The following is a 70,307-nucleotide window of genomic DNA, read 5'->3' as shown; positions in this document are numbered from 1 at the left end:
TTTTCGTGTGTACGTGTTTTGACGAGTGGACTTCGGCCAGATTTCGTCGTTTAGAATTAGAAGCCGACCCCACTGCGTACGTTAACGTTGGACACACAGCTAGGAATACTTCTGATTGTTCCTTTCTTTCCCAGGCATCTTTTGACGAGAGACGGAACCCTAGTTCACAGACGTGAACTAATGCCCAGAGGAGTGTTCAGAGGGAGGATGACCTGCTACGTGTGGCGTGTTGGCTCGGTAAGTGTCTCGTGTTCATATTTATGGCGGGCGTCGTTAGAGATCCCTCGTTAGAACGTATTCGTGATTAGAGATGTGGCGTTAGCAATGGCGGAGAGTGTTCATATTTACGACGCTTTTCTGGGAGGGGGCAGGCGGCGGGTTTTCTTGAAAAAATAGGCTGAACCAGGGCGCGTGATTAGAGAGTGGTGTTAGCAATGGCTCTAAGCCGGAGTGTTCATATTGACGACGCGTGTCTGAGAGGGAAGCAGGCGACGGGTTTTCCCGATAAAAAAGGGGCTTAGCTCGAGTGCCTGGGGGGTGATTAGAGATGTGGTGTTAGCAATGGCGGAAAGCACAGTGTTTATATTTTTCATGTATGCCAGGGAGGGAAGGGGCCACGCGAGAGTGATTGCAACTGTGAAAAGAAAAGATATCGCGAATAGCGCAGGCTTTTCGTGTTTACTGCGTGTTTGGACGGCGGGGCTGCGGCAAAATTTCGTCGTTTAGGCTGAGCCCGATCACGCGCTCAACTGATTCGAACTGTGAAAATATGATATCGCGGATAGCGCAGGCTTTTCGTGTTTACTGCGTGTTTGGACGGCGGGGCTGCGGCAAAATTTCGTCGGTTAGGCTTATCACGCGCTGAACTGATTCGGACTGTGAAAATATGATATCGCAGGCTTGTCGTGTGTACTGCGTGTTGGGAGGGGGGGGGGGGTAGGGCTGCTGTTGCAAAATTTCGTCGGTTAGGCTTAGCCCGACCACGCGCTGAAGTGATTGGCACTGTGCCAAAAAGATATCCAGGGTAGCCCAGGTTTTTCGCGTACGTGTTTTGACGAGGGGACTTCGCGCGAGATTTCGTCGTTTAGGCTTAGCCCGATCACGCGCTCAACTGATTCGAACTGTGAAAATATGATTGCTAATAGCGCCCGGTGTTCGTAATTGTTGTACTGCCTTCGCGTCATCGCGTTCCCCTGGTGGCGGCGGGGCTGCAAGCGGCAGCACACGGGTGGCAATCCGATAACCAGGCATCGTCTGCTAGCGCCGAATTTCTATTCCTCTCCGCATTCCTATGAAAGCGCTGTCACGTCTACGCATTTGGAGCTAGCAGACGACGCGCAGTTATCGGATCGCCATCTCTCGCGTGTGGCGGCGCTCGCAACTCCCCCGTCAGGGGAACGGAAGTGATTTGCTTGTCGGTGGTGGTGAGCGCCCTCTCCCTTTGCCGCGGAAACCAGTTATCGCCAGTTGCTCCGGAGAATTGGGGGTGGAAGAGGCGGTCGGGCCAGGTGCAATGTTTCCCGTCAACCGTTCGGTTCTTTCTAACGGGGTGAAAAAATTTCCGCGGTAATTATGACTCTATTGCGGTGAGTGCGTTCTGTTCATGTTTAATGCGTGTGTTGATGTGTCGGACAGATTGCTATCATTCCAATGCACACGTCAGCCAGTGTAGACAGGGGATGTAACCTTTGGCGATGAATCAATTTTTGTGGTGCATGTTACTGGCCTGTTCAGCTCTTTTCTGTAAAGGAAAGAGCGTGTTAATAATGACTTCTCTGCTACTCTCAGTATGGCGGTGAGTGGATCGCGTTACGACTGATATAGTGCAAGAAAATTTCATTGAATTGTCGAAATCGCCCGCGTCGTTGAATTAGAAGCCGCCCACTGCGTACGTTAACCTTGGACACACTGCTAGGAGTACGTCTGATCGTTCCTTTCTTTCCATGTATCATCATATTTAGGACGCGTGCCTGGGAGGGGGACAGCCCGCGGGTTTTTCCGAAAAATAGGCTGAACCAGGGCGCGTGATTAGAGATGTGGTGTTAGCAATGGCGGAGAGTGTTCATATTTTACACGCATGCCAGGGAGGGACGGGTCAACGCGAGAGTGATTGCATCTGTGAAAAGAAAGATGTCGCGGATAGCGCAGGCTTTTCGTGTGTACTGCGTGTTTGGGGGGGGGGGGTAGGGCTGCTGTTGCAAAATTTCGTCGGTTAGGCTTAGCCCGACCACGCGCTGAAATGATTGGCACTGTGCCAAAAAGATATCGAGGGTAGCCCAGGTTTTTCGTGTACGTGTTTTGACGAGTGGACTTCGGCCAGATTTCGTCGTTTAGAATTAGAAGCCGACCCCACTGCGTACGTTAACGTTGGACACACAGCTAGGAATACTTCTGATTGTTCCTTTCTTTCCCAGGCATCTTTTGACGAGAGACGGAACCCTAGTTCACAGACGTGAACTAATGCCCAGAGGAGTGTTCAGAGGGAGGATGACCTGCTACGTGTGGCGTGTTGGCTCGGTAAGTGTCTCGTGTTCATATTTATGGCGGGCGTCGTTAGAGATCCCTCGTTAGAACGTATTCGTGATTAGAGATGTGGCGTTAGCAATGGCGGAGAGTGTTCATATTTACGACGCTTTTCTGGGAGGGGGCAGGCGGCGGGTTTTCTTGAAAAAAATAGGCTGAACCAGGGCGCGTGATTAGAGAGTGGTGTTAGCAATGGCTCTAAGCCCGGAGTGTTCATATTGACGACGCGTGTCTGAGAGGGAAGCAGGCGACGGGTTTTCCCGATAAAAAAGGGGCTTAGCTCGAGTGCCTGGGCGGGTGATTAGAGATGTGGTGTTAGCAATGGCGGAAAGCACAGTGTTTATATTTTTCATGTATGCCAGGGAGGGAAGGGGCCACGCGAGAGTGATTGCAACTGTGAAAAGAAAAGATATCGCGAATAGCGCAGGCTTTTCGTGTTTACTGCGTGTTTGGACGGCGGGGCTGCGGCAAAATTTCGTCGTTTAGGCTGAGCCCGATCACGCGCTCAACTGATTCGAACTGTGAAAATATGATATCGCGGATAGCGCAGGCTTTTCGTGTTTACTGCGTGTTTGGACGGCGGGGCTGCGGCAAAATTTCGTCGGTTAGGCTTATCACGCGCTGAACTGATTCGGACTGTGAAAATATGATATCGCAGGCTTGTCGTGTGTACTGCGTGTTTGGGAGGGGGGGGGGTAGGGCTGCTGTTGCAAAATTTCGTCGGTTAGGCTTAGCCCGACCACGCGCTGAAGTGATTGGCACTGTGCCAAAAAGATATCCAGGGTAGCCCAGGTTTTTCGCGTACGTGTTTTGACGAGGGGACTTCGGCGAGATTTCGTCGTTTAGGCTTAGCCCGATCACGCGCTCAACTGATTCGAACTGTGAAAATATGATATTGCTAATAGCGCCCGGTGTTCGTAATTGCTGTACTGCCTTCGCGTCATCGCGTTCCCCTGGTGGCGGCGGGGCTGCAAGCGGCAGCACACGGGTGGCAATCCGATAACCAGGCATCGTCTGCTAGCGCCGAATTTCTATTCCTCTCCGCATTCCTATGAAAGCGCTGTCACGTCTACGCATTTGGAGCTAGCAGACGACGCGCGGTTATCGGATCGCCATCTCTCGCGTGTGGCGGCGCTCGCAACTCCCCGTCAGCAGGGGGAACGGAAGTGATTTGCTTGTCGGTGGTGGTGAGCGCCCTCTCCCTTTGCCGCGGAAACCAGTTATCGCCAGTTGCTCCGGAGAATTGGGGGTGGAAGAGGCGGTCGGGCCAGGTGCATGTTTCCCGTCAACCGTTCGGTTCTTTCTAACGGGGTGAAAAAATTTCCGCGGTAATTATGACTCTATTGCGGTGAGTGCGTTCTGTTCATGTTTAATGCGTGTGTTGATGTGTCGGACAGATTGCTATCATTCCAATGCACACGTCAGCCAGTGTAGACAGGGGATGTAACCTTTGGCGATGAATCAATTTTTGTGGTGCATGTTACTGGCCTGTTCAGCTCTTTTCTGTAAAGGAAAGAGCGTGTTAATAATGACTTCTCTGCTACTCTCAGTATGGCGGTGAGTGGATCGCGTTACGACTGATATAGTGCAAGAAAATTTCATTGAATTGTCGAAATCGCCCGCGTCGTTGAATTAGAAGCCGACCCCACTGCGTACGTTAACCTTGGACACACTGCTAGGAGTACGTCTGATCGTTCCTTTCTTTCCCATGTATCATCATATTTAGGACGCGTGCCTGGGAGGGGGACAGCCCGCGGGTTTTTCCGAAAAATAGGCTGAACCAGGGCGCGTGATTAGAGATGTGGTGTTAGCAATGGCGGAGAGTGTTCATATTTTACACGCATGCCAGGGAGGGACGGGTCAACGCGAGAGTGATTGCATCTGTGAAAAGAAAAGATGTCGCGGATAGCGCAGGCTTTTCGTGTGTACTGCGTGTTTGGGGGGGGGGGGGTAGGGCTGCTGTTGCAAAATTTCGTCGGTTAGGCTTAGCCCGACCACGCGCTGAAATGATTGGCACTGTGCCAAAAAGATATCGAGGGTAGCCCAGGTTTTTCGTGTACGTGTTTTGACGAGTGGACTTCGGCCAGATTTCGTCGTTTAGAATTAGAAGCCGACCCCACTGCGTACGTTAACGTTGGACACACAGCTAGGAATACTTCTGATTGTTCCTTTCTTTCCCAGGCATCTTTTGACGAGAGACGGAACCCTAGTTCACAGACGTGAACTAATGCCCAGAGGAGTGTTCAGAGGGAGGATGACCTGCTACGTGTGGCGTGTTGGCTCGGTAAGTGTCTCGTGTTCATATTTATGGCGGGCGTCGTTAGAGATCCCTCGTTAGAACGTATTCGTGATTAGAGATGTGGCGTTAGCAATGGCGGAGAGTGTTCATATTTACGACGCTTTTCTGGGAGGGGGCAGGCGGCGGGTTTTCTTGAAAAAAATAGGCTGAACCAGGGCGCGTGATTAGAGAGTGGTGTTAGCAATGGCTCTAAGCCCGGAGTGTTCATATTGACGACGCGTGTCTGAGAGGGAAGCAGGCGACGGGTTTTCCCGATAAAAAAGGGGCTTAGCTCGAGTGCCTGGGCGGGTGATTAGAGATGTGGTGTTAGCAATGGCGGAAAGCACAGTGTTTATATTTTTCATGTATGCCAGGGAGGGAAGGGGCCACGCGAGAGTGATTGCAACTGTGAAAAGAAAAGATATCGCGGATAGCGCAGGCTTTTCGTGTTTACTGCGTGTTTGGACGGCGGGGCTGCGGCAAAATTTCGTCGTTTAGGCTGAGCCCGATCACGCGCTCAACTGATTCGAACTGTGAAAATATGATATCGCGGATAGCGCAGGCTTTTCGTGTTTACTGCGTGTTTGGACGGCGGGGCTGCGGCAAAATTTCGTCGGTTAGGCTTATCACGCGCTGAACTGATTCGGACTGTGAAAATATGATATCGCAGGCTTGTCGTGTGTACTGCGTGTTTGGGAGGGGGGGGGGGTAGGGCTGCTGTTGCAAAATTTCGTCGGTTAGGCTTAGCCCGACCACGCGCTGAAGTGATTGGCACTGTGCCAAAAAGATATCCAGGGTAGCCCAGGTTTTTCGCGTACGTGTTTTGACGAGGGGACTTCGGCGAGATTTCGTCGTTTAGGCTTAGCCCGATCACGCGCTCAACTGATTCGAACTGTGAAAATATGATATTGCTAATAGCGCCCGGTGTTCGTAATTGCTGTACTGCCTTCGCGTCATCGCGTTCCCCTGGTGGCGGCGGGGCTGCAAGCGGGCACACGGGTGGCAATCCGATAACCAGGCATCGTCTGCTAGCGCCGAATTTCATTCCTCTCCGCATTCCTAGGAAAGCGCTGCCACGTCTACGCATTTGGAGCCAGCAGACGACGCACGGTTATCGGATCGCCATCTCTCGCGTGTGGCGGCGCTCGCAACTTCCCCGTTCAGGGGAACGGAAGATTTGCTTGTCGGTGGTGGTGAGCGCCCTCTCCCTTTGCCGCGGAAACCAGTTATCGCCAGTTGCTCCGGAGAATTGGGGTGGAAGAGGCGGTCGGGCCAGGTGCAGTGTTTCCCGTCAACCGTTCGGTTCTTTCTAACGGGGTGAAAAAATTTCCGCGGTAATTATGACTCTATTGCGGTGAGTGCGTTCTGTTCATGTTTAATGCGTGTGTTGATGTGTCGGACAGATTGCATCATTCCAATGCACACGTCAGCCAGTGTAGACAGGGGATGTAACCTTTGGCGATGAATCAATTTTTGTGGTGCATGTTACTGGCCTGTTCAGCTCTTTTCTGTAAAGGAAAGAGCGTGTTAATAATGACTTCTCTGCTACTCTCAGTATGGCGGTGAGTGGATCGCGTTACGACTGATATAGTGCAAGAAAATTTCATTGAATTGTCGAAATCGCCCGCGTCGTTGAATTAGAAGCCGACCCCACTGCGTACGTTAACCTTGGACACACTGCTAGGAGTACGTCTGATGTTCCTTTCTTTCCCATGTATCATCATATTTAGGACGCGTGCCTGGGAGGGGGACAGCCCGCGGGTTTTTCCGAAAAATAGGCTGAACCAGGGCGCGTGATTAGAGATGTGGTGTTAGCAATGGCGGAGAGTGTTCATATTTTACACGCATGCCAGGGAGGGACGGGTCAACGCGAGAGTGATTGCACTGTGAAAAGATGTCGCGGATAGCGCAGGCTTTTCGTGTACTGCGTGTTTGGGGGGGGGGGGGGTAGGGCGGCTGTTGCAAAATTTCGTCGGTTAGGCTTAGCCCGACCACGCGCTGAATGATTGGCACTGTGCCAAAAAGATATCGAGGGTAGCCCAGGTTTTTCGTGTACGTGTTTTGACGAGTGGACTTCGGCCAGATTTCGTCGTTTAGAATTAGAAGCCGACCCCACTGCGTACGTTAACGTTGGACACACAGCTAGGAATACTTCTGATTGTTCCTTTCTTTCCCAGGCATCTTTTGACGAGAGACGGAACCCTAGTTCACAGACGTGAACTAATGCCCAGAGGAGTGTTCAGAGGGACGATGACCTGCTACGTGTGGCGTGTTGGCTCGGTAAGTGTCTCGTTGTTCATATTTATGGCGGGCGTCGTTAGAGATCCCTCGTTAGAACGTATTCGTGATTAGAGATGTGGCGTTAGCAATGGCGGAGAGTGTTCATATTTACGACGCTTTTCTGGGAGGGGGCAGGCGGCGGGTTTTCTTGAAAAAAATAGGCTGAACCAGGGCGCGTGATTAGAGAGTGGTGTTAGCAATGGCTCTAAGCCCGGAGTGTTCATATTGACGACGCGTGTCTGAGAGGGAAGCAGGCGACGGGTTTTCCCGATAAAAAAGGGGCTTAGCTCGAGTGCCTGGGCGGGTGATTAGAGATGTGGTGTTAGCAATGGCGGAAAGCACAGTGTTTATATTTTTCATGTATGCCAGGGAGGGAAGGGGCCACGCGAGAGTGATTGCAACTGTGAAAAGAAAGATATCGCGATAGCGCAGGCTTTTCGTGTTTACTGCGTGTTTGGACGGCGGGGCTGCGGCAAAATTTCGTCGTTTAGGCTGAGCCCGATCACGCGCTCAACTGATTCGAACTGTGAAAATATGATATCGCGGATAGCGCAGGCTTTTCGTGTTTACTGCGTGTTTGGACGGCGGGGCTGCGGCAAAATTTCGTCGGTTAGGCTTATCACGCGCTGAACTGATTCGGACTGTGAAAATATGATATCGCAGGCTTGTCGTGTGTACTGCGTGTTTGGGGGGGGGGGGGTAGGGCTGCTGTTGCAAAATTTCGTCGGTTAGGCTTAGCCCGACCACGCGCTGAAGTGATTGGCACTGTGCCAAAAAGATATCCAGGGTAGCCCAGGTTTTTCGCGTACGTGTTTTGACGAGGGGACTTGGGCGAGATTTCGTCGTTTAGGCTTAGCCCGATCACGCGCTCAACTGATTCGAACTGTGAAAATATGATATTGCTAATAGCGCCCGGTGTTCGTAATTGCTGTACTGCCTTCGCGTCATCGCGTTCCCCTGGTGGCGGCGGGGCTGCAAGCGGCATCACACGGGTGGCAATCCGATAACCAGGCATCGTCTGCTAGCGCCGAATTTCCATTCCTCTCCGCATTCCTAGGAAAGCGCTGCCACGTCTACGCATTTGGAGCCAGCAGACGACGCACGGTTATCGGATCGCCATCTCTCGCGTGTGGCGGCGCTCGCAACTTCCCCGTTACCAGGGGAACGGAAGCGATTTGCTTGTCGGTGGTGGTGAGCGCCTCTCCCTTTGCCGCGGAAACCAGTTATCGCCAGTTGCTCCGGAGAATTGGGGCTGGAAGAGGCGGTCGGGCCAGGTGCAGTGTTTCCCGTCAACCGTTCGGTTCTTTCTAACGGGGTGAAAAAATTTCCGCGGTAATTATGACTCTATTGCGGTGAGTGCGTTCTGTTCATGTTTAATGCGTGTTGATGTGTCGGACAGATTGCCATCATTCCAATGCACACGTCAGCCAGTGTAGACAGGGGATGTAACCTTTGGCGATGAATCAATTTTTGTGGTGCATGTTACTGGCCTGTTCAGCTCTTTTCTGTAAAGGAAAGAGCGTGTTAATAATGACTTCTCTGCTACTCTCAGTATGGCGGTGAGTGGATCGCGTTACGACTGATATAGTGCAAGAAAATTTCATTGAATTGTCGAAATCGCCCGCGTCGTTGAATTAGAAGCCGACCCCACTGCGTACGTTAACCTTGGACACACTGCTAGGAGTACGTCTGATCGTTCCTTTCTTTCCCATGTATCATCATATTTAGGACGCGTGCCTGGGAGGGGGACAGCCCGCGGGTTTTTCCGAAAAATAGGCTGAACCAGGGCGCGTGATTAGAGATGTGGTGTTAGCAATGGCGGAGAGTGTTCATATTTTACACGCATGCCAGGGAGGGACGGGTCAACGCGAGAGTGATTGCATCTGTGAAAAGAAAAGATGTCGCGGATAGCGCAGGCTTTTCGTGTGTACTGCGTGTTTGGGTTAAACCCTAAAACTTCAGGCTCTAATTATATATTACAGGAAAAAGAGCACTTAAGAGTCGTGCTATCGTCACATCCTTACGCTTCTGTTAGCTAGTTTCGCCTTTTCCTATTTGTCTGGAAGCACGTAGTGTTTTTGACTTACGAAAGGTACAACTTGCCGTCCTTGCGTATAAATTCATAAATGTGGTCTGCAATTCATCAATAATCTCTTTCCAACTTTATTTGTCAGCATACTCACTTCATACTGACAGCGTTACTCTGACACTTCCAATTTCCAGAACCAATTTCGTGTAGTTTACGGTTGCCAAGCTGCGGAACGTTTCGCCCTTGGCCAGACTAACCTCCATTCGTAAATTTAAACAGGGAGTCAAAGTGTTCCTTTCTACTGGTAATGGCATTAACTAATTTTTTCGACATCGTCAGATTTTATTTCTAGTTTTCAAAACTCTTTATCGTTATACTTTGCTCTATCTTCACAAGACGGGTGACACTTTGTAACATTTTTCCCACCAGCTCCCATGACGTAGTGCTTAAGATAGCGTAGGTTTCATTAAGCATTGTAAGAGTTAAATAAATTCAATTCAATTCAATCAAGATGATCGCTTTCCACGCCGAGACTCGGAGGGTGACACGGTTCGAATCCCGTCACCGGCTAGTTTCCAGACTTTCCAGACGAAATGTCGGCAACAGTTCCCTCTGAAGTCGGCCCAGGATGCATATACTAACCACCCCCTGTCCCCCACTCCTTCCTCTGTCCTCTCTCCATCTATCTACATCTGTACGCCGCTCATAGCCATAGTTGCTTCACGACGCTAACACAAAATTAAAAACAAAAAAAAGTTCTTTTGTATCTGGGACAGTGTCCGGAGGGCGGTTTATCCTGCAGTCCCGTTTCTTACATGTTTAATGCTAATTAATAAATAAAGAAATATAGAAAGGACATCCACTGTGTCCAACTCACTCGATTCCTTGGAATCCTCCTTTCCCGAAGGTGCTTCCTTTGGTGATCCCGTAGACGTCTTCCTCGCGAGGAGGAAACCTCCGTAGAGCAAGCAGATGCTCCCGTCTCCGCAGCTGACGTTTCATGTGCGCTATGAGGGCATTCCTGTGTGCAAATCTCGCGGAACATGCTTCGCAAACGCAAGAGTTCTCTCTGTGTCAGTGCTCTGGCGGACCTCAGGGTGGGCCGTCTCCACGCCGGAGCGATCGTCGAACGGACACTCCGACGTCATTTCCTTGGCCTCGTGTCGCTTCCTGGACTTGTCCTCCAAGTCCGGGGAGACCCTCGGGAAGAGTTCGGGAAAACGTTCGGACGAAGAACGGTTCCCGCTTTTCTTTTTCGCCTGTGACACAAAGAAGATGCAGTTTTTGAAGCTTTTTGGCTGTATCCTCTCACCAGGTGTCCTTGGTGAAATAAATTATTATTATTATTATTAAGATCACGTGCATCAAACAGTATGGTATATTCTATATCAGAACAACAGTGGAGACTGTACGCCAATTGAATATACTCACTCAAAAGTGCACATACAGCAGTAAAATTATGAGTTAAATCATGAAATAGAAACAGGTATTAATTAGGGCCCGACTTTTTCGGGTTTTATTTTTGGCCAAATTCGGGGGGTAAATATCGGGTGATATTTTCATTCGAAAATTCGGGTGTATTCGGGTTAAATCCCGTTATGGCATATTCTGTCATCAGGAATTCGGTGTATTCGGGTGATTTTTTTTTTGTTTCTAAAAATTTGTCTTAACATGGAACTAAATGTTTTAGCAATGTTATCAACTTTATTTTAATGCTCGCTTATGAGTGTGCCACGCGACCCGGATGTTTTCGGTAGATTCGGGTTAAACCCGAATTTTACTGATTTCGTTCGGGGGGTAAAATATCGGGCGGATACGGGTTTAACCCTAAAAAGTCAGGCCCTAAGAAATTTATTTCTTGTCCCCATGCACCATATTTAAAGGTTGCAAAAGTCCACCAGATCCATGCATCATCTCTGCAAGGATACCATTTAGTATACTCAGTGATGAGCAAACTTCCTCAAAATTCACTTAAAGTAAAGGTACAAGCCCTGTGGTTCTTTAAGTGCAGTACAATGTTGCATAGTACAAATGTACTTAAAGTGTGAAGACATTAGCAAAGTACTTTAAAGTGCTCCTCAAGTACAATACAAATTTAGATTGTGTCACTGGTCGCTGAACCGGAACCGAAACAAACCGAAAAAAAACGTTTTTTTCGGTTCGACACTCTGCCTTTGACTCTGATGCGCACCTCAGCGCCTCCTCATGAGTGAACATGGACCAGCACAATCGGGAAAATTCTCCCCACTCAGTCCAGGAGGACACGTTGATGAAGACTACACTTGTTTACGTATATATTGTTTACAGTATATTATATATTGTATATAGAAATGATTTTGCAACATATTTTGCGTTTGTAAGTGCCGCTTGGGGTACTTGAAAGGAAGCACAGAGAAAAATACTGAAATTTAAATGTACTTTAAGTAAAGTACAAGCACTGAAATATGTACGTATAGCAGTATTGGTACTTCAAGTACATCCCATACAACAGTCTTACTTATTCACACCCTCGCCTCAAAAAACATGGTTCAGGGCAGGGGAGAACACAAGCCAGCACGATCACAAGGACCCCCCCCCCCCCCCAGTCAGTTCAGGAAGAGGACATATCACACATGTTCACGCATACTGTTCAGCACATCACATCTGCAGTCACATCACCTATTACATCATATCATATATTTCACAGCAACACACACTGTGGAGCTTTAAAAGATCTCATGTAAGCTGCACTCTGCGTAGACGATGTTTCAGATGAAATGCACGCTGAAGCGTTCGAAGGAATAATCTTCTCGCCCGTCTTCGGTGCCTGTAAGACAAAGGTGCTCACGTGATTATCAACCAGTGCAGTACTACACTCTTAAAAAAAAAAAGGGCGTACTTTAACTCCTTTCCTTGCCACATATATCACTCCCTTTTTGAGAGTAACTGTATTCTCTAGTAGGGAGTGATATATGTGGCAAGAAAAAGGAGTTAAAGTACACCCTTTTTTAAGAGTGTAGGTGATCGTCTTCTCAACAACACTTACACTTGCAAACTATAGTGAATGATATCATATAGCTCTATAAACTTAATATTGTAAACATAATTTTTCCACACTGTGATTAAATTTTCTGCAGCCTGTCAACAAGCGCAGGTGTAATGGAGACTTCATTCCAAAGTGGAAATGAATAGAGATGACAGCTCCCTTCTTATCAGCTGTGGCCCCGGGGAAAAGAAATATTCGCTTATTTGTCATACCTTGTCATACGATGTCCTTGCTTCACCTGTAGACAAAAGTACAGATATGACTTACATATTTGGTGCGGTAAAAGTGAAGTTTCACGCGAAGTTCGAGGCATGTTATTGTGCGAAAGCACGTGTAGCAACGCAATGCGTGAAGTCCTAAATATCACTTCGGCTGCCTCCTAATTCACACGAATCTGCAGCGAGACGACGACACATCAGAAAGGTAGTTCACACTACATAAATATTGGTCACTACCTACACCGTAGTTCGGATTTGGTTCCTATGTCCCGCTTGTACCTTCTCTTGGTTCGGCCGGCCTTCAACTGGTTACTTTGAAGATACTGCGCGTGGCACAGTAGCTTGCGTCACAGATTCACAGATATTCACAGTATGAAGAGATGAAAGGATGACACAACTCCGACAACCACCAACAACTGACACATTGACGCCAACTGGCCATGCCGACTTACTTTTCAAAACCTTCAAAACAGACAAGAGTACAGACAAACAGACAGACAAGTTCTGATGCCGATGGTGCTCGGTAAGATATCGCTTCATGTTTCGGTTTTGTTATGATTGCGCATTTTCCATGATACTCCGCTATCAGATGTTCTTTCGAGACTTATCTTGTTGACATGTTTTTATCTACCTGTTTCCTGTAGCCGCAAGGCGGTTTCCGTCGACGGATTCCCTGAATGGAAGTTTTGAGTAATAAAGGGTTGCGGTTGGTTTGGAACGAGGCAGGATGGTCCCTCATATTTGATCGGCGGCATAACAGGTTTCAATACTGATATTTATATATTGTGTGATATTTAACAAAAAAAGGAATTCTACGCTCCAACGGAATTATAGTCAGCGACACAAGGACCACAAGGACCGTGATCGGACCACGGTTTTTCTGGCAGTAACACCGGGTGCACGTACTGAGCGGCGAACGTCGCAACAGGATGCCGAGATTGTTGTCATTCTGTCAGGGGCATTCTAGAGATTAAAACATACACATGGGAAGGTATGCAACTGTTAAAACACTTACATATTATCTATGTGATCAGAATATAATCGGACGAGATTAATTAATGCGGTGTATTCTTGCAACATTTTCGAAAACTTGTGCATGCGTGTGCCGTTTCAGAACTTTATAGCATGACCATTTGCGTCGAGCTTGTACTCGGTGGTTTATATACGAATTTCCGATTAAAAGCACTAGAATGGAGAAATTTCTTCGTCCATATATTTCACTTCACTTTCTACTTTTGCATACATTCTTCAAAATTTCATTCGTCAAAAATTTGGATTTAGTATGAGAGAACTGATGTTCTGAGGCTGGAACAACATAGAAAGGAAAAATCCAGAAGGTGTGGGTTCGAGTCCTACAGCTGGCTAATCTTTTCAGTGACTTCCATCTTTCACTGGATTTAATAATAATAATTGGGTGTTTACGTCGCGAGACAACTGAGATCATGAGCGACGCCACAGCGGTCGGTCTGTGGATTGCTTTTGCCCACCTGAGGGTTCTTTAACGTGCAATGAAAGCTCATCACACGGCACCCCGTATTTAACGTCCCTCGCGGAAGACGGCGTGTCTAAGCAACTTGTACCCTGCCACCAAGTTGCTGGCGTCCTCGGCCGGGTTCGAACCCGCGATCTCGGGATCAGAAGGCGAACACGCTACCGACTTAGCCACCGAGGCCGGTTTTCACTGGATTTAGTTTTTCATACTCTCCAGTCAATAGACCTCTCCGCGTTTGTGAACAAACGACGTCATAGTGTTCGACAGCGCCAGTTGGACTACCCAGTTGAACGCCAGTTGGGGTTGAACTACTCTCGAAGCTAGGTGCAAACAAGGTCGCGCCCGAAAGTCACGGTCTTGAGGGGATTACGATATGGTCCCTGAAAGGGACGCTACCTTCGGTCCTACTTTTCTTTTAATGGGAGGCAGCGAACAAGTGCCCATTCGTGGAACCCCGCCCTCCCCTTCCGATCTGTTTCGGTTTCAAGTCTGTCTACCAACGACACGATGGTGTTTCTCGGGTAGAGCTTTTGTAGCCCTGGAGGCTAAAAACGTTCCAGATGAGAGAACTGATGTTCTGAGGCTGGAACACCATAGAAAGGACAAATACATACAAAGCCAGTAAATCCAGCCGGTAAGCCAGAAGACGTGTGTTCGAGTCCTACAGCTGGCTAACGTTTTCAGTGACTTCCATCTTTCATACTTCCATGAATTGCCTCTTGTAAGCACTTTAGTGGACCTATTTGTGTATTTAGAGTACTGTATTTAAAATACCGCGTTTTAAATATGGTTTACGGTATTTCGGTACCTTACCTAGTATTTTTCTTAGATGTATTTGTACTTTTTTGTGGTATTTTCTACTGAATACTCTAATTACTTTATCGATCTCTTTGTCAAACGTTTCTTTGTCTGGTCTTTTCATTCCCCTGCTTACTTGGGCAGGAAAAATGACCCAAACAGAAATTAAGGATCCGTATGGCAAAAAAAAGACCCACCAGTGGATCTTCTTCCCCTATGGATCTTTTTCCCTCTGTCACGTGACCCTGTTGGAACTTCTTTGCGTTGTACAGTTGGTAGTTCGTATTGAGACTTGGGGCACGCGCGTTTTCATAGCAATGTGCTGTGCAATATTTGTGTAACATTTTCCTTCCTGCTAAGAAGCAAGGTAGGGCCTATATTTATATTTATTTGCCGTATTTTCCGGTGTATAACGCGCGCGTTATACAGTAAAAAAGTGTTCTGAAGAGGTCCTGCGCGTTATCTAACGGTGCGCGTGATACACGGAAATATTTTCCTGCAGAGTTCCTTTTCAGGTCGGTGACGTACAAATTCTATCCTCTTCCAGAGTGTGATGTGGCTTTTCTCCCCATATCTCTCAGGGTCAGTTGACAAAACTGTCGAAAGGGCACTGAACTTCATAAAAGGTTAATGATGCTGCTTAAAGTGACAGTCCGGTCGAAAACATAGGTCTGGGAAACACCGCCTTATGATTTCTAATACTCCTCACGACAACTGTGCAAAAGATTTCAGAAGAAATCGTATCGCACGATTTATAATCGACTTTTTTCTATGCCGCAGTTGGTCCCGAGTAAAGGCCGCAGCGAGCTCTCGCGTGACGTGCATAAGAGCAATGCCGCACGTGACTTGCGCATGCCTGCTTGCGCGATAGTTGATTGTTGCGTGCTAGCATTTGTCCATTATGATGTTTTTGAGTAGCAATCACGCGTTATGTAGACGCGTTATGTCCATGTTTAATGCGTGTGTTGATGTGTCGGACAGATTGCTATCATTCCAATGCACACGTCAGCCAGTGTAGACAGGGGGTGTATAAAATATGATATCGCGGATAGCGCAGGCTTTTCGTGTTTACTGCGTGTTTGGACGGCGGGGCTGCGGCAAAATTTCGTCGTTTAGGCTTATCACGCGCTGAACTGATTCGAACTGTGAAAATATGATATCGCTGATAGCGCAGGCTTTTCGTGTTTACTGCGTGCTTGGACGGCGGGGCTGCGGCAAAATTTCGTCATTTAGGCTTAGCCCGATCACGCGCTCAACTGATTGGAACTGTGAAAATATGATATCGCAGGCTTGTCGTGTGTACTGCGTGTTTGGGAGGGGGGGGGGGGTAGGGCTGCTGTTGCAAAATTTCGTCGGTTAGGCTTAGCCCGACCACGCGCTGAAGTGATTGGCACTGTGCCAAAAAGATATCCAGGGTAGCCCAGGTTTTTCGCGTACGTGTTTTGACGAGGGGACTTCGGCGAGATTTCGTCGTTTAGGCTTAGCCCGATCACGCGCTCAACTGATTCGAACTGTGAAAATATGATATCGCTAATAGCGCCCGGTGTTCGTAATTGTTGTACTGCCTTCGCGTCATCGCGTTCCCCTGGTGGCGGCGGTGCTGCGAGCGGCACCACACGGGAGAGATGGCGATCCGATAACCAGGCATCGTCTGCTAGCGCCGAATTTCTATTCCTCTCCGCATTCCTATGAAAGCGCTGTCACGTCTACGCATTTGGAGCTAGCAGACGACGCGCAGTTATCGGATCGCCATCTCTCGCGTGTGGCGGCGCTCGCAACTCCCCCGTCAGCAGGGGGGAACGGAAGTGATTTGCTTGTCGGTGGTGGTGAGCGCCCTCTCCCTTTGCCGCGGAAACCAGTTATCGCCAGTTGCTCCGGAGAATTGGGGGTGGAAGAGGCGGTCGGGCCAGGTGCAATGTTTCCCGTCAACCGTTCGGTTCTTTCTAACGGGGTGAAAAAATTTCCGCGGTAATTATGACTCTATTGCGGTGAGTGCGTTCTGTTCATGTTTAATGCGTGTGTTGATGTGTCGGACAGATTGCTATCATTCCAATGCACACGTCAGCCAGTGTAGACAGGGGATGTAACCTTTGGCGATGAATCAATTTTTGTGGTGCATGTTACTGGCCTGTTCAGCTCTTTTCTGTAAAGGAAAGAGCGTGTTAATAATGACTTCTCTGCTACTCTCAGTATGGCGGTGAGTGGATCGCGTTACGACTGATATAGTGCAAGAAAATTTCATTGAATTGTCGAAATCGCCCGCGTCGTTGAATTAGAAGCCGACCCCACTGCGTACGTTAACCTTGGACACACTGCTAGGAGTACGTCTGATCGTTCCTTTCTTTCCCATGTATCATCATATTTAGGACGCGTGCCTGGGAGGGGGACAGCCCGCGGGTTTTTCCGAAAAATAGGCTGAACCAGGGCGCGTGATTAGAGATGTGGTGTTAGCAATGGCGGAGAGTGTTCATATTTTACACGCATGCCAGGGAGGGACGGGTCAACGCGAGAGTGATTGCATCTGTGAAAAGAAAAGATGTCGCGGATAGCGCAGGCTTTTCGTGTGTACTGCGTGTTTGGGGGGGGGGGGGGGTAGGGCTGCTGTTGCAAAATTTCGTCGGTTAGGCTTAGCCCGACCACGCGCTGAAATGATTGGCACTGTGCCAAAAAGATATCGAGGGTAGCCCAGGTTTTTCGTGTACGTGTTTTGACGAGTGGACTTCGGCCAGATTTCGTCGTTTAGAATTAGAAGCCGACCCCACTGCGTACGTTAACGTTGGACACACAGCTAGGAATACTTCTGATTGTTCCTTTCTTTCCCAGGCATCTTTTGACGAGAGACGGAACCCTAGTTCACAGACGTGAACTAATGCCCAGAGGAGTGTTCAGAGGGAGGATGACCTGCTACGTGTGGCGTGTTGGCTCGGTAAGTGTCTCGTGTTCATATTTATGGCGGGCGTCGTTAGAGATCCCTCGTTAGAACGTATTCGTGATTAGAGATGTGGCGTTAGCAATGGCGGAGAGTGTTCATATTTACGACGCTTTTCTGGGAGGGGGCAGGCGGCGGGTTTTCTTGAAAAAAATAGGCTGAACCAGGGCGCGTGATTAGAGAGTGGTGTTAGCAATGGCTCTAAGCCCGGAGTGTTCATATTGACGACGCGTGTCTGAGAGGGAAGCAGGCGACGGGTTTTCCCGATAAAAAAGGGGCTTAGCTCGAGTGCCTGGGCGGGTGATTAGAGATGTGGTGTTAGCAATGGCGGAAAGCACAGTGTTTATATTTTTCATGTATGCCAGGGAGGGAAGGGGCCACGCGAGAGTGATTGCAACTGTGAAAAGAAAAGATATCGCGAATAGCGCAGGCTTTTCGTGTTTACTGCGTGTTTGGACGGCGGGGCTGCGGCAAAATTTCGTCGTTTAGGCTGAGCCCGATCACGCGCTCAACTGATTCGAACTGTGAAAATATGATATCGCGGATAGCGCAGGCTTTTCGTGTTTACTGCGTGTTTGGACGGCGGGGCTGCGGCAAAATTTCGTCGGTTAGGCTTATCACGCGCTGAACTGATTCGGACTGTGAAAATATGATATCGCAGGCTTGTCGTGTGTACTGCGTGTTTGGGAGGGGGGGGGGGGGTAGGGCTGCTGTTGCAAAATTTCGTCGGTTAGGCTTAGCCCGACCACGCGCTGAAGTGATTGGCACTGTGCCAAAAAGATATCCAGGGTAGCCCAGGTTTTTCGCGTACGTGTTTTGACGAGGGGACTTCGGCGAGATTTCGTCGTTTAGGCTTAGCCCGATCACGCGCTCAACTGATTCGAACTGTGAAAATATGATATCGCTAATAGCGCCCGGTGTTCGTAATTGTTGTACTGCCTTCGCGTCATCGCGTTCCCCTGGTGGCGGCGGGGCTGCAAGCGGCAGCACACGGGTGGCAATCCGATAACCAGGCATCGTCTGCTAGCGCCGAATTTCTATTCCTCTCCGCATTCCTATGAAAGCGCTGTCACGTCTACGCATTTGGAGCTAGCAGACGACGCGCAGTTATCGGATCGCCATCTCTCGCGTGTGGCGGCGCTCGCAACTCCCCCGTCAGCAGGGGGGAACGGAAGTGATTTGCTTGTCGGTGGTGGTGAGCGCCCTCTCCCTTTGCCGCGGAAACCAGTTATCGCCAGTTGCTCCGGAGAATTGGGGGTGGAAGAGGCGGTCGGGCCAGGTGCAATGTTTCCCGTCAACCGTTCGGTTCTTTCTAACGGGGTGAAAAAATTTCCGCGGTAATTATGACTCTATTGCGGTGAGTGCGTTCTGTTCATGTTTAATGCGTGTGTTGATGTGTCGGACAGATTGCTATCATTCCAATGCACACGTCAGCCAGTGTAGACAGGGGATGTAACCTTTGGCGATGAATCAATTTTTGTGGTGCATGTTACTGGCCTGTTCAGCTCTTTTCTGTAAAGGAAAGAGCGTGTTAATAATGACTTCTCTGCTACTCTCAGTATGGCGGTGAGTGGATCGCGTTACGACTGATATAGTGCAAGAAAATTTCATTGAATTGTCGAAATCGCCCGCGTCGTTGAATTAGAAGCCGACCCCACTGCGTACGTTAACCTTGGACACACTGCTAGGAGTACGTCTGATCGTTCCTTTCTTTCCCATGTATCATCATATTTAGGACGCGTGCCTGGGAGGGGGACAGCCCGCGGGTTTTTCCGAAAAATAGGCTGAACCAGGGCGCGTGATTAGAGATGTGGTGTTAGCAATGGCGGAGAGTGTTCATATTTTACACGCATGCCAGGGAGGGACGGGTCAACGCGAGAGTGATTGCATCTGTGAAAAGAAAAGATGTCGCGGATAGCGCAGGCTTTTCGTGTGTACTGCGTGTTTGGGGGGGGGGGGTAGGGCTGCTGTTGCAAAATTTCGTCGGTTAGGCTTAGCCCGACCACGCGCTGAAATGATTGGCACTGTGCCAAAAAGATATCGAGGGTAGCCCAGGTTTTTCGTGTACGTGTTTTGACGAGTGGACTTCGGCCAGATTTCGTCGTTTAGAATTAGAAGCCGACCCCACTGCGTACGTTAACGTTGGACACACAGCTAGGAATACTTCTGATTGTTCCTTTCTTTCCCAGGCATCTTTTGACGAGAGACGGAACCCTAGTTCACAGACGTGAACTAATGCCCAGAGGAGTGTTCAGAGGGAGGATGACCTGCTACGTGTGGCGTGTTGGCTCGGTAAGTGTCTCGTGTTCATATTTATGGCGGGCGTCGTTAGAGATCCCTCGTTAGAACGTATTCGTGATTAGAGATGTGGCGTTAGCAATGGCGGAGAGTGTTCATATTTACGACGCTTTTCTGGGAGGGGGCAGGCGGCGGGTTTTCTTGAAAAAAATAGGCTGAACCAGGGCGCGTGATTAGAGAGTGGTGTTAGCAATGGCTCTAAGCCCGGAGTGTTCATATTGACGACGCGTGTCTGAGAGGGAAGCAGGCGACGGGTTTTCCCGATAAAAAAGGGGCTTAGCTCGAGTGCCTGGGCGGGTGATTAGAGATGTGGTGTTAGCAATGGCGGAAAGCACAGTGTTTATATTTTTCATGTATGCCAGGGAGGGAAGGGGCCACGCGAGAGTGATTGCAACTGTGAAAAGAAAAGATATCGCGAATAGCGCAGGCTTTTCGTGTTTACTGCGTGTTTGGACGGCGGGGCTGCGGCAAAATTTCGTCGTTTAGGCTGAGCCCGATCACGCGCTCAACTGATTCGAACTGTGAAAATATGATATCGCGGATAGCGCAGGCTTTTCGTGTTTACTGCGTGTTTGGACGGCGGGGCTGCGGCAAAATTTCGTCGGTTAGGCTTATCACGCGCTGAACTGATTCGGACTGTGAAAATATGATATCGCAGGCTTGTCGTGTGTACTGCGTGTTTGGGAGGGGGGGGGGTAGGGCTGCTGTTGCAAAATTTCGTCGGTTAGGCTTAGCCCGACCACGCGCTGAAGTGATTGGCACTGTGCCAAAAAGATATCCAGGGTAGCCCAGGTTTTTCGCGTACGTGTTTTGACGAGGGGACTTCGGCGAGATTTCGTCGTTTAGGCTTAGCCCGATCACGCGCTCAACTGATTCGAACTGTGAAAATATGATATTGCTAATAGCGCCCGGTGTTCGTAATTGCTGTACTGCCTTCGCGTCATCGCGTTCCCCTGGTGGCGGCGGGGCTGCAAGCGGCAGCACACGGGTGGCAATCCGATAACCAGGCATCGTCTGCTAGCGCCGAATTTCCATTCCTCTCCGCATTCCTAGGAAAGCGCTGCCACGTCTACGCATTTGGAGCCAGCAGACGACGCACGGTTATCGGATCGCCATCTCTCGCGTGTGGCGGCGCTCGCAACTTCCCCGTTACCAGGGGAACGGAAGCGATTTGCTTGTCGGTGGTGGTGAGCGCCCTCTCCCTTTGCCGCGGAAACCAGTTATCGCCAGTTGCTCCGGAGAATTGGGGCTGGAAGAGGCGGTCGGGCCAGGTGCAGTGTTTCCCGTCAACCGTTCGGTTCTTTCTAACGGGGTGAAAAAATTTCCGCGGTAATTATGACTCTATTGCGGTGAGTGCGTTCTGTTCATGTTTAATGCGTGTGTTGATGTGTCGGACAGATTGCCATCATTCCAATGCACACGTCAGCCAGTGTAGACAGGGGATGTAACCTTTGGCGATGAATCAATTTTTGTGGTGCATGTTACTGGCCTGTTCAGCTCTTTTCTGTAAAGGAAAGAGCGTGTTAATAATGACTTCTCTGCTACTCTCAGTATGGCGGTGAGTGGATCGCGTTACGACTGATATAGTGCAAGAAAATTTCATTGAATTGTCGAAATCGCCCGCGTCGTTGAATTAGAAGCCGACCCCACTGCGTACGTTAACCTTGGACACACTGCTAGGAGTACGTCTGATTGTTCCTTTCTTTCCCATGTATCATCATATTTAGGACGCGTGCCTGGGAGGGGACAGCCCGCGGGTTTTTCCGAAAAATAGGCTGAACCAGGGCGCGTGATTAGAGATGTGGTGTTAGCAATGGCGGAGAGTGTTCATATTTTACACGCATGCCAGGGAGGGACGGGTCAACGCGAGAGTGATTGCAACTGTGAAAAGATGTCGCGGATAGCGCAGGCTTTTCGTGTATTCTGCGTGTTTGGGGGGGGGGGGGTAGGGCGGCTGTTGAAAAATTTCGTCGGTTAGGCTTAGCCCGACCACGCGCTGAAGTGATTGGCACTGTGCCAAAAAGATATCGAGGGTAGCCCAGGTTTTTCGTGTACGTGTTTTGACGAGTGGACTTCGGCCAGATTTCGTCGTTTAGAATTAGAAGCCGACCCCACTGCGTACGTTAACGTTGGACACACAGCTAGGAATACTTCTGATTGTTCCTTTCTTTCCCAGGCATCTTTTGACGAGAGACGGAACCCTAGTTCACAGACGTGAACTAATGCCCAGAGGAGTGTTCAGAGGGACGATGACCTGCTACGTGTGGCGTGTTGGCTCGGTAAGTGTCTCGTGTTCATATTTATGGCGGGCGTCGTTAGAGATCCCTCGTTAGAACGTATTCGTGATTAGAGATGTGGCGTTAGCAATGGCGGAGAGTGTTCATATTTACGACGCTTTTCTGGGAGGGGGCAGGCGGCGGGTTTTCTTGAAAAAAATAGGCTGAACCAGGGCGCGTGATTAGAGAGTGGTGTTAGCAATGGCTCTAAGCCCGGAGTGTTCATATTGACGACGCGTGTCTGAGAGGGAAGCAGGCGACGGGTTTTCCCGATAAAAAAGGGGCTTAGCTCGAGTGCCTGGGCGGGTGATTAGAGATGTGGTGTTAGCAATGGCGGAAAGCACAGTGTTTATATTTTTCATGTATGCCAGGGAGGGAAGGGGCCACGCGAGAGTGATTGCAACTGTGAAAAGAAAAGATATCGCGGATAGCGCAGGCTTTTCGTGTTTACTGCGTGTTTGGACGGCGGGGCTGCGGCAAAATTTCGTCGTTTAGGCTGAGCCCGATCACGCGCTCAACTGATTCGAACTGTGAAAATATGATATCGCGGATAGCGCAGGCTTTTCGTGTTTACTGCGTGTTTGGACGGCGGGGCTGCGGCAAAATTTCGTCGGTTAGGCTTATCACGCGCTGAACTGATTCGGACTGAAAATATGATATCGCAGGCTTGTCGTGTGTACTGCGTGTTTGGGAGGGGGGGGGGTAGGGCTGCTGTTGCAAAATTTCGTCGGTTAGGCTTAGCCCGACCACGCGCTGAAGTGATTGGCACTGTGCCAAAAAGATATCCAGGGTAGCCCAGGTTTTTCGCGTACGTGTTTTGACGAGGGGACTTGGGCGAGATTTCGTCGTTTAGGCTTAGCCCGATCACGCGCTCAACTGATTCGAACTGTGAAAATATGATATTGCTAATAGCGCCCGGTGTTCGTAATTGCTGTACTGCCTTCGCGTCATCGCGTTCCCCTGGTGGCGGCGGGGCTGCAAGCGGCATCACACGGGTGGCAATCCGATAACCAGGCATCGTCTGCTAGCGCCGAATTTCTATTCCTCTCCGCATTCCTATGAAAGCGCTGTCACGTCTACGCATTTGGAGCTAGCAGACGACGCGCAGTTATCGGATCGCCATCTCTCGCGTGTGGCGGCGCTCGCAACTCCCCCGTCAGCAGGGGGGAACGGAAGTGATTTGCTTGTCGGTGGTGGTGAGCGCCCTCTCCCTTTGCCGCGGAAACCAGTTATCGCCAGTTGCTCCGGAGAATTGGGGGTGGAAGAGGCGGTCGGGCCAGGTGCAATGTTTCCCGTCAACCGTTCGGTTCTTTCTAACGGGGTGAAAAAATTTCCGCGGTAATTATGACTCTATTGCGGTGAGTGCGTTCTGTTCATGTTTAATGCGTGTGTTGATGTGTCGGACAGATTGCTATCATTCCAATGCACACGTCAGCCAGTGTAGACAGGGGATGTAACCTTTGGCGATGAATCAATTTTTGTGGTGCATGTTACTGGCCTGTTCAGCTCTTTTCTGTAAAGGAAAGAGCGTGTTAATAATGACTTCTCTGCTACTCTCAGTATGGCGGTGAGTGGATCGCGTTACGACTGATATAGTGCAAGAAAATTTCATTGAATTGTCGAAATCGCCCGCGTCGTTGAATTAGAAGCCGACCCCACTGCGTACGTTAACCTTGGACACACTGCTAGGAGTACGTCTGATCGTTCCTTTCTTTCCCATGTATCATCATATTTAGGACGCGTGCCTGGGAGGGGGACAGCCCGCGGGTTTTTCCGAAAAATAGGCTGAACCAGGGCGCGTGATTAGAGATGTGGTGTTAGCAATGGCGGAGAGTGTTCATATTTTACACGCATGCCAGGGAGGGACGGGTCAACGCGAGAGTGATTGCATCTGTGAAAAGAAAAGATGTCGCGGATAGCGCAGGCTTTTCGTGTGTACTGCGTGTTTGGGGGGGGGGGGGGTAGGGCTGCTGTTGCAAAATTTCGTCGGTTAGGCTTAGCCCGACCACGCGCTGAAATGATTGGCACTGTGCCAAAAAGATATCGAGGGTAGCCCAGGTTTTTCGTGTACGTGTTTTGACGAGTGGACTTCGGCCAGATTTCGTCGTTTAGAATTAGAAGCCGACCCCACTGCGTACGTTAACGTTGGACACACAGCTAGGAATACTTCTGATTGTTCCTTTCTTTCCCAGGCATCTTTTGACGAGAGACGGAACCCTAGTTCACAGACGTGAACTAATGCCCAGAGGAGTGTTCAGAGGGAGGATGACCTGCTACGTGTGGCGTGTTGGCTCGGTAAGTGTCTCGTGTTCATATTTATGGCGGGCGTCGTTAGAGATCCCTCGTTAGAACGTATTCGTGATTAGAGATGTGGCGTTAGCAATGGCGGAGAGTGTTCATATTTACGACGCTTTTCTGGGAGGGGGCAGGCGGCGGGTTTTCTTGAAAAAAATAGGCTGAACCAGGGCGCGTGATTAGAGAGTGGTGTTAGCAATGGCTCTAAGCCCGGAGTGTTCATATTGACGACGCGTGTCTGAGAGGGAAGCAGGCGACGGGTTTTCCCGATAAAAAAGGGGCTTAGCTCGAGTGCCTGGGCGGGTGATTAGAGATGTGGTGTTAGCAATGGCGGAAAGCACAGTGTTTATATTTTTCATGTATGCCAGGGAGGGAAGGGGCCACGCGAGAGTGATTGCAACTGTGAAAAGATATCGCGAATAGCGCAGGCTTTTCGTGTTTACTGCGTGTTTGGACGGCGGGGCTGCGGCAAAATTTCGTCGTTTAGGCTGAGCCCGATCACGCGCTCAACTGATTCGAACTGTGAAAATATGATATCGCGGATAGCGCAGGCTTTTCGTGTTTACTGCGTGTTTGGACGGCGGGGCTGCGGCAAAATTTCGTCGGTTAGGCTTATCACGCGCTGAACTGATTCGGACTGTGAAAATATGATATCGCAGGCTTGTCGTGTGTACTGCGTGTTTGGGAGGGGGGGGGGTAGGGCTGCTGTTGCAAAATTTCGTCGGTTAGGCTTAGCCCGACCACGCGCTGAAGTGATTGGCACTGTGCCAAAAAGATATCCAGGGTAGCCCAGGTTTTTCGCGTACGTGTTTTGACGAGGGGACTTGGGCGAGATTTCGTCGTTTAGGCTTAGCCCGATCACGCGCTCAACTGATTCGAACTGTGAAAATATGATATTGCTAATAGCGCCCGGTGTTCGTAATTGCTGTACTGCCTTCGCGTCATCGCGTTCCCCTGGTGGCGGCGGGGCTGCAAGCGGCATCACACGGGTGGCAATCCGATAACCAGGCATCGTCTGCTAGCGCCGAATTTCCATTCCTCTCCGCATTCCTAGGAAAGCGCTGCCACGTCTACGCATTTGGAGCCAGCAGACGACGCACGGTTATCGGATCGCCATCTCTCGCGTGTGGCGGCGCTCGCAACTTCCCCGTTACCAGGGGAACGGAAGCGATTTGCTTGTCGGTGGTGGTGAGCGCCCTCTCCCTTTGCCGCGGAAACCAGTTATCGCCAGTTGCTCCGGAGAATTGGGGCTGGAAGAGGCGGTCGGGCCAGGTGCAGTGTTTCCCGTCAACCGTTCGGTTCTTTCTAACGGGGTGAAAAAATTTCCGCGGTAATTATGACTCTATTGCGGTGAGTGCGTTCTGTTCATGTTTAATGCGTGTTGATGTGTCGGACAGATTGCCATCATTCCAATGCACACGTCAGCCAGTGTAGACAGGGGATGTAACCTTTGGCGATGAATCAATTTTTGTGGTGCATGTTACTGGCCTGTTCAGCTCTTTTCTGTAAAGGAAAGAGCGTGTTAATAATGACTTCTCTGCTACTCTCAGTATGGCGGTGAGTGGATCGCGTTACGACTGATATAGTGCAAGAAAATTTCATTGAATTGTCGAAATCGCCCGCGTCGTTGAATTAGAAGCCGACCCCACTGCGTACGTTAACCTTGGACACACTGCTAGGAGTACGTCTGATCGTTCCTTTCTTTCCCATGTATCATCATATTTAGGACGCGTGCCTGGGAGGGGGACAGCCCGCGGGTTTTTCCGAAAAATAGGCTGAACCAGGGCGCGTGATTAGAGATGTGGTGTTAGCAATGGCGGAGAGTGTTCATATTTTACACGCATGCCAGGGAGGGACGGGTCAACGCGAGAGTGATTGCATCTGTGAAAAGAAAAGATGTCGCGGATAGCGCAGGCTTTTCGTGTGTACTGCGTGTTTGGGTTAAACCCTAAAACTTCAGGCTCTAATTATATATTACAGGAAAAAGAGCACTTAAGAGTCGTGCTATCGTCACATCCTTACGCTTCTGTTAGCTAGTTTCGCCTTTTCCTATTTGTCTGGAAGCACGTAGTGTTTTTGACTTACGAAAGGTACAACTTGCCGTCCTTGCGTATAAATTCATAAATGTGGTCTGCAATTCATCAATAATCTCTTTCCAACTTTATTTGTCAGCATACTCACTTCATACTGACAGCGTTACTCTGACACTTCCAATTTCCAGAACCAATTTCGTGTAGTTTACGGTTGCCAAGCTGCGGAACGTTTCGCCCTTGGCCAGACTACCTCCATTCGTAAATTTAAACAGGAGTCAAAGTGTTCCTTTCTACTGGTAATGGCATTAACTAATTTTTTCGACATCGTCAGATTTTTATTTCTAGTTTCAAAACGTCTTTATCGTTACTTTGCTCTATCTTCACAAGACGGTGACACTTTGTAACATTTTTCCCACCAGCTCCCATGACGTAGTGCTTAAGATAGCGTAGGTTTCATTAAGCATTGTAAAGTTTAAATAAATTCAATTCAATTCAATTCAAGATGATCGCTTTCCACGCCGAGACTCGGAGGGTGACACGGGTTCGAATCCCGTCACCGGCTATGTTTCCAGACTTTCCAGACGAAATGTCGGCAACAGTTCCCTCTGAAGTCGGCCCAGGATGCATATACTAACCACCCCCTGTCCCCCACTCCTTCCTCCTGTCCTCTCTCCATCTATCTACATCTGTACGCCGCTCATAGCCATAGTTGCTTCACGACGCTAACACAAAATTAAAAACAAAAAAAAGTTCTTTTGTATCTGGGACAGTGTCCGGAGGGCGGTTTATCCTGCAGTCCCGTTTCTTACATGTTTAATGCTAATTAATAAATAAAGAAATATAGAAAGGACATCCACTGTGTCCAACTCACTCGATTCCTTGGAATCCTCCTTTCCCGAAGGTGCTTCCTTTGGTGATCCCGTAGACGGTCTTCCTCGCGAGAGAAACCTCCGTAGAGCAAGCAGATGCTCCCGTCTCCGCAGCTGACGTTTCATGTGCGCTATGAGGGCATTCCTGTGTGCAAATCTCGCGGAACATGCTTCGCAAACGCAAGAGTTCTCTTCTGTGTCAGTGCTCTGGCGGACCTCAGGGTGGGCCGTCTCCACGCCGGAGCGATCGTCGAACGGACACTCCGACGTCATTTCCTTGGCCTCGTGTCGCTTCCTGGACTTGTCCTCCAAGTCGGGGAGACCCTCGGGAAGAGTTCGGGAAAACGTTCGGACGAAGAACGTTCCCGCTTTTCTTTTTCGCCTGTGACACAAAGAAGATGCAGTTTTTGAAGCTTTTTGGCTGTATCCTCTCACCAGGTGTCATTGGTGAAATAAATTATTATTATTATTATTAAGATCACGTGCATCAAACAGTATGGTATATTCTATATCAGAACAACAGTGGAGACTGTACGCCAATTGAAATATACTCACTCAAAGTGCACATACAGCAGTAAAATTATGAAGTTAAATCATGAAATAGAAACAGTATTAATTTAGGGCCCGACTTTTTCGGGTTTTATTTTTGGCCAAATTCGGGGGGTAAATATCGGGTGATATTTTTCATTCGAAAATTCGGGTGTATTCGGGTTAAATCCCGTTATGGCATATTCTGTCATCAGGAATTCGGGTGTATTCGGGTGATTTTTTTTTTGTTTACTAAAAATTTGTCTTAACATGGAACTAATGTTTAGCAATGTTATCAAACTTTATTTTAATGCTCGCTTATGAGTGTGCCACGCGACCCGGATGTTTTCGGGTAGATTCGGGTTAAACCCGAATTTTACTGATTTCGTTCGGGGGGTAAATATCGGGCGGATACGGGTTTAACCCTAAAAAGTCAGGCCCTAAGAAATTATTTGCTTGTCCCCATGCACCATATTTAAAGGTTGCAAAAGTCCACCTGATCCATGCATCATTCTCTGCAAGGATACCATTTAGTATACTCAGTGATGAGCAAACTTCCTCAAAATTCTACTTAAAGTAAAGTACCAAGCCCTGTTGTTCTTTAAGTGCAGTACAATGTTGCATAGTACAAATGTACTTAAAGTGTGAAGACATTAGCAAAGTACTTTAAAGTGCTCCTCAAGTACAATACAAATTTAGATTGTGTCACTGGTCGCTGAACCGGAACCGAAACAAACCGAAAAACGTTTTTCGGTTCGACACTCTGCCTTTGACTCTGATGCTCCACCTCAGCGCCTCCTCATGAGTGAACACGGACCAGCACAATCGGGAAAATTCTCCCCACTCAGTCCAGGAGGACACGTTGATGAAGACTACACTTGTTTACGTATATATTGTTTACAGTATATTATATATTGTATATAGAAATGATTTTGCAACATATTTTGCGTTTGTAGTGCCGCTTGGGGTACTTGAAAGGAAAGCACAGAAGAAAAATACTGAAATTTAAATGTACTTTAAGTAAAGTACAAGCACTGAAATATGTACGTATAGCAGTAATTGGTACTTCAAGTACATCCCATACAACAGTCTTACTTATTCACACCCTCGCCTCAAAAAACATGGTTCAGGGCAGGGGAGAACACAAGCCAGCACGATCACAAGGACCCCCCCCCCCCCCCCCCCCCCCCCAGTCAGTTCAGGAAGAGGACATATCACACATGTTCACGCATACTGTTCAGCACATCACATCTGCAGTCACATCACCTATTACATCATATCATATATTTCACAGCAACACACACTGTGGAGCTTTAAAAGATCTCATGTAAGCTGCACTCTGCGTAGACGATGTTTCAGATGAAATGCACGCTGAAGCGTTCGAAGGAATAATCTTCTCGCCCGTCTTCGGTGCCTGTAAGACAAAGGTGCTCACGTGATTATCAACCAGTGCAGTACTACACTCTTAAAAAAAAAAAGGGCGTACTTTAACTCCTTTCCTTGCCACATATATCACTCCCTTTTTGAGAGTAACTGTATTCTCTAGTAGGGAGTGATATATGTGGCAAGAAAAAGGAGTTAAAGTACACCCTTTTTTAAGAGTGTAGGTGATCGTCTTCTCAACAACACTTACACTTGCAAACTATAGTGAATGATATCATATAGCTCTATAAACTTAATATTGTAAACATAATTTTCCACACTGTGATTAAATTTTCTGCAGCCTGTCAACAAGCGCAGGTGTAATGGAGACTTCATTCCAAAGTGGAAATGAATAGAGATGACAGCTCCCTTCTTATCAGCTGTGGCCCCGGGGAAAAGAAATATTCGCTTATTTGTCATACCTTGTCATACGATGTCCTTGCTTCACCTGTAGACAAAAGTACAGATATGACTTACATATTTGGTGCGGTAAAAGTGAAGTTTCACGCGAAGTTCGAGGCATGTTATTGTGCGAAAGCACGTGTAGCAACGCAATGCGTGAAGTCCTAAATATCACTTCGGCTGCCTCCTAATTCACACGAATCTGCAGCGAGACGACGACACATCAGAAAGGTAGTTCACACTACATAAATATTGGGTCACTACCTACACCGTAGTTCGGATTTGGTTCCTATGTCCCGCTTGTACCTTCTCTTGGTTCGGCCGGCCTTCAACTGGTTACTTTGAAGATACTGCGCGTGGCACAGTAGCTTGCGTCACAGATTCACAGATATTCACAGTATGAAGAGATGAAAGGATGACACAACTCCGACAACCACCAACAACTGACACATTGACGCCAACTGGCCATGCCGACTTACTTTTCAAAACCTTCAAAACAGACAAGAGTACAGACAAACAGACAGACAAGTTCTGATGCCGATGGTGCTCGGTAAGATATCGCTTCATGTTTCGGTTTTGTTATGATTGCGCATTTTCCATGATACTCCGCTATCAGATGTTCTTTCGAGACTTATCTTGTTGACATGTTTTTATCTACCTGTTTCCTGTAGCCGCAAGGCGGTTTCCGTCGACGGATTCCCTGAATGGAAGTTTTGAGTAATAAAGGGTTGCGGTTGGTTTGGAACGAGGCAGGATGGTCCCTCATATTTGATCGGCGGCATAACAGGTTTCAATACTGATATTTATATATTGTGTGATATTTAACAAAAAAAGGAATTCTACGCTCCAACGGAATTATAGTCAGCGACACAAGGACCACAAGGACCGTGATCGGACCACGGTTTTTCTGGCAGTAACACCGGGTGCACGTACTGAGCGGCGAACGTCGCAACAGGATGCCGAGATTGTTGTCATTCTGTCAGGGGCATTCTAGAGATTAAAACATACACATGGGAAGGTATGCAACTGTTAAAACACTTACATATTATCTATGTGATCAGAATATAATCGGACGAGATTAATTAATGCGGTGTATTCTTGCAACATTTTCGAAAACTTGTGCATGCGTGTGCCGTTTCAGAACTTTATAGCATGACCATTTGCGTCGAGCTTGTACTCGGTGGTTTATATACGAATTTCCGATTAAAAGCACTAGAATGGAGAAATTTCTTCGTCCATATATTTCACTTCACTTTCTACTTTTGCATACATTCTTCAAAATTTCATTCGTCAAAAATTTGGATTTAGTATGAGAGAACTGATGTTCTGAGGCTGGAACAACATAGAAAGGAAAAATCCAGAAGGTGTGGGTTCGAGTCCTACAGCTGGCTAATCTTTTCAGTGACTTCCATCTTTCACTGGATTTAATAATAATAATTGGGTGTTTACGTCGCGAGACAACTGAGATCATGAGCGACGCCACAGCGGTCGGTCTGTGGATTGCTTTTGCCCACCTGAGGGTTCTTTAACGTGCAATGAAAGCTCATCACACGGCACCCCGTATTTAACGTCCCTCGCGGAAGACGGCGTGTCTAAGCAACTTGTACCCTGCCACCAAGTTGCTGGCGTCCTCGGCCGGGTTCGAACCCGCGATCTCGGGATCAGAAGGCGAACACGCTACCGACTTAGCCACCGAGGCCGGTTTTCACTGGATTTAGTTTTTCATACTCTCCAGTCAATAGACCTCTCCGCGTTTGTGAACAAACGACGTCATAGTGTTCGACAGCGCCAGTTGGACTACCCAGTTGAACGCCAGTTGGGGTTGAACTACTCTCGAAGCTAGGTGCAAACAAGGTCGCGCCCGAAAGTCACGGTCTTGAGGGGATTACGATATGGTCCCTGAAAGGGACGCTACCTTCGGTCCTACTTTTCTTTTAATGGGAGGCAGCGAACAAGTGCCCATTCGTGGAACCCCGCCCTCCCCTTCCGATCTGTTTCGGTTTCAAGTCTGTCTACCAACGACACGATGGTGTTTCTCGGGTAGAGCTTTTGTAGCCCTGGAGGCTAAAAACGTTCCAGATGAGAGAACTGATGTTCTGAGGCTGGAACACCATAGAAAGGACAAATACATACAAAGCCAGTAAATCCAGCCGGTAAGCCAGAAGACGTGTGTTCGAGTCCTACAGCTGGCTAACGTTTTCAGTGACTTCCATCTTTCATACTTCCATGAATTGCCTCTTGTAAGCACTTTAGTGGACCTATTTGTGTATTTAGAGTACTGTATTTAAAATACCGCGTTTTAAATATGGTTTACGGTATTTCGGTACCTTACCTAGTATTTTTCTTAGATGTATTTGTACTTTTTTGTGGTATTTTCTACTGAATACTCTAATTACTTTATCGATCTCTTTGTCAAACGTTTCTTTGTCTGGTCTTTTCATTCCCCTGCTTACTTGGGCAGGAAAAATGACCCAAACAGAAATTAAGGATCCGTATGGCAAAAAAAAGACCCACCAGTGGATCTTCTTCCCCTATGGATCTTTTTCCCTCTGTCACGTGACCCTGTTGGAACTTCTTTGCGTTGTACAGTTGGTAGTTCGTATTGAGACTTGGGGCACGCGCGTTTTCATAGCAATGTGCTGTGCAATATTTGTGTAACATTTTCCTTCCTGCTAAGAAGCAAGGTAGGGCCTATATTTATATTTATTTGCCGTATTTTCCGGTGTATAACGCGCGCGTTATACAGTAAAAAAGTGTTCTGAAGAGGTCCTGCGCGTTATCTAACGGTGCGCGTGATACACGGAAATATTTTCCTGCAGAGTTCCTTTTCAGGTCGGTGACGTACAAATTCTATCCTCTTCCAGAGTGTGATGTGGCTTTTCTCCCCATATCTCTCAGGGTCAGTTGACAAAACTGTCGAAAGGGCACTGAACTTCATAAAAGGTTAATGATGCTGCTTAAAGTGACAGTCCGGTCGAAAACATAGGTCTGGGAAACACCGCCTTATGATTTCTAATACTCCTCACGACAACTGTGCAAAAGATTTCAGAAGAAATCGTATCGCACGATTTATAATCGACTTTTTTCTATGCCGCAGTTGGTCCCGAGTAAAGGCCGCAGCGAGCTCTCGCGTGACGTGCATAAGAGCAATGCCGCACGTGACTTGCGCATGCCTGCTTGCGCGATAGTTGATTGTTGCGTGCTAGCATTTGTCCATTATGATGTTTTTGAGTAGCAATCACGCGTTATGTAGACGCGTTATGTCCATGTTTAATGCGTGTGTTGATGTGTCGGACAGATTGCTATCATTCCAATGCACACGTCAGCCAGTGTAGACAGGGGGTGTATAAAATATGATATCGCGGATAGCGCAGGCTTTTCGTGTTTACTGCGTGTTTGGACGGCGGGGCTGCGGCAAAATTTCGTCGTTTAGGCTTATCACGCGCTGAACTGATTCGAACTGTGAAAATATGATATCGCTGATAGCGCAGGCTTTTCGTGTTTACTGCGTGCTTGGACGGCGGGGCTGCGGCAAAATTTCGTCATTTAGGCTTAGCCCGATCACGCGCTCAACTGATTGGAACTGTGAAAATATGATATCGCAGGCTTGTCGTGTGTACTGCGTGTTTGGGAGGGGGGGGGGGGGGTAGGGCTGCTGTTGCAAAATTTCGTCGGTTAGGCTTAGCCCGACCACGCGCTGAAGTGATTGGCACTGTGCCAAAAAGATATCCAGGGTAGCCCAGGTTTTTCGCGTACGTGTTTTGACGAGGGGACTTCGGCGAGATTTCGTCGTTTAGGCTTAGCCCGATCACGCGCTCAACTGATTCGAACTGTGAAAATATGATATCGCTAATAGCGCCCGGTGTTCGTAATTGTTGTACTGCCTTCGCGTCATCGCGTTCCCCTGGTGGCGGCGGTGCTGCGAGCGGCACCACACGGGAGAGATGGCGATCCGATAACCAGGCATCGTCTGCTAGCGCCGAATTTCTATTCCTCTCCGCATTCCTATGAAAGCGCTGTCACGTCTACGCATTTGGAGCTAGCAGGCGACGCGCAGTTATCGGATCGCCATCTCTCGCGTGTGGCGGCGCTCGCAACTCCCCCGTCAGCAGGGGGGAACGGAAGTGATTTGCTTGTCGGTGGTGGTGAGCGCCCTCTCCCTTTGCCGCGGAAACCAGTTATCGCCAGTTGCTCCGGAGAATTGGGGGTGGAAGAGGCGGTCGGGCCAGGTGCAATGTTTCCCGTCAACCGTTCGGTTCTTTCTAACGGGGTGAAAAAATTTCCGCGGTAATTATGACTCTATTGCGGTGAGTGCGTTCTGTTCATGTTTAATGCGTGTGTTGATGTGTCGGACAGATTGCTATCATTCCAATGCACACGTCAGCCAGTGTAGACAGGGGATGTAACCTTTGGCGATGAATCAATTTTTGTGGTGCATGTTACTGGCCTGTTCAGCTCTTTTCTGTAAAGGAAAGAGCGTGTTAATAATGACTTCTCTGCTACTCTCAGTATGGCGGTGAGTGGATCGCGTTACGACTGATATAGTGCAAGAAAATTTCATTGAATTGTCGAAATCGCCCGCGTCGTTGAATTAGAAGCCGACCCCACTGCGTACGTTAACCTTGGACACACTGCTAGGAGTACGTCTGATCGTTCCTTTCTTTCCCATGTATCATCATATTTAGGACGCGTGCCTGGGAGGGGGACAGCCCGCGGGTTTTTCCGAAAAATAGGCTGAACCAGGGCGCGTGATTAGAGATGTGGTGTTAGCAATGGCGGAGAGTGTTCATATTTTACACGCATGCCAGGGAGGGACGGGTCAACGCGAGAGTGATTGCATCTGTGAAAAGAAAAGATGTCGCGGATAGCGCAGGCTTTTCGTGTGTACTGCGTGTTTGGGGGGGGGGGGGTAGGGCTGCTGTTGCAAAATTTCGTCGGTTAGGCTTAGCCCGACCACGCGCTGAAATGATTGGCACTGTGCCAAAAAGATATCGAGGGTAGCCCAGGTTTTTCGTGTACGTGTTTTGACGAGTGGACTTCGGCCAGATTTCGTCGTTTAGAATTAGAAGCCGACCCCACTGCGTACGTTAACGTTGGACACACAGCTAGGAATACTTCTGATTGTTCCTTTCTTTCCCAGGCATCTTTTGACGAGAGACGGAACCCTAGTTCACAGACGTGAACTAATGCCCAGAGGAGTGTTCAGAGGGAGGATGACCTGCTACGTGTGGCGTGTTGGCTCGGTAAGTGTCTCGTGTTCATATTTATGGCGGGCGTCGTTAGAGATCCCTCGTTAGAACGTATTCGTGATTAGAGATGTGGCGTTAGCAATGGCGGAGAGTGTTCATATTTACGACGCTTTTCTGGGAGGGGGCAGGCGGCGGGTTTTCTTGAAAAAAATAGGCTGAACCAGGGCGCGTGATTAGAGAGTGGTGTTAGCAATGGCTCTAAGCCCGGAGTGTTCATATTGACGACGCGTGTCTGAGAGGGAAGCAGGCGACGGGTTTTCCCGATAAAAAAGGGGCTTAGCTCGAGTGCCTGGGCGGGTGATTAGAGATGTGGTGTTAGCAATGGCGGAAAGCACAGTGTTTATATTTTTCATGTATGCCAGGGAGGGAAGGGGCCACGCGAGAGTGATTGCAACTGTGAAAAGAAAAGATATCGCGAATAGCGCAGGCTTTTCGTGTTTACTGCGTGTTTGGACGGCGGGGCTGCGGCAAAATTTCGTCGTTTAGGCTGAGCCCGATCACGCGCTCAACTGATTCGAACTGTGAAAATATGATATCGCGGATAGCGCAGGCTTTTCGTGTTTACTGCGTGTTTGGACGGCGGGGCTGCGGCAAAATTTCGTCGGTTAGGCTTATCACGCGCTGAACTGATTCGGACTGTGAAAATATGATATCGCAGGCTTGTCGTGTGTACTGCGTGTTTGGGAGGGGGGGGGGTAGGGCTGCTGTTGCAAAATTTCGTCGGTTAGGCTTAGCCCGACCACGCGCTGAAGTGATTGGCACTGTGCCAAAAAGATATCCAGGGTAGCCCAGGTTTTTCGCGTACGTGTTTTGACGAGGGGACTTCGGCGAGATTTCGTCGTTTAGGCTTAGCCCGATCACGCGCTCAACTGATTCGAACTGTGAAAATATGATATTGCTAATAGCGCCCGGTGTTCGTAATTGCTGTACTGCCTTCGCGTCATCGCGTTCCCCTGGTGGCGGCGGGGCTGCAAGCGGCAGCACACGGGTGGCAATCCGATAACCAGGCATCGTCTGCTAGCGCCGAATTTCCATTCCTCTCCGCATTCCTAGGAAAGCGCTGCCACGTCTACGCATTTGGAGCCAGCAGACGACGCACGGTTATCGGATCGCCATCTCTCGCGTGTGGCGGCGCTCGCAACTTCCCCGTTACCAGGGGAACGGAAGCGATTTGCTTGTCGGTGGTGGTGAGCGCCCTCTCCCTTTGCCGCGGAAACCAGTTATCGCCAGTTGCTCCGGAGAATTGGGGCTGGAAGAGGCGGTCGGGCCAGGTGCAGTGTTTCCCGTCAACCGTTCGGTTCTTTCTAACGGGGTGAAAAAATTTCCGCGGTAATTATGACTCTATTGCGGTGAGTGCGTTCTGTTCATGTTTAATGCGTGTGTTGATGTGTCGGACAGATTGCCATCATTCCAATGCACACGTCAGCCAGTGTAGACAGGGGATGTAACCTTTGGCGATGAATCAATTTTTGTGGTGCATGTTACTGGCCTGTTCAGCTCTTTTCTGTAAAGGAAAGAGCGTGTTAATAATGACTTCTCTGCTACTCTCAGTATGGCGGTGAGTGGATCGCGTTACGACTGATATAGTGCAAGAAAATTTCATTGAATTGTCGAAATCGCCCGCGTCGTTGAATTAGAAGCCGACCCCACTGCGTACGTTAACCTTGGACACACTGCTAGGAGTACGTCTGATCGTTCCTTTCTTTCCCATGTATCATCATATTTAGGACGCGTGCCTGGGAGGGGGACAGCCCGCGGGTTTTTCCGAAAAATAGGCTGAACCAGGGCGCGTGATTAGAGATGTGGTGTTAGCAATGGCGGAGAGTGTTCATATTTTACACGCATGCCAGGGAGGGACGGGTCAACGCGAGAGTGATTGCATCTGTGAAAAGAAAAGATGTCGCGGATAGCGCAGGCTTTTCGTGTGTACTGCGTGTTTGGGGGGGGGGGGGGTAGGGCTGCTGTTGCAAAATTTCGTCGGTTAGGCTTAGCCCGACCACGCGCTGAAATGATTGGCACTGTGCCAAAAAGATATCGAGGGTAGCCCAGGTTTTTCGTGTACGTGTTTTGACGAGTGGACTTCGGCCAGATTTCGTCGTTTAGAATTAGAAGCCGACCCCACTGCGTACGTTAACGTTGGACACACAGCTAGGAATACTTCTGATTGTTCCTTTCTTTCCCAGGCATCTTTTGACGAGAGACGGAACCCTAGTTCACAGACGTGAACTAATGCCCAGAGGAGTGTTCAGAGGGAGGATGACCTGCTACGTGTGGCGTGTTGGCTCGGTAAGTGTCTCGTGTTCATATTTATGGCGGGCGTCGTTAGAGATCCCTCGTTAGAACGTATTCGTGATTAGAGATGTGGCGTTAGCAATGGCGGAGAGTGTTCATATTTACGACGCTTTTCTGGGAGGGGGCAGGCGGCGGGTTTTCTTGAAAAAAATAGGCTGAACCAGGGCGCGTGATTAGAGAGTGGTGTTAGCAATGGCTCTAAGCCCGGAGTGTTCATATTGACGACGCGTGTCTGAGAGGGAAGCAGGCGACGGGTTTTCCCGATAAAAAAGGGGCTTAGCTCGAGTGCCTGGGCGGGTGATTAGAGATGTGGTGTTAGCAATGGCGGAAAGCACAGTGTTTATATTTTTCATGTATGCCAGGGAGGGAAGGGGCCACGCGAGAGTGATTGCAACTGTGAAAAGAAAAGATATCGCGAATAGCGCAGGCTTTTCGTGTTTACTGCGTGTTTGGACGGCGGGGCTGCGGCAAAATTTCGTCGTTTAGGCTGAGCCCGATCACGCGCTCAACTGATTCGAACTGTGAAAATATGATATCGCGGATAGCGCAGGCTTTTCGTGTTTACTGCGTGTTTGGACGGCGGGGCTGCGGCAAAATTTCGTCGGTTAGGCTTATCACGCGCTGAACTGATTCGGACTGTGAAATATGATATCGCAGGCTTGTCGTGTGTACTGCGTGTTTGGGAGGGGGGGGGGTAGGGCTGCTGTTGCAAAATTTCGTCGGTTAGGCTTAGCCCGACCACGCGCTGAAGTGATTGGCACTGTGCCAAAAAGATATCCAGGGTAGCCCAGGTTTTTCGCGTACGTGTTTTGACGAGGGGACTTCGGCGAGATTTCGTCGTTTAGGCTAGCCCGATCACGCGCTCAACTGATTCGAACTGTGAAAATATGATATTGCTAATAGCGCCCGGTGTTCGTAATTGCTGTACTGCCTTCGCGTCATCGCGTTCCCCTGGTGGCGGCGGGGCTGCAAGCGGCAGCACACGGGTGGCAATCCGATAACCAGGCATCGTCTGCTAGCGCCGAATTTCTATTCCTCTCCGCATTCCTATGAAAGCGCTGTCACGTCTACGCATTTGGAGCTAGCAGACGACGCGCAGTTATCGGATCGCCATCTCTCGCGTGTGGCGGCGCTCGCAACTCCCCCGTCAGCAGGGGGGAACGGAAGTGATTTGCTTGTCGGTGGTGGTGAGCGCCCTCTCCCTTTGCCGCGGAAACCAGTTATCGCCAGTTGCTCCGGAGAATTGGGGGTGGAAGAGGCGGTCGGGCCAGGTGCAATGTTTCCCGTCAACCGTTCGGTTCTTTCTAACGGGGTGAAAAAATTTCCGCGGTAATTATGACTCTATTGCGGTGAGTGCGTTCTGTTCATGTTTAATGCGTGTGTTGATGTGTCGGACAGATTGCTATCATTCCAATGCACACGTCAGCCAGTGTAGACAGGGGATGTAACCTTTGGCGATGAATCAATTTTTGTGGTGCATGTTACTGGCCTGTTCAGCTCTTTTCTGTAAAGGAAAGAGCGTGTTAATAATGACTTCTCTGCTACTCTCAGTATGGCGGTGAGTGGATCGCGTTACGACTGATATAGTGCAAGAAAATTTCATTGAATTGTCGAAATCGCCCGCGTCGTTGAATTAGAAGCCGACCCCACTGCGTACGTTAACCTTGGACACACTGCTAGGAGTACGTCTGATCGTTCCTTTCTTTCCCATGTATCATCATATTTAGGACGCGTGCCTGGGAGGGGGACAGCCCGCGGGTTTTTCCGAAAAATAGGCTGAACCAGGGCGCGTGATTAGAGATGTGGTGTTAGCAATGGCGGAGAGTGTTCATATTTTACACGCATGCCAGGGAGGGACGGGTCAACGCGAGAGTGATTGCATCTGTGAAAAGAAAAGATGTCGCGGATAGCGCAGGCTTTTCGTGTGTACTGCGTGTTTGGGGGGGGGGGGGGGTAGGGCTGCTGTTGCAAAATTTCGTCGGTTAGGCTTAGCCCGACCACGCGCTGAAATGATTGGCACTGTGCCAAAAAGATATCGAGGGTAGCCCAGGTTTTTCGTGTACGTGTTTTGACGAGTGGACTTCGGCCAGATTTCGTCGTTTAGAATTAGAAGCCGACCCCACTGCGTACGTTAACGTTGGACACACAGCTAGGAATACTTCTGATTGTTCCTTTCTTTCCCAGGCATCTTTTGACGAGAGACGGAACCCTAGTTCACAGACGTGAACTAATGCCCAGAGGAGTGTTCAGAGGGAGGATGACCTGCTACGTGTGGCGTGTTGGCTCGGTAAGTGTCTCGTGTTCATATTTATGGCGGGCGTCGTTAGAGATCCCTCGTTAGAACGTATTCGTGATTAGAGATGTGGCGTTAGCAATGGCGGAGAGTGTTCATATTTACGACGCTTTTCTGGGAGGGGGCAGGCGGCGGGTTTTCTTGAAAAAAATAGGCTGAACCAGGGCGCGTGATTAGAGAGTGGTGTTAGCAATGGCTCTAAGCCCGGAGTGTTCATATTGACGACGCGTGTCTGAGAGGGAAGCAGGCGACGGGTTTTCCCGATAAAAAAGGGGCTTAGCTCGAGTGCCTGGGCGGGTGATTAGAGATGTGGTGTTAGCAATGGCGGAAAGCACAGTGTTTATATTTTTCATGTATGCCAGGGAGGGAAGGGGCCACGCGAGAGTGATTGCAACTGTGAAAAGAAAAGATATCGCGAATAGCGCAGGCTTTTCGTGTTTACTGCGTGTTTGGACGGCGGGGCTGCGGCAAAATTTCGTCGTTTAGGCTGAGCCCGATCACGCGCTCAACTGATTCGAACTGTGAAAATATGATATCGCGGATAGCGCAGGCTTTTCGTGTTTACTGCGTGTTTGGACGGCGGGGCTGCGGCAAAATTTCGTCGGTTAGGCTTATCACGCGCTGAACTGATTCGGACTGTGAAAATATGATATCGCAGGCTTGTCGTGTGTACTGCGTGTTTGGGAGGGGGGGGGGGGTAGGGCTGCTGTTGCAAAATTTCGTCGGTTAGGCTTAGCCCGACCACGCGCTGAAGTGATTGGCACTGTGCCAAAAAGATATCCAGGGTAGCCCAGGTTTTTCGCGTACGTGTTTTGACGAGGGGACTTCGGCGAGATTTCGTCGTTTAGGCTTAGCCCGATCACGCGCTCAACTGATTCGAACTGTGAAAATATGATATTGCTAATAGCGCCCGGTGTTCGTAATTGCTGTACTGCCTTCGCGTCATCGCGTTCCCCTGGTGGCGGCGGGGCTGCAAGCGGCAGCACACGGGTGGCAATCCGATAACCAGGCATCGTCTGCTAGCGCCGAATTTCTATTCCTCTCCGCATTCCTATGAAAGCGCTGTCACGTCTACGCATTTGGAGCTAGCAGACGACGCGCAGTTATCGGATCGCCATCTCTCGCGTGTGGCGGCGCTCGCAACTCCCCCGTCAGCAGGGGGGAACGGAAGTGATTTGCTTGTCGGTGGTGGTGAGCGCCCTCTCCCTTTGCCGCGGAAACCAGTTATCGCCAGTTGCTCCGGAGAATTGGGGGTGGAAGAGGCGGTCGGGCCAGGTGCAATGTTTCCCGTCAACCGTTCGGTTCTTTCTAACGGGGTGAAAAAATTTCCGCGGTAATTATGACTCTATTGCGGTGAGTGCGTTCTGTTCATGTTTAATGCGTGTGTTGATGTGTCGGACAGATTGCTATCATTCCAATGCACACGTCAGCCAGTGTAGACAGGGGATGTAACCTTTGGCGATGAATCAATTTTTGTGGTGCATGTTACTGGCCTGTTCAGCTCTTTTCTGTAAAGGAAAGAGCGTGTTAATAATGACTTCTCTGCTACTCTCAGTATGGCGGTGAGTGGATCGCGTTACGACTGATATAGTGCAAGAAAATTTCATTGAATTGTCGAAATCGCCCGCGTCGTTGAATTAGAAGCCGACCCCACTGCGTACGTTAACCTTGGACACACTGCTAGGAGTACGTCTGATCGTTCCTTTCTTTCCCATGTATCATCATATTTAGGACGCGTGCCTGGGAGGGGGACAGCCCGCGGGTTTTTCCGAAAAATAGGCTGAACCAGGGCGCGTGATTAGAGATGTGGTGTTAGCAATGGCGGAGAGTGTTCATATTTTACACGCATGCCAGGGAGGGACGGGTCAACGCGAGAGTGATTGCATCTGTGAAAAGAAAAGATGTCGCGGATAGCGCAGGCTTTTCGTGTGTACTGCGTGTTTGGGGGGGGGGGGGGGGTAGGGCTGCTGTTGCAAAATTTCGTCGGTTAGGCTTAGCCCGACCACGCGCTGAAATGATTGGCACTGTGCCAAAAAGATATCGAGGGTAGCCCAGGTTTTTCGTGTACGTGTTTTGACGAGTGGACTTCGGCCAGATTTCGTCGTTTAGAATTAGAAGCCGACCCCACTGCGTACGTTAACGTTGGACACACAGCTAGGAATACTTCTGATTGTTCCTTTCTTTCCCAGGCATCTTTTGACGAGAGACGGAACCCTAGTTCACAGACGTGAACTAATGCCCAGAGGAGTGTTCAGAGGGAGGATGACCTGCTACGTGTGGCGTGTTGGCTCGGTAAGTGTCTCGTGTTCATATTTATGGCGGGCGTCGTTAGAGATCCCTCGTTAGAACGTATTCGTGATTAGAGATGTGGCGTTAGCAATGGCGGAGAGTGTTCATATTTACGACGCTTTTCTGGGAGGGGGCAGGCGGCGGGTTTTCTTGAAAAAAATAGGCTGAACCAGGGCGCGTGATTAGAGAGTGGTGTTAGCAATGGCTCTAAGCCCGGAGTGTTCATATTGACGACGCGTGTCTGAGAGGGAAGCAGGCGACGGGTTTTCCCGATAAAAAAGGGGCTTAGCTCGAGTGCCTGGGCGGGTGATTAGAGATGTGGTGTTAGCAATGGCGGAAAGCACAGTGTTTATATTTTTCATGTATGCCAGGGAGGGAAGGGGCCACGCGAGAGTGATTGCAACTGTGAAAAGAAAAGATATCGCGAATAGCGCAGGCTTTTCGTGTTTACTGCGTGTTTGGACGGCGGGGCTGCGGCAAAATTTCGTCGTTTAGGCTGAGCCCGATCACGCGCTCAACTGATTCGAACTGTGAAAATATGATATCGCGGATAGCGCAGGCTTTTCGTGTTTACTGCGTGTTTGGACGGCGGGGCTGCGGCAAAATTTCGTCGGTTAGGCTTATCACGCGCTGAACTGATTCGGACTGTGAAAATATGATATCGCAGGCTTGTCGTGTGTACTGCGTGTTTGGGAGGGGGGGGGGTAGGGCTGCTGTTGCAAAATTTCGTCGGTTAGGCTTAGCCCGACCACGCGCTGAAGTGATTGGCACTGTGCCAAAAAGATATCCAGGGTAGCCCAGGTTTTTCGCGTACGTGTTTTGACGAGGGGACTTCGGCGAGATTTCGTCGTTTAGGCTTAGCCCGATCACGCGCTCAACTGATTCGAACTGTGAAAATATGATATTGCTAATAGCGCCCGGTGTTCGTAATTGCTGTACTGCCTTCGCGTCATCGCGTTCCCCTGGTGGCGGCGGGGCTGCAAGCGGCAGCACACGGGTGGCAATCCGATAACCAGGCATCGTCTGCTAGCGCCGAATTTCCATTCCTCTCCGCATTCCTAGGAAAGCGCTGCCACGTCTACGCATTTGGAGCCAGCAGACGACGCACGGTTATCGGATCGCCATCTCTCGCGTGTGGCGGCGCTCGCAACTTCCCCGTTACCAGGGGAACGGAAGCGATTTGCTTGTCGGTGGTGGTGAGCGCCCTCTCCCTTTGCCGCGGAAACCAGTTATCGCCAGTTGCTCCGGAGAATTGGGGCTGGAAGAGGCGGTCGGGCCAGGTGCAGTGTTTCCCGTCAACCGTTCGGTTCTTTCTAACGGGGTGAAAAAATTTCCGCGGTAATTATGACTCTATTGCGGTGAGTGCGTTCTGATCATGTTTAATGTTAATCTGTTCATGGACGTTCGTGGAATGTGGAAAAAGTGGGACAAAGCATAGTCGCCAGGACATACATGCGATGTCTACGGGCTCTCTGCAATGATCCATGGGATAAGGCCATTAACCATTAAGGCCTCTGGCTGTTGGCAGGTACCGAACAAAAAATAAACTCACTTAAAATAAACTCACTTATAGATATCCAAACATCCAATTTGGGATATCAGCTGGACATCTCCTGGACGTCTATGGTTTACCGGGGTCTTTTACCACCAATTGCCTGGGATCGCACTGTGGGACACTATGACCACCACTGACGTTCTACCTTATTCAGGCGAATGGACTGACTCTCATTCGAGTGGTATCTGCGACTGCTCTCTTTCTCTGTTAAGGGCAACCTCCATGGAGCGAATTTTTTGCAACGAAGTTTGCGCGGCAGACTGGCACGCGCGTCCGCCGCCAGTTTTTCGCCGTCAACAGCTCCATGGAGCGAAAAACCAGCGGACGGCTCATGCTGTGATGTCACTGTTGCCAGGGTATAAGGTGAAAGTTTAGTGAAATCAGTTGCTCGAAAAATTGTATTTAATGTCACAAATTTTGCAACTAAATGCAACAACTGTCTGAAAAGGTGCGCCCGGTAACGTATCGAAAGGCATATTCACTACTGCGACAGGAAAACATGTTTCTTGGCAGAGTGCCTCACGTTCTAACAATGCAGATGGCGAAACAGCGAGCAGACGACAGCACCCAGTTGCAAGAAGAGGACGATGACGATGATTCACGAGAGCAGACGACCACGTGCAGACGATCTGGCGTAGATTCGTAGCGGAAGAGCACTTTGATTGGTTCATCTGCAGTTGACGCTTCCGGAATCGCGGACGCTGGGCGAAAATATCTGGCATGGGCAGATCGGCGGCGGACGCTCGCGCAGGGCGTCCGACGCTGAGCGAAGTTCGCAGCTTTTTCGCTGTACATTCGCTGCATGGAGGTTGCCCTTTATCCAGTTGGAGAGGAAGCGCAGCTACCGATGTGAAAGATGTTTGGTAGGCCAAGGTTCCCAATAACGTTACGATTAGCCTTGGCACGGGAGCTCGCGGCGATCCTTGGTCAGGTTGCGCATTAATTGTGCGTTATGGAATAGGGCCGAGACTAGGGCCCCCAAACCTTGGAGCGGCCTGTCCATCTGAATATCTTGTACTACTGTACTCTCGTACAAACCCCATCCGGCCGGGCCTGGAGCGTCAGAAGAACTTTGCTCCCCACTCCAGGTTCGCCTTGACCTCCGATGTGAGCGTAACCATGCTCTCGTAAGAACCCTGATCCAGAGCTTGGTTTACGAGAGGTTTTAGAGACATTGGGTGACTATGTGAAAGAGCTTTGATAGCGCGCATGCAGCAAAAACGGTTTTCATCCTTCCCTTTCCAGTGATCCAGATGCTGAACTGACTGCATCCCACTGACGTACCCTGTCGGCAACAAAAGTATCATGCAGCATCGAGCTAGGGTCACAATAAATAGGGATACAGAGTATCGCATTCCTTTTCTTCGCCGGAGCCGCCGTTCGGTGTCCGCGATTGGGCCGATCGTGTCACGTGGTTTCTCCTTCCAAGAACGCGCCGTTCATGTTGGGTCACCACCACGCAAAACCGATTTCCTGGGTTGCGAGCTGGATCGACTGCGCATTCTTCTTCACCTGAGAAGGGGGAGATGGGCGTCCCATTGCTAGGCGACGCAGCCGCGCCTGATACAAAATGTCGGACTCGCTGGTCGTCGGCGTGGCTGAGTGTCGCTGCTCTGCTCCCTGTTTTGTGACTCTACATCGAGCTGCTGCAGCGTGCCGCTTAGGGTCGTCATCTTGGATCGGGAGCCCATCGAGTGTCTTCCAATGTCCACTCCTGGGATGTCATTAAAGTGCCACTACCAACTATACGAACATAATCTCGTGCCTTCAAAATCCTATCAGTTATGTTGCTGAAAAATTCTTGTCACACTTTACATTCCTGCAAAATATTTTGGCACTACGTGAGCCGAAAGCTAGAGAAAATGGTTATTATTAAGGACTCTGACGTCATGCTAGGCTCTAACGGAGCGCCTGGCTCTTATCTGGCAACGTTGTTGCACTTCGCGTCCTCCGGAGGGCGCACTTTCTGCACTCAGAGGAGCCCCACGTGACATATCCTCCGACCGCTCCGACCATCGTGAAAACACAAAGGAGGGAGAAAACATCTCTCCCATCTTTCAATCAGCGTCGCGTGACTTCCCCATGTGAACCTCCCCAGACGCCGGCGTCGTTGCTAGGAGACAAGTGCCCTCTCCAAAACATGACATCATTGCAATTCGTGGGCATTTATGATTACTGCACCCGCTCCTCGTGTCATCGAAACTTGTGGAGGCTCAGCAGATCTTGAAAAGCTGACGGAAATGCACAGGATTCGTACAGGATTGAAATTGTGCCTATAGAATCCTTGAGGCACCGATTTTTTTCATGGACTAAATAAGATTAACTCTGTTTTCCAGAGTCCGGAGCAGTATTTAACAAATTGTAATGGATTCAACGACAGATGCTCGTGACACAAAAGGTAATTTTCGGGAGTTTGGTTATAAGTTGAAAGATGAAAGTCACTGAAAGAGTGAGCCAGCTGTAGGACTCGAACCCACATCTTCACAATTTGAGGCTTTGTTCGTATTTGTCCTTTCTATGTTCTTCCAGCCTTAGAACATCTGTTCTCTCATGTTGGTTATAAGTTGTTACATCTTGCAGATTATACACATATATGTATTTTTAAGTTCTTCGGGTTGATTGATTTATTTATTTCATCAGTTTTGCAAAATAAGTAAAAATAGATCAGTGTTTGTCACGGTAATAATGAAAGAAAGGGGAATAATTTATTCGTCGAAAGAAACCCTGGTTGGCAGTTTAGAGCCTGCGTGGTGCCATAATGCATGACACCTACAGTGTATTGAGGCAGACGTATACAGAACGTCCGACGTACATTTCTACATGTGTTTCAGACATACACGCAGTAGAGGGGAAAAACATCCACCTCCGCAACGTGATCTTGACAAGCATTTGATTCGTACGTCTTTTCAGCCTATACTGGACATATCCGGACATCTTATGGACACACTAAATGTCCTAATCAAATCATCCTCTGGACGTCTAAAGGACATCTGTGCTTTATTGGGCCCTGAACTCGGTCCAGGACGTATAACAAACCCCCAGCCCCTCACTCCTTCCTGCTGTCCTTTCTCCATCTGTGTTGAGGTTGAGGACACCCAACAGAAAAGAATCGGCAGCACTTGTACAGCTCCTATCCCAAGTGTGTTGTGTTCACTTACTAGGCCACAGGTCAGTGATCTGCTGGTCCTCCGGCTGGTGTGTGTTTGTGCTGTGGCTGAAATCTGCAAAAGAGAGGTCGCATTTCCTCATGCCCATGAAGGTGCACTTACAGCAACCCTGGAGGTTTGTGCTCTGCCTCAAGTTTATAGCACAGAGACACTCGTCCATGTGTGTCCGCTTGTATTGCACCAGGTCTGCGCAGTGGCTGAATTCTGCCGGACAGGGATAGCACTACTAGGGCCCATCGCTCATGTGTTTCCGCTTGTGATACCTCAACTTCATGCTCTCGATGAACTCTGCAGGACAGAGACCACACTTGTAGGGCTTCTCACCTGTGTGTCTTCGCTTGTGATATAGTCTCGTGCCCTGGCTGAACCATGCAGCACAGAGATCACACTTACTCTGTATTCACACGAGTCAGTTTTCTGCCGGCTGACGCTCAGTCGTCAGGGAACGTCACCACTTTCTGATCTCCGGAGCGGCAGTCGGAGGCAGCTGGATATCTTGTCCTCCCGGCACAGATTCTGACGACCGGCGGCGTCTGCTGTCGGCAGAAGGAGGAGGTGACGCAACGGATCCTTATCGCGCTTGCTTTTTATTTCATCAGGATTGTTCTGCATGTGTCCCATACAACGGCATTCACTGTACTATGGCAAATTCTGAATTGGAACGCCAACGATGCTTGGCTTTACTGCGAAAGTGGTGCAATGACACACCAGCGCAGCAGCTTCGGAACAATTATGCAATATATAGAGAGATACCTACAATGTAGTGTTGCATAGTAACCTTTTTCTCTACGCGAGACGAAACAGACACGGAATACAAGCATGAATTTTATAAACGTGGATATTTCTTTCGCTGGACAGATGTTGACTACACATAATCGTTTGCATGCACGTTTCCAATACATGTATAAAAACATAATAATTGGAAGCTACTCGTCCTACCGAAAGGAAAAGAAAAGTTGATCTGATTTAATTTAATTAATTATTGACTACCTGTAGTTCGACACCACAGCTTCATCGCCAATCCATCACTTGTCGGCACGCTGTAGCGCCTATATTGATGCTCAGCATCGAGATACGCTTCATTAGTGGAAAATAAAACCGAATGTGACAGCGTCTATTCTCAAAATACTCCAACAGGCGTTTGGGTCGTCCACATGGAGATTTGCGTTAACGCTGTTTTACATTCCGTAGCGCTTCTTCGGAATCTATCCTTTGGCCCATATCCTGTCCCGTTTCTCACGTGAATGCACTCTGAATCATCCACAAGGAGCCCAAGCGCAATAAGTTTTTTCTTTCATTGGTCCATCCTACGCTAGACACAGACGATATGCAAGCGCGAATACAGAAGGGATAGGAAAACTGACAGCCGCCGGGAAAATGACTCTTGCGAATGCTAGAGAATGAGCGGGCGTCTTCAGACGCATAGTGATCACGTTTATCTCGGATATCCTCTCACTCCTTCCCGACTTGCTGCCGGCAGAAAACTGACTCGTGTGGATACAGGGTTACAGGGCTTCTCGCCTGTGTGTTTTCGCATGTGATATGACAGACTCTTCATGTGGCTGAACTCCAATGGGCAGACATTGCACTTGTATGGCTTCTCTCCCGTGTGTGTTCGCCTGTGAGAGCGCAGGCCCGCCCTCTCGCTGAACTCTGCAGGACAGAGATCACACTTATGGGGCTTGTCGCCCATGTGCGTCCACTTGTGGCGCAACAGCATCGAGCTGTCGCTGAACTCCGCAGGGCAGAGGTCACACTTGCATGGTTTCTCTCCCGTGTGTGTTCTCTTGTGACGTTGTAAGTCGTACCTTTTGTTGAACTCTGCAGGACAGAGATCGCTCTTATGGGGCTTCTCGCCCGTGTGTGTCCGCTTGTGGACATACAGGCTAGAGCTATGACTGAATTCTGCAGGACAGAGGTCGCACTTATAGGCCTTCTCGCCTGTATGTTTTTGCTTGTGACACTTCAGCGTCGTGCTTTGCCTGAACTGTGCAGGACAGAAGGTGCATTTGTATAGCCCCTCACTCATGTGTGCTTTCTTGTGAGACCGCAGGCCCGCCCTCTCGCTGAACTCTGCAGGACAGAGATCACACTTATGGGGCTTCTCGCCCATGTGCGTCAACTTGTGGCGCAACAGCGCCGAGCTACGGCTGAACTCCGCAGGGCAGACGTCACACTTGTATGGTTTCTCTCCCGTGTGTGTTCTCCTGTGACGCTGCAAGTCGTACCTCTTGTGGAACTCTGCAGGACAGAGATCACACTTATGGGGCTTCTCGCCCATGTGCGTCCACTTGTGGCGCAACAGCATCGAGCTACAGCTGAACTCCGCAGGGCAGACGTCACACTTGTATGGTTTCTCTCCCGTGTGTGTTCTCCTGTGACGCTGCAAGTCACACCTCTTGTGGAACTCTGCAGGACAGAGATCGCACTTATGGGGCTTCTCGCCCGTGTGCGTCCACTTGTGGCGCAACAGCATCGAGCTACAGCTGAACTCCGCAGGGCAGACGTCACACTTGTATGGCTTCTCTCCCGTGTGTGTTCTCCTGTGACGCTGCAAGTCGCACCTCTTGTGGAACTCTGCAGGACAGAGATCGCACTTATGGGGCTTCTCGCCTGTGTGTGTCCGCTTGTGGCGCAACAGGCTAGAGCTATGACTGAATTCTGCAGGACAGAGGTCACACTTATAGGCCTTCTCGCCTGTATGTTTTTGCTTGTGATACTTCAGCATCGCGCTTCGCCTGAACTGTGCAGGACAGAAGGTGCACTGGTATAGCCCCTCACTCATGTGTGCTTTCTTGTGATTGCGCAGCTTGTACCTCTTGTTGAACTCAAAACCACAGAGATCACACCTGAAGCTCTTCTTGCCCACGAGCGTGCGCTTGGGACGCTGCAGGCACATACTGTGGCTGGACTCTGCAGGGCTGAGATTGCACTCGTGTGCGCTCGATGCGCATGCAGGTGCACTTACGTTCGACTTCTGCGAGCCTAGTCCCGTGCAATGTCTTGCGTGCACTCGCAGAGTTGATGCATGACGGAATGTCACTGAACACTTGTCGCAGGTAAGTGTCTTTGTTTTGTGAGTTTTGGCATGAACCTCCAAGTGGCCAGTGTCGATGCATGCGTCTAAACAAATGTTGGACTTATAAAGCCTGTCTTTCTCATGTCCGAACGTCGATGACTTGCTTGCCACTTGAGTCTCGCTCTGGTCTGAAGATTGCTCTGTGGGTCGACCGTCAGTGGTGACTAATGCATCGTTTTGGCACTGTGGTTCAACTCTTGTTGTGCCGATCTCGAACTGTGCACTTGAAGAGGAGAGACCTGAAGATGCGTGATCGCAGGTGCCTCTGAACTCGTCCTTGATGTGAAGTCCATCGCTGCTTTCTTTTGCTCCTGAAATTGCAGAATGTGGACATTGAGAGCGCAGACAGTTTTGTAGTCGACTGACATAAGCATAACGTTTGCTCACGGAGCTAAGGCACAATATTGCACAAAAATATAGGGCCATATCAGAGGCCACATTATTTACGAGAGAGCGAAACCAAACAGTCATCTACCATTCATCCCACCTTCTCCCACCAAAGAACGGCAGTATCGTCAAAAACTTGTTTTTTCTTGCATTGTGCAGGGCCCAGTTTTTAAACTCTGTCAGCTGAGCCCCAAGACTTGGCCCAATCGTGTGATTTTTGAGTGGGTGGGCAATCGCTGCTGTATGCCGGCAACAGTTCGGCTGCCTGTGAGCATGGTTTGAAACGGGGTTTCACTTCCCCTATTCGCAGGTTTGATGCTAGGTGGTGGTTACCTTGCTGCTTTGCCTCGTGCGAAACAGTGTTTGCCGACTGAGATTCTGACGAGACCATCCACTCTTAACAAACAAACAATACCCACGAGAGTGCCCAAGGCAGGGCTCCCTCGGGATCCTTTAAAAATGTATTCAATATATCATGCCACACAAGGGACATTTACCTACCGCTATACATGAGTAACGCTCCTATAGCAATATACACGGTCAAGGAAGGCAGTGCAGCATCTAATATTTCTCAGCAACAAAAGTGCTCCTCGTGTTTAAGATGTTAATAAAAACACGTTGATCAACGTGTCCGCCTCTCCATCGGAGACATTTCCTCCGCCAAGGACAAACAAAAATTTGCACACTGGCACTTGATGTATGTGGAATGGGTCACGATGGTTGAGTGGGTGTTGAGGAAACAATAATTTTATTGACTTCACTTGCATGACTCTATCTAGAGGGAGTTGCGGAGATGCAGGCTGCCCGGGAGAACCGCAGTGTCACTCCCAAATTTTTCATCAAAGGAATCACTGAATCACTGCTGCACGTACATGTGTGCTGTGGCTGAACTCTGCGGGACAGAGGTTGCACCTCGCACGCCCACGTAGGTCCCCCTTGTGGTAGCCCTGGAGGTTTGTGCTCTCGCTCAAGCTCGCAGGAACTGAGATTGAACTTGTAGGGCTTCTCGTCCGTGTGTGTCCGCTCGTGACACTGCAATTCCATGCTGTGCGTGAACTCTGCAGAACAGGGGTTAGGGCTTATCGCCTGCGTGTTTTTGCTTGTGACGCCGCAGCGTCCTGATATGACTAACTGTGCAGGACAGATTGCACTTGTGTCGCTTCTCGCCCATATGTGTGTGTGCACCTGTGGCGCAACATGATCCCACTACAGCTGAACTACAGACACCGCACTTGTAGGGCTTCTCACCTGTGTGTTTTCGCTTGTAGCGAGTCAGGCTGCCCTTCAGGGTGAACTCTGCGGTGCAGAGATCGCACTTGTGGGGCTTCTCGCCCACACGTTCTTGCTTGTCACATGACAGGCTTGCGCTCTGGCTCAGCTCTGCGACACAGGGGTCGCACTTACCGGGATTCTCGCCAGTGTGTTTCCGCTTGTGATACAACAGCCTCTCACCCTGGCCGAACTCAGCAAGACAGAGGTCGCACTTGTATGGCTTCTCGTCCATGTGTGTCCGCCTGTCACGCCGCAGGCCTGCCCTTGTGCTGAACTCTGCAGGACAGAGGTCGCACTTGTGCGGCTTTTCTCCCATGTGTGTGCGCTTCTGATGTGACAGTGCCGTCCTGTGGTTGAACACTGCAGGGCAGAGATTGCACTTGTATGGCTTCTCGCCTGTGTGTGTCCGCCTGTGGCGCGCGAAATTCGCGCTACAGCTGAACTCTGCAAGACAGAGGTCGCACTTGAAGGGCTTCTCACCAGTGTGTTTACTCTTGTGGCACGACAGGCTAAAACTCTGGGTGAACTCCGCTGTACAGAGATCACACTTATAGGACTTCTCGCCGATGTGTTTTCGCTTGTGATACAACAGGCTCGCACTGAAGCTGAACTCTGCAATACAGATATCGCACTTGTAGAGCTTCTCACCCGTGTGTTTTCGCTTGTGACACGTCAGAGCTGTCCTATGACTGAATTCTGCAGGACAGAGATTGCACTTAAAGGGTTTCTCGCCTGCATGTTTTCGTTTGTGATACTTGAGCATTGTGCTTGAGGATTGAGATCGCACTTGTATGGCCTCTCACTCGCGTGTGTTCTCTTGTGGTCTCGCAATTTCCTGCTTTTGCCGAACTCTGCAGGGCAGAGATCACATCTGTATGGCCCCATGCATGTGTGTTCTCGCTTGTGATGTGACAAGCCCACGCTTTGGTTGAACTGTGCAGGACAGAGATCACACTTGAACAACTTCTTGCCCATGTGTGAGTGCCTGTGATACCGCAAGCACATATTGTGGCTGGATTCTGCAGGGCAGAGATTGCACTTGTGCGTGCTTGATGTGCATGCAAGTACACATATCGTGGAATCGTGCAACCATTCTCCGGCTCAACACTTTGCATGCACCCGCAGAGTTGATGCACGACGGAATTTTGCGGAACACGCGTCGCAAGTAAATCTGTTTGTTTTACGAGTTTTGTGATCAAGTGCCATGTGGTGAGTGTCCACGCATGTGGTGAAGCAAATGCTGCACTTATACAGCATGTTTTTCTTGTGGTCTAATGTTGATGATTTGCTTGCCTCTTGACTTTCACTCTGGTCTGAAGGTTGCTCAGTGTGTCGATCGTTGGTAGTGATCGGTGCAGCGTTTTTGAGTTGTGATCCAACTGTGGTTGTGCTGATCTCCAACTGTGCATTCGAAGAAGTGCAACCAGAAGATGCTTGATCGAAAGTGCTCGACCTTAATATGGAGCCTACCACTCCTTTTCTCTTGCTACTGAAATTGCAGAAATCTGGCATTTACAGCACAGACAGTTTTATACAGTCCACAGCCGTTATTATGCCACTCGCTAGTATGATTTTAGGATTTAGGATTTTTAACGAGCTGCCCAATGAAATTTTCACCACCCAACGCAAGCAAGACTTGACAGCACATTTAAGAAATCTCCATTTGAGGTAGCCTTTGTGAAGTTTGTTTCCCGTGTCTGAAGACAGTTGTTGGGTGCTTCAATTTGCTTTCATTTACTTTGTTTCGCTCCTGATCATCTGGAACATATGAGGTCAATCATGCCGGTTTTATGTATTTTATGTAACATACAGCAATGTCACGTGTTATAGTTTTCATGCTCCAGGTAACCGCTGCTGATGTCGGTCCCTGTGTCGCAAGCCCCACAGACTGAGGCGGGCCTGTTAATATAATGTTGTGTACTAAGTGAGAGCTGATGAATAAGTAAAATGAAATGAAATGAAAAATGAAATGAAGGTGACGTCCTCACTTTGAGACTGCTTTTCTAGGGAACGATTTCCTCCCCACCGGCGCACCGTGTATTTCTCCCTCGTTATCATGACAACTTGTAAAGGTAAGATAAGATAAATTTAACTCCTACTATGTTTTACCTTTTCCTTTCAGAGTTACACTGAGACTGAAAGGTCAAGCCCACAACACAGACCTGCAAATAAATACACGTAAAATAAAGGTAATATAACATAATATAACCTTAATCTGACTGTGACCAAACTTTTGAGGACGGATCAGGTACAACGTGTATATTCTGTCCCCGTCATTACGACCACTGACTGACTTTCTAGACGAATGTCGGCACAGTTCCCCCTGAAGTCGGCCCAGGATGCACACTAACCCCCCCCCACACACACACACTCCTTTCTGCCCTGCTGTCCTCTCTGCATCTGTCCACGTCTGTTTCGTCGCCCATAGCCACAGTTGCTTCAATGTGCTAATGTGAAATTCTTTAAACAAAATATTGACCACTGACCGTCGATCTCACAGACTATGAACGAACTCTTGAGGACAGTCAGGGGGGCAAACAACGGCGTTCTGCTTCTTTTACGACCACTGACCTTGCAGCCACTGCATAACACAAAGTACAGAGGGAGGGGCCTACGCGATGCCTGTGCAGATAGCATCATCCAGAGCACAACGCCATTTTCATGTGAACCCATTGTGAGACACAGCTGTTGCACGGAAAGCAGCGTCTATTAAAGGGACACTAAAATGCAAGAACAAGGTTGCACGCTACACTGATTTCGTGCACGTTACTACGCTACGGAGCCACAAACCACGTCAATGCTCGACTTAACCTTCTTTGCTGGTTTCCTGTTTTGTTGTGAACTCTCCCTGAAGTTTTATTTTCCAGTCCAGTGCAACCTTTCTCTTGTCAACTGTGTGTGACGCTCCCTTAGTACTCGAGGCAGAGCACTAAATTCCACCAGACTCTTTATTGGTTCAGTGTTCCAAACCTCGTTTCTGCTCATGCATCAGTGTTTTTAGACCATTCTGCATGTGCAAGTGTCTGCCACACCATGGAGCAGTCCTGTCGAAAAATGTGGTGCGCATTGAAAAGCAGACGGGCGTCGCTGTCCGAAGATAAATGTCGTCAGCAGGACATATGCGAGAACTGTTTCGGGTACAATTCAGGGAATCGGTACTGAAAAATGAGCAGTGGACACCATGCCACTCATATACACAACACTTCAACCGGACCAGTTCCAAATACACGCACCTACAACACATATGCGCCTGCTTTTCATGCTGCCCCGCTGCTAATCCTTGCCTCCTGGGGATACCATTCACTGACGCCAAAGACGGTTCTGCTTTCGTTGCGTTTTCTTCTAAACAGTAGCGCCGTGTGAACTAATCTTGCTGGCATTATACTAATTGAAACACTGACCTTCTTTCGATAGCAAGTTTTTGCATTTTAGTGCCCCTTTAAGAGTACAGGACCATCGGACACTTGACCATTGTGGTCATCATCGACACAGGTAGCAGACTGAGCACGGCAGGAACGAAGAGCAAACGGACAGAATATGCAGTTGATAACACATGCAATATGGGGGGTGGGAGAGGAGGGGAACAGTATTTTCCGGCTGTTCCTCGTTTGCGCGACAATTCGCTCTCCGATCAAAATCTGCGGGAACGGACTTCATTGTATCAACGAGTTCAGGCCGCAGCAGCGTCGTACAAAAATGTGGCGCGTGCGTTGGAGGTGGCATTATTTATGGATGACTGAAACCCAACAGTCATCTACCAATTCGTTCAGCCACGCACAGAACTGAAGCATTCCTCAAGGCAGTCCTTCGACGGAATCCCGCCCACTCCCGACAGGGGACGGCAGCACTGCTGAAAGATTGCTTGCTTCGAATTCAATCCCCTGGTGCAATCAGCGACCCCTCTCGCCTGCACTCTCCTTGGTGGAAGAAAACTCTCGAGGAAAAACCTTCTCTGCTGTTTCTCTCGCTCACGTGCTCTTGCTGCGAGATTACGAACCATTTCGCTGCCTTTTGTCTCGCTTTTCCATGAAGATGTTCTCCATTCATCTGTCTTTCCTTTCTCCATGCTGTTCTTTTTCCTAACAGCATGAGGTCCGAAAAACATCATGTATCACCTGCACATTTTGAATACCACCTGGTAAACTTTCTACGCTTCGTAGCCGAGCTTTTTTTTTTTAAACTCAGTGCACGCTGACAAACAGGAGAAAGCACAACACGCACGAATGTACTTTTAGGGAAGGCCTCGTCTTTATGCGGTCTTTTGTGCCATCAAGAACGTATCGCTCGAGTGAAGGTGAACTAGGTAATACGCGTTCCTGCACAGGCAGAGAGCAGAAGCTGCTAGAGTGCCGGCAATCTTTTATGCCATTTCACTTTTTCTTCTTGAGATATTTTCCACTCCTGTCACTAAGACCCCCCCCCCCTCAAAATTGAAGACGCAATTCCGCTTCTGAGGCTTTCAAATAACTTGGAGAGAAGCAGGCACAGCAAAACAAATAGGTGGACCATCTACATTTTTTACCAACCATGTTTTGGCAACCATGCACCAGCCAACTGTCTGGAACGGAAGTTTATGTGCTAGATAAAGCAGAAGTGCACGATGAACAGTCCAGACTTTTATTTGCGAAATAAACCAGTTAGTGAGTTTTGCCTTTGACTGTTACAACAAAGCACGGTCAAGCTTCGTTTGCATGCATGTGCTGTAGTGCTAGTCTTGGTCTCCCTCAAAGCTAAAAAAAAAGTACATGAAGTTCAGTGCAACTCCATTCTTAATGGCCACACTCGCAACACCTCCCCTTCCTCATCCGTGGCGCTGTCCGCGGGTCCATCTCATGACAGTTTAGGACTTCTTATGGTAGTTTAGAACAGGCAGTTCCCAAGCATCCTGGAACACATCGCGCATGGCTGTAGTAACTATCCCTTCTGCCTTGATGTTGGAGTCCTGTTGGGTGTGTTCATCCACACTTTGGCAACAAATCCACAATGGGGAAAAGAGTTCGTAATCGTTGCTGGACTGACTTTTTGAGACTCCGTGTTGTGTCTGTCCCCTTTTGCCCTAATCTCGGGGTTTAATATTATGCACGGACTGACCTGCACTCTTGCGCACACACCAGCATGTGCCAGGCAATGAGCACTGTCTCCGCACTCGATACTCCCCTCGTGAGCTAATAAGCGACACTGTGCACGTGGAACGATGACAGCAACGCAGCCACGATTCCGAAAAAAGAAAAGGAGAGAAGGAGAAGATGCATTCCAGTGGTGTCTGCTGATTGGCAGAAATAGTAGCTTGGTGCACAGTTTGAACCTGGAAAGCTGACAGCGGCAGCGTGCAATTGTGGGCGCGCCGTTCAAATTATCCGTAGCGGAGCTGATTTGAGTGTGATATATATTGATGTACTATATGGCGGTACCATGATAACTTTGCCTCCTCCAATTTGCGACTTTGCCTCGCAGACTTTGAAGTCGACCATGATGACTTTGCGAATTATCCAGCAATTCGAATTAATGAGGTGCAAATTAACTAGCTTTTACTGTATCTCAATGTGCCCCCTTATCTCGAATTTCCCCATCTTCTACAATGCAGTAAGCGTAGTAAGCCAGCGTAGTAAGCTAGACGTGGTAAGCCAGCGGAAGGGTTCACGAAAGATGTAAACTGTCTCTAGCAAGGAGAGGTCTTGGTGCAGACACATCTATGAATTCAGGAGCCATTATCGCTTTGTCCTCTGTGACAGCCTTCAGTATAAGTAGGGAGTGACTTTTTCGGGTTAAACCCGGCTATCCCTCCCCCCCCCCCCCCCCAAACAAACCTGCGACCAATTCCGGTTAAACTCGAATTCTCCACGAATTCCAGTCGCCACGTAATCCTGAAGTGACATTTCCGCTGAATACGAGCAGAGGTTGCCACGCGTAACACATATAAGAATGAGTCACTTGCGTTCCCTGAAATACACCCATGTGTGTCAGAACTGCCGCTGCCTAAGAGGATTAGCGCTGGGAGGCAATTGTAGTTAAAAAGTTGTTATCAACTACTTGCAGAAATGCAGTGGCAACTACTAGTTAAACTACTATTTCGAGTAGTTAGCTACAGTAGTTAGGTTAGTGCAGGCGCCAACTACTTCCGATTTTGTCGCAAGCTTTACGGCGCGATTGTGCTTCCGACTTTTACCTCGAGCTACTTGTTTGATGAGAACGGAGGTGCAGTGCAATTGTGCCATGCATGGTTACTAAATCTTCACTTTTATCACTGCTTGTCGTTCACACTCGGGTGTCCAAGAACACTACAGAATGGGATTGGTGTTGGTGGTCAACGTTAAGTAGTTACAGATGTTACATTGTAAAATACATTGTAGTAGTTAAAGCAGTGGTTTTAACTTCCTCACTGAAAAGTAGTTGGACTACTACTTAAACTACTTCATTGCAAAGTAGTTAGTAGTTATAGTTAAACTACTGTAGAAGTAGCTAGTGGCCATGACTGCTGGGAGGTCACAAAAAAAAAAAACTTATAAAAGGACCTGAAGGGTCACTAAAATGTGAGAACAAGTTCATTTCAAATTAAGTTATATGCCACGTTAACTTCATACTTGTCATAAATAGAAGCTTGGATTCCAAGCAATTTCGTTACTAAGGATTCTGTTACGAAGCCAACAACAATAATTTTACCAGATTATTTTTTGCTTCGCCGCTAAGCAGTCAATGTTCCTTTAACTCGCGCATCGGGTGCTCTTAGTCCACGCTGAGTGCGCCACGCCGTGGAGCAGTTTTGGCGAAAAACATGGCGCGAGTTACAAAGCGGACTTACGTCGCTGTTCAAAAGACGTTGCCAGTGGAAGATTTGTGATAACTGTCGTGAGGATTCCGTAAATCAGTATCGAAAAATTTGAGACTAAAGCATGTGGCGCAAGTACGGAACAGTACAACAGGCCCCATTACAAATCCATACGTGCACAACAGACAGACATGTGTTTCTCGTACAGTCTCATTGGATGCCGCCAAAGACAGTTATTTTCACTGCGATGAAAGCTGAAAGTCACTGAAAAGGTTAGCCAGCTGTAGGAGTCGAACCCACATCTTCTGGATTGCCGGTCCAGGGCTCTACCAATTGAGCTAAGCTAACACGCCTTCTCAGCGACTTCCAGGGTGCGTCATCTGAAGGGACAAACCAGCCACTCTCTCTCACTCATCCTCCTTTCACTCTTACATTTCTGCTCTCCCATACACACATTCATACGACGGGATCGACGCAGGCGGCAACTGATGAACATGAGAGAACTGATGTTCTGAGGCTGGAACAACATAGAAGGAACAAATACATACAAAGCCTCAATAAGGCTTTGTATGTATTTGTTCCTTCTATGTTGTTCCAGCCTCAGAACATCAGTTCTCTCATGTTCTTTTCACTGCATCTTTCTTCTAAGCGGTAGCGTTGCGTGAACTAGTTTTGCTTACACCCTACTAATTAAAACACTCGCTCTCATTTGAGAACAAGTTGCATTTGCATTTTAGTGCACCTTTAATAGATAAGATGAGAAACAAAAACATCCCATAGCCCACGGATGCCCAAGTGATGCCGATTTCTCCCCAAATTGAAGACAGCGCCAGATTTTTACTGAAAAATTCACAGCCCAAGTATGAGCGAGCATGACAGGAAAGATGATACGTGCTTGAGAGGAACCTCTCCAAAGCATATCTGTTGCATCACACTTTTTTGTAGATTTTTTTTTGTAACTAAGTGAACTAATCATTTTGTATCACCTTCTGACGTTGAGTCATGGCTGTGTCCCACCTGGTCCAAAATTGCAGTGTTGTAAGGCTCTGTCTTCACTTCAATGATCGGATGTTCGTCCGAAGATTCCTCTCGAGGTTCTTCTTTAATTTGGATCATCCCTCGAGTTGCCCCTAAAGTTAGACAAAAAAGGTATTAGTAAGTCACAAGGCAAAGCTTCAAGCCACGTGATATGTAGTCATCTCTGTCCCCTTTCTGAATCTCATTATGCTGTGTTACAATTCATGTGTACACATCAAACACAAAAACACCAGTCCAGAAAAACTTCCTGGGATCCTTTTGTTAAAGGGGCTATCGGATCTGAGAACGTACGCAAAACCCCGATACAGTAATGCTTGTCGCCGCTTAACAACCAACTTGGTCGTGTCTCTCTTCTGAAGACAGCTTCAATAGTATTAAACAAACGAGTCTTAAAAACGTGTCCTCCTCCAGCTAGGCACACAAATGGGAGCAGGCGATTATCTCTGAAGTCATCTACTCAGCTTTCGCTTCACAATATACTAAGTGGAGAGACGTCAGTAAATATGCTGACTTTCGCTCACCACTGCGAGTTCTTAAGGGGGAATCCCTTCTGCGCGAGACAATAGAGAACGTTTGTTCGTACAGCGCTCAGAAACGGCGTAAAATATCGTCCGAACGGAAGTACTGGTGGGTTCTCCTTGCTTTGCCCTTGTCAATGACGCATTTTGTAGAATTCCAGGACTATCCGTCGATTTGTATTGAGCCCGAATTCGCAAATATTTGCGCGACACTCTACCGAGATGGCAGCACATGTTCGAGACGCGCCAAACTTTAATTTATTAAAAATCAACGGCTCAACCTTGTCAAATAAAAAATACGTCACTGACTAGAGAAAAGCTAAGAGAACACGCCAGTACCAATCTTATGATGATAACTGAGTATTCATGTGTCTTGTGCGAATGAAAATCATCCATAGATTTCTGAAGAAGTGATTCGCCCTTAAGTGACTTCGCTGTCTGGAACAAGCTGTGACGCTCCTGGCTTTATGAACACGTCCGACACCATACACAAACAACAATACACATGCGAGACGATCACAGAGCAGACGCATTCCACTAGTACTCCAGCCAGTCCAACTGCATAGGAACGACACCACCAATTTGTGTCGGATTTTTTCCCGTTATTATCAACAACCAACGCGGAGTAAAACTGCACTGTAGTTTTAGAATCAACCGGGACGGATGCGACAGCCCCTTTAAATGACGTGAGACAGCCAGATGTAAGACATTCACCAGAACATTTGGTCTTAGTAGCACAATGCTGGACAAAAGTTTGCGGAAAACACTCCGTCGCCTTCCTTCTTCGGAGTGACCCGGCAGCAGAAGATGGAACCCTGTTACCTGGGCAAATCTCCATAACTCCGTATGGTCCCATTCACTGCTAGCATGTCGCTCTGGGGATGGAATGTGCTGAAGCGTGTTCCGTAAACTTTTGTCCAGCACTGTACATAGTTTAGACTATTTCATGTTCCTCAGGAATATTCCAGAAAGCATTCACCAACCGAGTACAATGTCTACAAAAATTTTACCGTAATTGTTGTCTCCCCGTGAAGACTCGTTGCATTCCTGTTGCTGGCCCTGTTCTGGTAGGCTAGCGTCAAGAGGCTCCAATTTTACTTTTGGGAGTTGACCACCGAACTTCAGGGAGAGCTCCATCTCTCGGGGTTGAAAATCCCGAGGGCTGGAACTTGACGTCCCAAACACGCAGATCTCTGTCTCTTCGGCTTTCTGTTAAAGAGAAGCCAAACTGTTGCCACCCTTTCCAAAAAAATAAAAGAACATCAGCAGTTGTCACACGCTCACAGAATGGTAGAGATGTAAGCTTTATGCAACACCAGTGTGGCATATATCTAACCGCGATCAAAGTACAGCTGAACTTTTGGAGCGCTCGCAACTTCCCCCCCTGTCGGAGAGATCTAAAATTGCTAGATTAAAGTTCTTTTTCGCGTTGTTGGGAGAAAACAGTAAGCTCGAAGTGCACAAATATGTATCTTACCATTCAAGAAGAATTCAAAGAAACAAACATTCTAGGCATATTACACCCATAAGCTATCGCAATGACTGCTTCAGGTACTCTTACTTTGTACGGGTTATTAATGAATGGAATGAATTACCGGACAGTATTGTCACATCCCAAACGGCATCTGCTTTTGTTTCAGAGCTTCAATGATATTTGTGTAATCTGTGAATGGCCATCTTAGCCAAGTATAATGTATATATTTTGATGTTGTGTGTTGTTGTTGTTGATTTTTCTTGATGATACATGTTGTTTCTCAATGTATCCACTCCTACAATAGTAGTATCTGCAAATAAATAAATCAATAAATAAATACCGTATTTTCACGCGTATTAGCCGCGGCTTATGCGCGATTTTTTTTTTCTCACGGGCGCCCTGCGGCTTATCCACCGGTGCGGCTTATTTGATGACTATTTTTTTTCTGGTATTTTCCCCATACGCCGATTTTAACGAAAGGGCCGACAGTGTCTCTGGAACAGCACTGCTCTGCCGATGCACGAACAGTGCGTAACAGGGACGGGTCCACATTCGAGTAGATTGATCTTCCTGGTGCATTCCCCCAAGCAGATTTAAGGAATGTGGTGACAGTGATTCACGTCTTCTGGAAGATCACTGACCCATCAGTCGACGAAAAACACCCGACAAGGGCACAATCCGATCTTGGTAGAACTCCAGAACTGACCTCCTCTGTTGTACACTGTGCCGATCCCGGAGTATGGACCACAGGGTTTATGGCCTTCTCTATATGGTCTCCTTTGTCGCACAAATCAGTCGTCTCGTATTGCCCGCGGCTTATCTGCGGGTGCGGCTTATCTGCCAGAAAATTTTCAAAACGTCCCAAAAAACGCGTCCTGCGGCTTATCTGCGGTGCGGCTTATACGCGTGAAATTACGGTACTCATTACCGCCAAGTCCTTGCTCCGGTACTTCAAGCCAACGTCGCCGCGTCCTCCAGCGACCACGTGCATGGACTGCCCGACATTGCCATCCTCCATCCGATGGGCCACGAACAAACTTTTTCTGCTGCCAACGAATATGTCTCTCGCGAAGTCGCTAATCGGCACAACCGGAAGCGTAAACGTGGAAACTACAGCCCTGAAGTCAGGTGCAGAACTGAAAGTGCAGTATAAGGGCCTAATAAACCGCGTACGTAAGATGTATCAGCGTCCCGGGCCTAATTTCTTTCTCGTATTTTTCTATATTTGCTTCGAATATTTCGCGGGACTTTAAATTCGCGAGAAAAAAAGGGCATGAGAGAACTGATGTTCTGAGGCTGGAACAACATAGAAGGGACAATCACATACAAGGCCTCAATTTGCCTAAGAAATTAACGATGAAAGATGAAAGTCACTGAAAAGGTTAGCCAGCTGTAGGACTTGAACCCACATCTTCTGGATTACCGGTCCAGGGCTCTCGCAATTGAGCTAAGCTAAAAGGCCTTCTCAGCGACTTCCAGGCCAGCTGGCTAACCTTTTCAGTGGCTTTCATCTTTCATCGTTAATTTCTTAGGCAACTTGAGGCCTTGTATGTGATTGTCCCTTCTATGTTGTTCCAGCCTCAGAACATCAGTTCTCTCATGTTCAACATTTGCTGCTTGCGTCGATCCCTGTCGTATGAATGTGTGTGTATGTATGAGTGTGCAAAAATGTAAGAGTGAAAGAAGGATGAGCGAGAGAGAGTGACTGGTTTGTCCCTTCAGATGACGCACCCTGGATTGATTGATTGACTGATTGATTGATTGATTGATTGATTGATTATGTGTTTAATGGCACAAAGGCAACAAAGGCCATAGAGCGCCAAAACTATGGTGAGTGTGTCGGAGATGATTATGGGAAAGATGACGTGAGAGAGAGTGTGTGGTAGTTAAAACCTATCTACAGGTATGAGCGATGAGATTGACCAGGATAAGAGAGAGAGGAGGATGACGATAACAAGCGAGCATGGCAGTTAAAAGCTATCTACAAGTGTGACAATGAGATATTTACATGAGGAATTCGGTGATATTGCATAAAAGCGGAGCAATGCTTATCATCTACATCTGACTAAGAAACCCACACGTGGTCAAAAATGGTCGCTAAGGAGGCGTGTCAGCTTAGCTCAATTGGTAGAGCCCTGTATTGGCAATCCAGAACATGTGGGTTCGAGTCCTACAGCTGGCTAACCTTTTCAGTGACTTTCGTCTTTCACCAAAAAAAAGGGCGTTCGCGAATTTCGCGAAAAATAGGCCCTAACGAAAATTACTACTTATACATAGGGCCTGACTTTTTAGGGTTAAACCCGTATCCGCCCGATATTTACCCCCCGAACGAAATCTGTAAAATTCGGGTTTAACCCGAATCTACCCGAAAACATCCGGGTCGCGTGGCACACTCATAAGCGTGCATTAAAATAAAGTTTGATAACATTGCTAAACATTAGTTGCATGTTAAGACAAATTGTTATTAAACAAAAAAAAATCACCCGAATACACCCGAATTCCTGACGACAGAATATGCCGTAACGGGATTTAACCCGAATACACCCGAATTTTCAAATGAAAAATATCACCCGATATTTACCCCCCCGAATTTAGCCAAAAATAAAACCCGAAAAAGTCAGGCCCTACTTATACAGTAGCCCCCTTTTGCCTCTCATAGTTCTTAAGGGTATAAAGTAGCTGTAAAGGAGAGGGCATTGCTCCCTATGCAACGCAATGTCCTACTTTCAAAAGTCCTCCCGTAGAATGTGGAGAGGGGGCCTGCCCTCCGTAACCGATACCGTACGTAATAACGAGACAAAAAATACATGGGCTACATGCAGGTTTGTACCTTGCTGGACCGTCCCTTGTACGAAAAGCGAGTTTCCATACTACAGTAGAATCTCGATGATACGATCACGGATTATACGAATTTCGGGATGATACGAATTCTTTTCCAGTCCCGGCCGGAATGCCTATTCTTCCCATGTACTAGAGTTCGGATGATACGAACGCGTTATCTTGCCTTTACGGATGATACGAATGAGCCGAGGATGCGACAGAGGTCGGTCCCCCGTGACACGCGAGCGCGCGAGTCATGCTGCTGAGCCTTTCGAAAAGGGAGGGCGATCCTCACCACGAACTCCCTTACATCATGTAGCGCAATGCGCAGAACACGTGGAGGGAACATATCAGGACAACTTGTGGCAACATTACGCGTCACCATTCCGCAGGTCGGCTTCACCTAACACCTGCGTGCTTTAGGAGAAGCTCGCTTTAGACCGCTGTTGCGCGACTCGCGGGTGAAAAGCACGTGCTACGTCTTTTGAATCAACTCGCGTATTTAGGCAGCATTGGCCAAAAACGGAGACACAAAAGCGTTACAACCGACCTCTTTCATTGTCAGTGATGGAAAATGAACAGTCACTGTCTATTTTCTCGCCTCAATTTTTATTTTGGTTTAATTCGTTTGATACGAATTTCGGATGATACAAATTTTTTCCGCGACCCCGTGAGATTCGTATCATCGAGATTCTACTGTAACGAGGCGAAATTTCGATTCATTCACAAACTCGAGTAGTCCATATACCAACGGGTCCATGTTAACGAGGCACAGAGTGTACACAGTTGGCCATGCATGTGGAGATGAGTGCCTTGGAGCTAAGAGAAATTGAGTGCCTTTATCAAAAGTCACAAAAACTTGACATGTGGTTTACAATGAAAGATACATTGTTTTCGTCCCTACTGCAAGGAGGGTCGACAAGCCGTCTATCAACCTTTCCTTCCGTCAGCTTCTTTCACTCGACCTCTTCTACGCGCGACTGTGATGAGGTTTTACAGTTGTGGGCCGTTGTGTAACACCTGTCACACGGGGAGTCTTATAAGGACCCTTGAAGGAGCACTGGAACCAGTTCTTCCAGAGAGGTTGACATGTTACACGTTGGGTGGTGCTGAAGTCACTGAATAGCTTCGGCCAGGGTATCGCATTTCTTTTCCCCGGCACTATATGCCGACAGCCGTCTGGCAACATTGAGGGCGCCACTCTCCCGTTGAACAAAATCTGCAACTCTGCGGCATCTTGTTGCACGCCAGTGGAACTGCACACTCCTAAAGATGAACTTCACCGCATGGTACGCTCCTAGCCAACTACCATCCCTAGTGACATCCTCCTCGCCCCTGATCTGTTGAAAACGGGTGGCGTACGCCTCTTTTGTACCAATTATGTACTGCATAAGCGGTACAAAAAAGGTCTCCTGTTTTCAACAAATCAGGGGAGAGACCTGTGTCATTCAGGGTGATGGTTGGCTAAGAGCATGCTATATTGTGAAGTTCATTTTTAAGAGTGCAATTTCTTTCCTCCCAGGCAAAGCTACTGTATGTTGCGACAAACTTATTTCACATCGCGAATTGCAGCTTGTTGACCGTAACACCACATACAATTTTGTTTAGTGGGCCTAGGCCCATTCGTCGTCAAGGGAGACGCGAGAGCGTGGTCGAATAAAGAAGAACGAACTAATGTCTACGGATAGCATCAGTCATTAACATAGCCGATGAACTTAACGGAGTCAATATGGCGTCCTCACGTGGCGCCCCCTGGCGTAGAACTTGCAGTTGCACATCAGTTGCACGAGTGTGAAGCTATTCAGTGACTCCGGGTGGTGCTATTCAATGGTCATTGCTTCCAAAGGTCATTGAGGCCATGCAATGATGTGCAACTTGCACATCGGTTGCACTACTCTGAAACTATTCAGTGACTCTGGGAGGTCCTATTCAACAGTCACTGCTTCCAATGGCCATTGAGTCCCCCCATGTAACTTGCAGTTGCACATCAGTTGCACTACTTTGAAGCTATTCAGTGACTCTGGGTGGGCTCTTGAGCGACTCTTGGCTCTTGAGCTCTTGGGCTCTTGAGGGCCCCCGTGTGACCGGGGTACACAGGGTTGCGTACGGAAATGAGACCAGTTCCCGTCGACATACAGACAGTCCGAAATGCCCTTTCCAGAACGGTCATGTACAGGAGTGGTCTCAAGCGACCAACAGCTGCCATGTGTCTCTGCACATGCAGTCCCACTTGCAACGTGCGACCACAAGCGTGTTCGCGCTCAAGTCTCTCTCACACGTGAACTGTCTTCAAATGTTTCGTCAAGGAGCACTTTTGTGAGAAGCCCCTTGAGCAGACCTCGCACACGTACGGCCTATCTCCAGTATGAGTTCTCTCATGTTTCCGTATATAGTCTGCCCTGTCACTGGAGTAGTCGCAGAACTGACACTGGTGCTTGCCTCTCTTTGAGCGGTGCTTGGTGTTCCGGTGCTTCCTGAGCAACTCCTCCGAGGGGAACAGACCACTACATTGATGGCAGTTGAAGGAATCTTCCTTATCCTCCTGGGTGTTACCTGTGGGACGAAGAAATGGCAATGGCCCTGTCATTCAATACCAGCAAATACAGTGCAATTCCGCTAATAGACCTCTCCCCGCTTGCAAACAAATGATGTCAACAGCGCCGCCAACCTGCTAGACTGGAACTACTACAGTAAAACCCGCGGATAGCGATATCCCTCATAAAACGATGGTTCATTACCGTCAAAATAAACATTGGTTCTATAGGGAAACGACCCGCGTATAGCGATGGAGACCGCGGTTCCGAGTATTCGTATAACGATGTTGGACGCTGTCTCGTGCGCGTAACCACGCGGCGATGTTCGCCGCGATACGATACAGTAGAGTCTCGATGCTACGAATCTCACGGGGTAGCGGAAAAAATTCGTATCACCCGAAATTCACATGAAAAGAATTAAACCAAAATAAAAATTGAGGCAAGAAAATAGACAGCGACTGTTCATTTTCCAATACTGTCAGTGAAAGAGGTAGGTGGTAATGCTTTTATGTCTCCATATTTGGCCAATGCTGCTCAAATTCGCGAGATGATTCAAAAGGCCTAGCACGTGCTTTCCACCCGCGAGTCGCGCGACAGCGTTCTAAAGCGAGCTCCTCCTAGAGCACGCAGGCGTTAGGTGAAGCCGACTTACGGTATGGTGACGTGTAGTGTTGCCAGAAGTTGTCCTGCTATGCTGTCTGGTTCCCTCCACGAGTTCTGATCGCTGTTTTCCCAAGCCACTGTGATGTCACACAGCTTCGCGTTCATTTTTTTTTGTTTCTTTCAGCATCTGTTTCTTTTTTTTTTTTTTTGCTACACGCGAGGACGCGCTATTTAGGTCAGCCTTCGTTTAACGATGTACCCCGTATAACGATGGAATTCACGATTACCGTCAATATTGTTATACGCGGGTTTCACTGTATAGCAAAAATCAATAACTCACAAGAAAGCCACGTTTAAGCATAGCTTTTGATATTGTAAGGTTTTTATGCAATTCCTTACAAAATATTATTTGTATGCCCTTGTTTTTAGTATAGTACCGTTCTACCTAGAGATGCGGAGCCTCAGAAAAAAAAACCCGGAAATTTTGGGGGAAAACCATTCTTTTCGGGTTTTTTCCTCGTCTCCGGAAAAATAGTCCAAAATTTCCAGGCGACAAAATTAAAAAATGTAAATTTTCGTGCCTTCGATGGGTTCCAATCCACCAACAGTGCCTTAGGTGCGTCTAATCCGCCAACAACCACCAACTTAGAGCTCCTTCCGGCTGCTCCAAGCGATCGCCCTCGCGTTCACGTAATGTTGGAGTTCTGGTCGGAGTGGACGGGTTGTTCCAATTACCTATCGCTGAGTAGACAGCAGTGTCATAGGATGCTCTGCTCTGCATTTATGCCTAGAGGGTGAACACTATTGAAGATTCTAGCTCATTGTATGCTGTGGCTTGGCCAGCAATGCTTCGACTCAGCAGTAACCGCGTTTGTTTCCATTTTTTCAAATTTTTCGGGAAAAAACAGTTTTCAAGCGATTCAAAATTTCCGGAAATTTTGCATGTCTAGTCCTACCATAGTATAGGTGGGGTGCATGTGACGTCAAGCAGAATGCTATGCGTTGCACATTGAGCATGACTATTTCACATCTTTGTGTTCCTACAAAACGCAAGGAGCAATGTTTCGTTTCGTTTTTTACTGATAAAAGTGCTTTCCCACCTGATGTAACCCGATTTTGCCGTTTTACGGCTCCTGAAATAAAACCCGATTTTCGAGAAAAATAAACGCGAAAACACAAGGCCCTGCATATATGTCCACAATGTTATCTCTTCCAAAGCTTACGACGTTCTAGTTGGAATGTGCACCAAGAGGTGGAGACGTGAGCAGATTATGTGGAGCGTGGTCGCGGTGAAGCGCAAAAGGACGTAATTCAGTGGTGTAATTCATTGGTGCAAGGACATAATCCATTGGTGGATAAGGGAATGGAAGAGCGTCCTTTTGTGCTTCACTGCGACCAGCCGCGACAAAAGTACGTAAACCGAAACCAATTAATTACTGCAACAAATGACCCGCTTCGGTGGCAGATTTTTCTCTAAAAGGTGTCCACTGAAGGTCCCAAAAGAGGTAGTACCCATTTTAATGCCGACAGCACCTTGCTTTAGAAGTTACGCTTTTTTACAAAACTCATTTGCATTTTTATTTTAATAATGAGCGCCTCCCACTCATTCACACGGTGTGCAGCTTGTAGGTGGTATCGGACAGATACTTGTAAAAAAGAAAGTTCATCGATTGGTGCACCTGTTCGCGCATTATTTAGCCCGGGGATTTAACTGAAACACCCGGTATAGAGCCTGAAGTTTTCGGGAAATATTTTTTTCTAAATTCGGAGGGGTAAAAATTGGGCAAATAAACATGTGCTCTAAATTCGTGCGAAAAAATTTGGGTGGAAAAACTTCCAGTATGCTAAATTCGGGCTCAGTTACTCAAACTAACTGTCCTGGTTTGGTACAAACGGTGATGTAACTGCATTTTTCTGCCAAACAAGCCAAGTGTGCATTCCCACAGACTTCTCAGTGAGGGCGATTTGCCGGGTAAATATCGGGTTCCACCCTAAAGAGGCAACCTTCAATTCGCGGTGCAAATTTGGGGAAGAATAAGGTTAAACCCTAAAACTTCAGGCTCTAATTATATATTACAGGAAAAAGAGCACTTAAGAGTCGTGCTATCGTCACATCCTTACGCTTCTGTTAGCTAGTTTCGCCTTTTCCTATTTGTCTGGAAGCACGTAGTGTTTTTGACTTACGAAAGGTACAACTTGCCGTCCTTGCGTATAAATTCATAAATGTGGTCTGCAATTCATCAATAATCTCTTTCCAACTTTATTTGTCAGCATACTCACTTCATACTGACAGCGTTACTCTGACACTTCCAATTTCCAGAACCAATTTCGTGTAGTTTACGGTTGCCAAGCTGCGGAACGTTTCGCCCTTGGCCAGACTACCTCCATTCGTAAATTTAAACAGGGAGTCAAAGTGTTCCTTTCTACTGGTAATGGCATTAACTAATTTTTTCGACATCGTCAGATTTTTATTTCTAGTTTCAAAACGTCTTTATCGTTACTTTGCTCTATCTTCACAAGACGGTGACACTTTGTAACATTTTTCCCACCAGCTCCCATGACGTAGTGCTTAAGATAGCGTAGGTTTCATTAAGCATTGTAAAGTTTAAATAAATTCAATTCAATTCAATTCAAGATGATCGCTTTCCACGCCGAGACTCGGAGGGTGACACGGGTTCGAATCCCGTCACCGGCTATGTTTCCAGACTTTCCAGACGAAATGTCGGCAACAGTTCCCTCTGAAGTCGGCCCAGGATGCATATACTAACCACCCCCTGTCCCCCACTCCTTCCTCCTGTCCTCTCTCCATCTATCTACATCTGTACGCCGCTCATAGCCATAGTTGCTTCACGACGCTAACACAAAATTAAAAACAAAAAAAAGTTCTTTTGTATCTGGGACAGTGTCCGGAGGGCGGTTTATCCTGCAGTCCCGTTTCTTACATGTTTAATGCTAATTAATAAATAAAGAAATATAGAAAGGACATCCACTGTGTCCAACTCACTCGATTCCTTGGAATCCTCCTTTCCCGAAGGTGCTTCCTTTGGTGATCCCGTAGACGGTCTTCCTCGCGAGAGAAACCTCCGTAGAGCAAGCAGATGCTCCCGTCTCCGCAGCTGACGTTTCATGTGCGCTATGAGGGCATTCCTGTGTGCAAATCTCGCGGAACATGCTTCGCAAACGCAAGAGTTCTCTTCTGTGTCAGTGCTCTGGCGGACCTCAGGGTGGGCCGTCTCCACGCCGGAGCGATCGTCGAACGGACACTCCGACGTCATT

General features: G+C 48.4%; 1 protein-coding gene and 3 long non-coding RNA genes across 4 annotated transcripts; 1 reads left to right on the top strand and 3 right to left on the bottom strand.

Moving 5' to 3' along the window:
• Positions 1-11,694: 11,694 nt before the first annotated feature.
• Positions 11,695-12,825, bottom strand: LOC135371600 (uncharacterized). The gene is made up of 3 exons (XR_010415656.1): positions 12,595-12,825; positions 12,348-12,373; positions 11,695-11,916 (listed from the first exon to the last, which is right to left on the bottom strand). It is a non-coding gene; the product is annotated as an uncharacterized LOC135371600 (long non-coding RNA).
• Positions 12,826-22,051: 9,226 nt separating this feature from the next.
• On the top strand, positions 22,052-27,630 carry LOC135371607 (uncharacterized). Its single transcript, XR_010415661.1, has 3 exons — positions 22,052-22,149; positions 24,339-24,441; positions 27,376-27,630. It is a non-coding gene; the product is annotated as an uncharacterized LOC135371607 (long non-coding RNA).
• Positions 27,631-29,063: 1,433 nt separating this feature from the next.
• On the bottom strand, positions 29,064-30,194 carry LOC135371601 (uncharacterized). The gene is made up of 3 exons (XR_010415657.1): positions 29,964-30,194; positions 29,716-29,741; positions 29,064-29,285 (listed from the first exon to the last, which is right to left on the bottom strand). It is a non-coding gene; the product is annotated as an uncharacterized LOC135371601 (long non-coding RNA).
• A 17,698-nt stretch (positions 30,195-47,892) lies between these two features.
• On the bottom strand, positions 47,893-60,790 carry LOC135371605 (zinc finger protein 431-like). Its single transcript, XM_064605597.1, has 3 exons — positions 60,611-60,790; positions 59,031-59,174; positions 47,893-49,930 (listed from the first exon to the last, which is right to left on the bottom strand). The coding sequence occupies exons 1-3, from the start codon at positions 60,735-60,737 to the stop codon at positions 47,976-47,978; spliced, it is 2,226 nt and encodes a 741-aa protein (XP_064461667.1). The 5' UTR covers positions 60,738-60,790; the 3' UTR covers positions 47,893-47,975.
• Between the last annotated feature and the right edge of the window lie 9,517 nt (positions 60,791-70,307).

This window comes from Ornithodoros turicata, unplaced genomic scaffold (assembly GCF_037126465.1).
Source record: "Ornithodoros turicata isolate Travis unplaced genomic scaffold, ASM3712646v1 Chromosome117, whole genome shotgun sequence".
Taxonomy (NCBI): domain Eukaryota; kingdom Metazoa; phylum Arthropoda; class Arachnida; order Ixodida; family Argasidae; genus Ornithodoros; species Ornithodoros turicata.
This window is presented reverse-complemented; position numbering and strand designations above follow the sequence as displayed.

Bases quoted from the DNA above. Each gene is read 5' to 3' on its own strand.
- LOC135371605 (XM_064605597.1), bottom strand. From the start codon at position 60,737: ATGGAGCTCTCCCTGAAGTTCGGTGGTCAACTCCCAAAAGTAAAATTG. The intron at 59,175-60,610 runs GTAAAATTTTTG...GTCTAACTTTAG, and splicing joins ACGGGGAGACAACAATTACG to GGGCAACTCGAGGGATGATC. The intron at 49,931-59,030 runs GTGATACAAAAT...CTGCAATTTCAG, and splicing joins CCATGACTCAACGTCAGAAG to GAGCAAAAGAAAGCAGCGAT.